This window comes from Humulus lupulus, chromosome 2, assembly GCF_963169125.1.
Source record: "Humulus lupulus chromosome 2, drHumLupu1.1, whole genome shotgun sequence".
NCBI classification, from domain to species: domain Eukaryota; kingdom Viridiplantae; phylum Streptophyta; class Magnoliopsida; order Rosales; family Cannabaceae; genus Humulus; species Humulus lupulus.
Window position 1 is genome coordinate 229230137 of NC_084794.1, and position 72089 is coordinate 229302225.

At 37.3% G+C, this 72089-nt stretch overlaps 1 protein-coding gene across 3 annotated transcripts; it reads left to right on the forward strand.

Moving 5' to 3' along the window:
• Nucleotides 1-5813: 5813 nt before the first annotated feature.
• On the forward strand, nt 5814-11232 carry LOC133819030 (TNF receptor-associated factor homolog 1a). Of its 3 annotated transcripts, none has more exons than XM_062252170.1 (10): nt 5814-5913; nt 6249-6381; nt 7040-7195; nt 8562-8673; nt 9165-9253; nt 9350-9418; nt 9500-9629; nt 9832-9990; nt 10251-10682; nt 10844-11232. In XM_062252170.1, exons 1-10 carry the CDS (start codon nt 5893-5895, stop codon nt 10968-10970), a joined length of 1428 nt encoding a protein of 475 aa, XP_062108154.1. In that variant the 5' UTR covers nt 5814-5892; the 3' UTR covers nt 10971-11232. The 3 variants fall into 3 exon arrangements, with proteins under 3 accessions (XP_062108154.1, XP_062108155.1, XP_062108156.1); XM_062252171.1 differs by lacking the exon at nt 5814-5913 and adding an exon at nt 5963-5981; XM_062252172.1 differs by lacking the exons at nt 5814-5913; nt 6249-6381; nt 7040-7195 and adding an exon at nt 7256-7512.
• Nucleotides 11233-72089: the final 60857 nt, after the last annotated feature.

Here is a 72089-nt window from a genome sequence, read left to right on the forward strand (position 1 = left end):
TTTAAAAAATTCAAAAACAAAATTTTTACCAAACGACCCCTATGTTATTCATTGTTAGTATTGATGATTAAATGTATCTAAATTCATCTTATCATCATTTAATCATTTAGTTCATTATATTCAAGATTAACATTCATATCATGAACATATTTATTTGATTATCAAGGATTGCCTTCATACTTAGAATTTGAATCTTGATTAACATCTAGGGTTTGGAATATTGCATTATTATCATAATTCATTATTGATTTGCAAAGAGTAAAGCCATATATTCCCAACACACCCTGTCAACCCAAGGGCTCCAAGTGGACCCCCAGGCTGAGATCGCACATGTGTAACTAGCTGGCATGCCACATGCACAACCAGCTGACGACCACAAGAGCAGCCAGCTGGCGTGCCGCCTGTGCACCCAACAGGTGTACCTCCAACACAGCCAGCCCCTCCTGTGGGAGAAAGAATTAGAACTCAGCCCAAGAGGAATAGGTCACGACGGGCTTCCGACCCACATGACCTCCCAAGGAGGGTACTAAACCCTGAAGAAGTTTGCGTAGTTCGAGAAGACCCTAGACCTGCGATGCTCGAGGAGTCCAGGGCTTACCGCCCAGGCCCAGGGGAGGAGAACCCTTTGTGCCCCAGCAGCCTCGGGGAAACCCAATTAAAGAATAGAAAGTATTTAGAGAAATATATTAAAAGAGAATAAAAAAGAAGAAAGGAATATGTTTTTTTTTTCATTTGTAACAATTTAGTTTTTTTTTATAAATATTTTCAAACTTAAATGTATTTAAAAGGAATTTTAAATAATTTTAGTCTTTTATTGAATTTTTTTAATAATTTTTATGTAATTTAAGAACGAATAGAAAAATAGATTCTTAAATTTTTATAATTAAATGGGGCACAATTTGGTAGTTGTCAAAGTTCGGGGGCAAAAATACTAATTATTTTATACAAATCGTAACAGGGAACACGATATGATAGTATCAATAGTTCAGGGAAAATTTTAATTAACCGTATATTTTAGAGGGCACAATCTAGTAGTGTTAAAAGTTCAGGGGGCAAAAATGCTATTTATTCTTTTTTTAAAGGTTCTGTTTGGCTAAGATTATGCTTTTGCTTAAAGCTTAAAGCATAAAATAAGTAAAAGTAGTGACTTATTTTTTCTGTTTGGATAACTATTACATAGATATATTTTTTTAATGTTTCTTTCAAAGTGTTTGGATATCAATTAAAAAATAGAAATACCATTTTGGTCCCTGTATTTTTTTCAAATACGTGATCGGTCCCTGTATTTTGTTAAATGACAATTCAGACCTTGTGTTTTAAAAAATGGATCAAAACTCTAGACCTGACTTTTTTCAAAATATTTTTAAATATAAGTTTCATTCTTAGCTACATGACCACCTTCTTCGCTTCTTTGAACCCATTGTATCACCAACGATCTAATAATCTGTAACGACCCAAATTCGCTAATAAGGCTTAGGGGCCTTGATTAGTGTGCCTGAAGGGCATAAAGGGAATTATGTGTGATTTTAATTATTAAGATGCATGATTATGGGTTAAAGCATGTTATGTGATTATTTGAGTATTTGAGATGCATGACTATGTGTATTAGTATGCATGTAGGCCCTGATTAGGTTAGAAGGGCATAATCGTAATTTTGGCCATTATGGGCATAACTGCTTTGATATATATGATAATTGTCGAGACCACATTATTATGTGGATATATCTGTGATCTGTGACTCGAGACGATCCTAGTGAGCAAAGTAGCAGAAAAGTCATGGCGGGGATTTATACCCGGCTTGGGGTGAGCTTAGGGGTATAAATGGGAATTTAGCGAATATACTGGAATCTATTTTGACATTGAGGAATATTATTGGTGGTTAATTAGGTATCGGGAATTAAGCGAGAAATATTAGAGACACTCGAGGAGTTAGCGGGAATTGGGTAAAATGACTAAAATGCCCTTAAGTGGATTAAAGGGTTTAGATTTAATAGGGAGGGCATAATGGTCATTTGGCTTACAGGAGTTAAGTATTACCAAGGCTTTATGTTAGTGGGAAGTGTAGAGAAATGTAGAAGTCTGAAAAAGAAGGAAAAGGAAGGGAAAAGAAAGGAAGGAAAACAGAGAGAGTTCTCTAGGTCGGTTTATATTTCCTTCACCTGTTTCTTGAGGATTTCTGGAGTAGAACTCAGAGGAGAGCTGGGATAAACTAAGCATCAAGGATTCTAAGCTAAGTGTGGGGAATTGGCAGAGGTTTAGCAAGGGTTCATCAACACTTGAGGTAAGACTTTAGAGTTCTTCAGTTTCTGTTTCTGGTTTTTGAGCTATGGTGCTTAAGTTGAATTGGATGGAACTTTAGGGAATTCAGGTCTAAGGTTGAGGAGGAGCAAGCCAAGGAAGTCTTGAGGCAACTTGTGGTCGAAATTCCACCAAAGGTATAAACCCTTAACTCCAACTTTGTTGTTCAGCTGGTTTTTACTGAGTTTTAGAGCTTAGGAGTGGCTATGGTGAATTTTGAGTTTGGGGATGCATGTGCTTGAGTTCTAGGTATTTGAGGTGCTTGGGATGAGTGGAGTATGGTCATAAGGTTGTTTTTGAGGTTGGGGAATATTTGGAAGAGTTTTGGTTGAGGTTGGTTCGAGGAAATCGCAAGAAGGGAAAACTGAAGCTGGTCTGTCTGTGACTAGCGCTACAGCGCTAGTCTTTGGGCGCTGTAGCGCTAGGCCATGATGCTGAGGGGATTTTGGCTTCTGTTTGTAGTGCTGTAGCGCCCTCCCATGAGCGTTGTAGCGCTACCCTATCTTCAGAAAGGGATTTTAGGGTTATTTGCAAGGGTTTTTGACCAAGGGTTTGGGGTTTGATTCCACCACCTTGTTTGGTGGAACTAGGACTTCCCGGGGGCTCGGGATTGGCCCCGGGGGGCTGGGTTTTGGACTTGAGGGTTGATGATAACTTTGGCCCATGATTGTGTTTAGGTGAGCGCTAGGGCTCGAGGGGGATCGTGCTCAAGGAGTCGAGGGATCAAAGCTAGTGAATTGAAAGGTAAGAAAACTGCACCCGATTATATGTTTGTGATGGGACTAAGTGCTCCCGAGAATTGTATCGTGTCAATGATGGTATTACGCCATGGGACATGTAAAGCGGCCTAAGGGTGTCGTACATAGTATTTGCGCACAGGGCGCGGCTTGGCCACTGGTAGCCGAGAATATTCACTGAGCTCGGCTTAAGCGGGCCGGAGTCAGTGGGATAACAGAGGGAGCAGCCTGAGAACGCTAGCCCTAGTTATCATTTGTGCAGTGATATGTGATATGAACTGATATGCTTAGTATGTTGAATACTTGGTCATGCTGAATGATTATATGTTTGAGAACTTGTGATACAATGTGAGATATGGGTTTGTCTGTCTATTGCTTATGCTCTGTTGTTGTGTTTTCTTGTTGGGCCTTGGCTCACAGGTGCTACGTAGTGCAGGTAAAGGCAAAGGCAAGCTGGACCAAGCCTGAGACGGAGAGCTCCGAGGTGGAATGTACATAGCCAGCCGTTCGATCGCCATGGTCGAGGAGTGGATCAGGACAGGGATTACCTAATTGTCTGTTTTGCCTTAGTATGGCCTGATATTGTGTATAAACCTTGTGTCCTTTGTAAACGATCTTAAAACTTGTATCTTTTTGGGATCCCAAGTAAAGGATAATGTTTCTTAATGAAAACGTGGCTTTTGAGACCAGACCATTTTAAACCCTAGTTCCTTTACAGTTTCAGTATCACGATTTTAATTAAATGACTTGATTAGCAAGTTTGGCACTTTATAAACACATAGTGTAACGGTCTTGGCTATCCAGGGCGTTACATAATCGATCTTATAATTGAAAATATTCTGACCAAAATCAAGTCTAAGGTACCATTTTGATCCATTTTGTAAAACAAATGGCCTGAATTGTCATTTAACAAAACAGAGTCCGATCACATATTTGGAAAAAACAAAGGGGCCAAAATAGTAGTTTCCCTATTAAAAATCAGATCTTTTATGAATAAATTAAGAGTTATGACAATAGCTTCTCAAAATTCATTTTCGGAGAAGTTATGTTCCCAAAAGAACTTTTGAATTAAAAAAGACTTTTAATTTTTTTACCCAAATACCCCATAAAGATTTTATTTTATTTAAAAAAAAAACAGTTTAAAAAAACTTGCCGAAACAAATATATAAATAAATTATCCCTAAAAAGCTGCTTAAAAGTATCCCTAAAAAATTATAGGAATTTTCTTAGGTAGGGGCATTACTTTTGCCTCTACCGTAGGAGCATTTTTTATTTTCTGTACTTGCAGAAATTATAACCTAATTTTTGTTTTCATGATGACGTACATTATAGTTATAACAGACATCATTCCAATTTTTGGAAAATTTCGAATAATTTATAGTGCTGAAATCTGAGTTCAAAAAGTTAGTTTCACACGTGGTTGATTTTTTTTATACAGGTGGAAAACAAACTATTTGAACGTACATTATAGTTATAACAGACATCCTTCCAATTTTTGGAAAATTCTGAATAGTTTATGGCACTGAAATAAGAGTTTAAACAGTTAGTTGCACGCGTGCTTCATTTTTTTTATACGGGTGGAAAATAGACTATTTGAACTCTGATTTCGGCACTGTAAATTTATAAAAAATTCTTAAAAATTGGCAAGATACCTATTATAATTATAATGTACGCTATCATGCAAAAAAAAATGAGTTATAATTTTTCTAAGTCCCGAAAATAAAAAAACGCTCCTATGATAGGGGCAAAAATGATGCCCCTACTCCCAAAATTTATTTATATACTAGATTAATACAATCGTGCAATATGCACGTTTGTTTAGTTTTATTTATAGAATTTATTAATTATTTTTATTAAATTTATATTAATGTCATATAAATATCCTATTTTAATTAAATAATTTATTTATTTTTGTTTAAGTTTATGTTTGTTTTAGTTTTTGAATTTGAGTGACAACAAGATATTATATATTATATATTATATGTTTAATTTAATATTAAATATTATACGTGAATTTTAAATTTAAGTTTCTTACTAGTTTTTAAAAAAAATACAATTTGTTGCTAATTGATAGTAAATTATATTATATGTTTAATATGATATTATTATAATAAATGAGTTTAAGTTTAATTAAATTTTATTTAAGTTATAAAACGTATGATTTTATTATTTTTTAATAATTATCATTGTAAAATGTCTTAAAAATATCATATTTTAAAATTTTTAATTATTTATTTTATTTTATTTAAGTTTAAGTCTTTACAAACTACCGTTAAATATAAGAATATTATATTAAAGTTAACATTAAAAAAATAAAAAACCATTAAAACTAATAATTTCCGTTATCTACACACTTATTATATAGAAGAGATATGTAAAGAACTAAAAACAAATATATATTTTTAGGAGTTTTCTTAAGCAGGGGCATTACTTTTGCCCCCTATAGAAGTGTTTTCTATTTTTGGCAATTTGATAAATTATAACCTATTTTTTTTTACATGATAATATATATTATAGTTATAACATGCTTCCTATTAATTTTTGAGAAATTTTATATAATTTACGATGTTGAAATCATAATTCAAATAATCAGTTGTACCTGTATCTGTTTTTTTTATAAGAGTAGAAAATAGACTATTTCAACTCAGATTTCGGGCACTATAAATTATTCGATTTTTTTTTTTAAATTAACAAGATACTTGCTATAATATAACAGTCATTAAAAAAAAATTGGAATACAAGTACCAAAAATAAAAAATACTACTACACAGGGACAAAGGTGATGGCCCACTATAAAAATCGGTTACAAAAACGATTGTTAGAGGTGAAAATGTCACAGAATGACCTTCCACAGTAAATGTATTTTGTCCCGTTTGAGGTATATAACAACTCAAAAATTTGTGAGGGACTTCCCCATTAAAAACTATAAAATAGTAGAATAAGAAGGTTGTTTCCGTTTTTGTTATTTCCTTTTTATTGTGATTTGAATTGAATCCTAATCTGTTTCCTTATTTATGGTGATTTGAATGGAATCCTATTCTGTTTCCTTTTATTGCTGCTCCTCCTTGAATTATGGGTTTGATTTGGCATTGATTATTAGTTTATATATCCTTTGGAATTTCTGTATTGGGGGCATGAAAAAAATTACCTATAAAAAAGTTGAATCGGTGTTTTCTTCCTCCTGGTTGTTTCATTTGTTGCTTGGCACCATAGAAAATGGCAGATGGGACTAGAGCACAGGATCAGCGGCGATTGGAAGAATCTGTCCAGCAATTGGAGGAGGCTTTTGAACAAGCCGTGGAGTTGAAGGAGATTCCCACAAAGCCAGGAACTGATTTTAGTTCAGGTACGTACTTCTCCCAAACAAAATTCTCCAAATTGAATTTTCCTACTTTCTTTTGTATTTTTGGATTGGCCTGCCTGTGTTCCATAGGATTTCGTTTTTAATGGCGGTTTCTGGTGGTTTTCTTAGCTCGGATTTACTTTTATGGCGTCAATTATTATGGGTTTTAGCTAGACTTCAGTTTTTGATACGGTTTTATTGTGATTCTTTCTTTTCTTGTTTTGTTTTTAATTTATATTGGTTATTTCAATCTTGGTTTTTATTTTCTTGTTATCACAGTTTTATTTTTTATTTTTTTTCGTCCAATTAATGATTTGGGCTCATTTTTTATTGGTATTTTAAAGGTGGGTTTCTGTTTTTTTGTGTAAAAGAATTATAAATGTTGGGTTTTTATCGGTATTTGTTTATTAGTTTTTTGATGGTTTGATTTTTGATTGATTAAAAATTAACTTAGAGATTGTAGTAGTAGTATAATCAGTTTAGTGTTTTAGTTTATGAGAAAATGAATATTCATATGTCTATATTGTTTTTCTTTAGCTACTTTACTGCACACCCAAACAGAAAAATGTTCAAATCTTGTTTTGTTAGATTGCAAAGCTTTCTTTTTGTAATGTGTGTAAAGTGAAGCTTGATAACTTCGTCTTAATGTTTCATTTTCTAGGTAAAGTTCCTCTTGTTGACGGACTGAGTGGAAGAAGCTCCTGGGATTTAAATTTCGAGTGGGAAATGGCTTGGGCTTCTGAGAAGTCTCTAGTGGGAAGTTCTGTTGAGGGGAATTCACCTCCTTATTGGGATACAGATGATGATGATGATGGTGGTATGATTTTGTCTGCTGTACCTGTATATTAGCATTATTTGGTTTCTTTATGTGGGACTCAGTAGGTGTGTGGTTCTTTATTCCATCAAGTGCCTGTTTCGGGGTTATCATATTATCTCAGACCTTCAACAGCAATTAGGATGGTACCAAGAAATGTAGTGCGGAGTAGCTAAATATTTGACAGTATGCCAATATAATAATTTTTAGTTGTTCTCTGGACTGTTTGGGTGTATTTATTATTGTTTCTGCATCAACCTTGTGGTCACAGTGTTGAGAAAATAAAAGATGATTTGTTCGATATCAGATGTGCTCGGAAGGTGATTGTTTTGGTGGCTTGTTGTCAGCATGCTGTTTAAGTGCAAATTTTGAAGTTAGTTTGGGATGTTGAACAATAACCTGGCTGTTGGTGGTTTGTGCTTTACAATAAAGCTGATAAATTATTTCAAGATATTTTTGGCTGTCTTGAAAGATCATTCTTGCCATGTCTCTGTTTGTTACGTTAAGGCTATTGAATTTCATATGTGAAGTTATATTTATTGCTAAAGGAAGAAGAGAGAAAAAGGACAATTGAGGTAGTTAATGTCTAAGAAATCATGTGTGCAATCCAAGTCCTTAGGCTATGTTTCTTGGCAAGAATGAAATAAAGGTGTATAACCTAGGGAAAGAAAGTGGAGAAGAAGGGAAGAACTCTTCTTTTGTTGTGTTTGGTATGAAAGGAAGGAGATAATCTGTCCAATCATGGAAGGATTGTAAATAGGTTGAAAATAATGATAGTAAGAAATTCATTTATTTTCTCCTATATTCTTTCGTCCCCAAACAACCACAGTACTCTAGTCCCACTGATCTCTTTAATTAGTGTACATTGACCTTTCGCCCTGCTGAGGAGTCTTAGTCTTTAAATTCTATATGTGCTGAAATCAAAATTTCAGATGGCTTTCAAGGGATAGATCTACTTTAGTTACTAGCTTTTTGTTCTTCTTGGCAGTCAGGAAGTACTGTTTTTCTAAAAATAAATTCCTGTTCTTTTCTATAGAAGCACCTTTACTCCCATTCTGCTTTATGCTCTTGTTAAAGTAGAATATCCAGATCTTCAACGTAGTAAGTTTAAAATATTTTGACAATGTAATAGTTAGTAGTTTTTTCCCAAATATATTTTTAACTGCATGCTCCTATGTTTCGTCATATAATGCCTTTGAACCAACAAGAGTTCATTTGTCATTATAGTGTGTAGTCTTTTTTTATATATCCCGATTGCATTTGTTGCTTCTGTGTTTAGTATGGGTGCTTTCTTCTTTTACTTTATTTTTTATATTTATTACTGTATTTAGGTGGCCAATTGTTTACACATTAGTTGTCTTCTTTATAGGGCCTAAACCGTCTGAGTTGTTTGGAAAATATACGTGGAAGATAGAGAAATTTTCTCAGATTAACAAAAGGGAACTTCGTAGTAATGCATTTGAAGTTGGCGGCTACAAATGGTATGGGGCTATGAATCTGTAATCTTGTCATGCGTTAATTGTGTTTTATGGGGTATTTTTTTTTTATTTTTATAAATATGAAATTTTGTTTTAGCAAATATATGCCTCTTTCATAATAAAGTTTCTTTAAAAGTAGGAGGCACTTGTGGCTGTTGTATGAATTATTTTACATGTAGCTGATGTTTTATTGAAGTTTATTTGATGCCTCACTTTTTCCTCCAAGTTTTAGTATATTTTCATAGAGGAATATACGTTGATGTTTTGATTCACGATGATTTAGATCGTATCACATTTTGTTTTCATGCATCAAGAAAGTAATTACTGGATGTTGTAATGCAAAAAATTCTAATCTGCTTTTGGGCTATAAAAAATTGGTGATTATGTTTTTTTTGCCTGTTTATAATTGTTTTCATAATGAACAAACACAATTGTATTTCAGCCAGAAACATTGTTATGCTTGTGTGACCTAAGCATTTTATATTGGACTGCAGGTACATCTTGATCTATCCCCAAGGCTGTGATGTTGGCAATCATCTCTCTCTGTTTCTTTGTGTGGCTAATCATGACAAACTTCTTCCAGGTTTGATTTTAATAAAAGAGCTTTAGTTGGTAAATTTTCAATGATGATTTTTGTCAATGCAGTTATGTGATTGCTAAAAGTTTTGTTGTAAAACAGGGTGGAGTCATTTTGCACAATTTACTATAGCTGTGGTGAACAAAGATCCCAAAAAATCAAAATATTCTGGTTGGTTGATTCTTCATTAAGTTGCTTGCATTGTTTTCAACATATTATACTAAGAAGATTGACAGGATGGAAATTATGCAGATACATTACATCGATTCTGGAAGAAAGAACATGATTGGGGATGGAAAAAATTTATGGAGCTATCAAAAGTATTGGATGGGTTTATTGATGCTGATACTCTAATAATTAAAGCTCAAGTTCAAGTCATCAGGTGTTCTATTGTTATTATTTCATGAATTCTTATTTGTAGTATATTGCATAAATAAATTTGTATTAAAGTTTCTGAATTTATCTAAAGATTATTATAACATTTTGAAAAACTATTTTTGATATTTGATTCTAATATTATTGAAGCAGATTTTTGTTAGATTACATTGATAATATTAGTATTTGTATTTATTTTGGTTTTGTAGAGAGAAAGCCGACCGGCCATTCCGTTGCCTTGATTGCCAATATAGGAGAGAACTTGTTAGAGTATATCTCACAAATGTAGAGCAAATTTGCCGCCGTTTTGTGGAGGAGAGAAGAAGCAAACTAGGAAAATTGATTGAAGATAAAGCAAGGTGGTCAAGGTATGTGTTTTTATTCCGTACCTACTTTTATTTGTTTCTGTATTTAGAACACTGTCGGTTGATTTTAATCACTTATTGTGTGTCGATTCTGGTTTATTAGTTGCTTCAAAGGCTTTCTTTTATGTTTCTGTTGCTCATTTTAACATTTTGGATTTGTATTTTTGTTGATAGAAATACATTTGTGTAATACTTGTCGTATACTTGGTTGGCATTGGTAGGTTTATTATTTAATTCACAGTGTATTTGCAATGATGTTGCAGCTTCTCTGTTTTCTGGTCTGGAATTGATCAAATTGCTAGGCGTCGAATGTCTAGGGAGAAGACGGATTCAATTCTAAAAGTTGTTGTTAAGCACTTTTTCATTGAGAAAGAGGTCACATCAACATTAGTTATGGATTCATTGTATAGTGGACTAAAGGCTCTTGAAGGCCAGACTAAGAGTAAAAAAGGTAGGGTGAAATTGTTGGAAGCTGAAGAAATGCCAGCACCTATTGTCCGTGTTGAGAAAGATACATTTGTGTTGGTGGATGATGTTTTATCGTTACTTGAGAGGGCTGCCATGGAACCATTGCCTCCTAAAGATGAAAAGGGTCCTATATACTCCGACAAAGATTCTATTGAGCAAGTTGAAAGGCGTCTTACTGAACTTGGTCGTAGGACTGTGGAGATATTTGTTGTTGCTCATATCTTTAGGTAACATGTTTGACAACTGAGATTTTGATAAACATGAAAACTATCACTTTGCATACTTCATTATCTTTGAGTGATGTACCATTAACATCTCTGCAGTAGTTGCATAATGTTATGGTTTTTGGTTAGAGACGCTATAATAATTATTTTCATCATTCATGCAGCAACAAAATTGAAGTTGCCTACCAGGAAGCTGTTGCACTCAAGAGACAAGAGGAGCTCATCCGTGAAGAAGAGGCTGAAAGTGAGCAGAAGGCAAAACGCAGTGAAAAGTTGCAGCAAATACGATGAGCTAATCTTTTATCTTTTTATTCTGCAATTATTAGGATTATGCATTCAATTTACATTTGGTATCAGTAGCAAGATTGATATTTCTGCAGGAGCATTTGTTTTATGATTCGTACATGTTTTCTTGATTTTATTTTGTTTTTGGCTGAATATAGTATTTTGTTGAAGGTTTCATTAGAAATGCTTCAGCTTAATGTTTCTAATATTTTGGGCAATAACATGTTGTATGATGCCTTAGTCTTGCAAAACTAAGGTTTGATTTTAATTGTTTTTATAACAAACTAATATTAGAAAACATTCAGTTTAAAGTTTCTAATAGTTCTGAGCTATAAAATCTTGTAAAAATGCACGATCCTAAGGTTTTTTCAAAATATGAAAAACGCTGCTTATGGCTGAAACTTTTGAAAGCTTGAAGTCTGAATTTTAGTTGTTCTCAATCCATTAATGTTTTCTAAAATAATTTTTTAGCTATTTTTTATTTGAAAAGCAAATCTTAAATGAAAAATTAATAAATATATTTATGAAGTGAATAATTTTAAAAGTTTGTTATAAATAATGTTAAAGATAAAGTGATGAAAAATAAGGAGCAAGGAGAGATAAAAAGTAAAAATAATGTGAGATGAAGTGATGTAAAAGAAAATAATGTCAAAAAATGATTTTAAAAAAGTAGTGTGAGCTTTTAAAAGAAAGTGATGTGAGAAAAAGTAAATCAAGATTCTCAATTTTTATTTTGATTTTTTGTAATTTTGGTTTTAAAAATTGATTTATGAAAACAATACCAAACACCTTTGTGTTCAAAAAAATAGTTTTTTTTTTTTTCACTTTTTTTTTAGTGAAAGAGTAATTTCATTAAGGCAATTTATGCAAATAAAACATACACAAGGTCCAATGCCAATTAAGGGCATAAACAAACAAGTAATCCTGGTCACCAAACTTTGGATGTCTTCATGGTTAGTGCCAATTGAGCTAGGGAGTGTGCCATATTATTGTTTACACGATTACAATGATGCATAGTAAAAGAAACTAACTTACTCCCCAAACTATTAATATCCTGAATGCTCATCCCAAACACAGAGTTACCAATATTAGCACAGCGGATTGTTTGGCAAACTCTAAGACAATCAGACCGTGATTCTGACATTCAGAAAGCCAAGGCGAATACAAAAGAGCATCCCCTGAACCATTGTTGTAGCTTCGACAAAGTGGGGTTCCATTGTTGAAACAAGGGGTGTGGCCATAGATGCTGTAATGTCGTTTGTGTTGTCGAGTACTACTGCCCCTATACCAATCTTCATCTGTGTTGCATCCACATCTGCATCAACAAACAACACCACTTCATCCTCCTTCAGTTGGTCGTTTGATGGCTCAATATGTCCTGTGCCATCCTCCTGAGCTTCTTCATAAGTTATTTTGGCCCGGGCTTCTTGATACTGAATCAAGTAGTTTAAAGACCACCCCAAGACTTGCTCATTTGGTAGCCATACATGGTCATGAATAACTTTGTTGTGCTGGTACCATATTCTCCAACATAGTATAATCAATTTCTCCATTTCTGCTTTGGTTATCCTCTCCATACATTCAAGCATCATCACATAGAAATCAATGACAACACCTGAGCTTTCCCATGTTGTTGATAGGCCATCTTGGATGTTGTTCAAAGATGAGCATCCCCATATGGCATGTAAAGTATTTTCGGGTTCCTCATTGCATAAAGAGAAAATGTGTTCTGTGGGTACCCCATGTTTGGCTAAATTGACATTGGTAGGGAGGAAGTTATGTGAAGCTTTCCAGGAAAAGCTTTTCACTTTTGGTGGGGATGCAAAGAGACCACAAAAAATTCCATCACTTAGATTGTCCCATAGATGATGATGCCTTTACAAGCCCCATATCACGCACTGAACACCAATAACCACTCTTGACAGAATATATTCCAGACTCATTGCAATGCAATGTAAGGCGACCCGGGCCCAATGTTAAAGGTATAGGGATAGAGAGCACTATTCGTGCTTTTTTAGGTTCGAAGGATTGCATGATGAGCACTACATTCCACTCCACTGATGATTTTTTTAATGAACTCACATGTACCAAGTTGTCTGCCCCTCTAAAAGAAAGAGATCTCGCAACATTCGTTTTGGGAATCCAGCAATCATTTGCAATATGGACTGATTCACCATTATTGATAATCCATTTGGAGCCTTTATGGAAAAGCTCTCTCCCCCACATCACACTACACCACAAGTACAACGCTCGTTGTTTGATCTTGGCCTGAAGGAATGATGAGTTAGTGAAGTAAAATCCTTTCATGACCTTGTCTGCAAGAGAATTGGGTGAATTATAAATACGAGCTTCTTGTTTAGCAAGAAGAGCTTGATTAAAGAATAAGAGATTCCGAAATCCAAAGCCCTCGTTTGATTTGTGCTAACATAAACGTTCCCAGCTACACCAATGTACTTTTTTGTATCATCACCCCCACCAAAATCTTGCACACAATCTATGAAGTTCATGTAGTAAGGATGCAAGCAATCTGAATAAATTCATGATTTCATTAGGACCTCTCTGCCTCCTACTACAAAAAGTTTTGATTTCCAACCAAATAGTTTATTCCATACTCTATTTCTTATAGAATGAAAGAGATCACTTTTACTCTTACCAGCGAAACAAGGAAGTCCCATGTACTTTTCATGGCATGGCACTAGTGGGACGCCAAGTTTGTTTGCTAGAGAATCACATATTTGAGGGCTCATCTAGGGCGAAAAACATACAATAGATTTAATTAAGCTTACCAGTTGTCCTAAGACATTCTCATAGAGAGCAAGAATCTCCTCGAACCAACTACAACTTTCCATACTAGCCTTTAGAAAAAAGAATTTGTCATCAGCAAAAAATAAATGAGATACCATGGGTCCTCCTCGGCCACACTTCAACCCCTTAATTCGATCAGTATTGAGAGCCTGTTTCAACAAGGATGATAAACTTTCTGCACATAAGAGGAATAGGAATGGTGACAATGGGTCGCCTTGTCTAAGACCTCGTGTAGGTGTGAGATTGCCGATGATAGCACAATTGACATTAATGGAGTACTTGACAGAAGATATGCACTTCCTAATCAACGCAATCCAAGCAGAATTAAAGCCTAATTTTTCCATAATGCCCCAAAGGAAATTCCAGTCCACTCTGTCATATGCTTTTTCCATGTCTGCCTTGAAAGCACAGTATCCAGTTTTACCTTTTTTTATGTCGTTTATTGGCATTGAGACATTGAAACCCAACCATTGCATTATCTATAATCAATCTTCCAGGGATGAAGACACTCAGTTCTTTAGAAATGATGTTGCCCAGAACTTTCCTCAACTTATTAGTAAGCATCTTTGCAATAATCTTATACAAAACATCACATAAGCTAATAGGCCTATAATTAATGCTATGAGTTGGATTCTTAACCTTAGGAATCAATGCGATAGTGGTTTCATTAATACATTCAACAATACTTGAACCATTAATGAAGGTGAGGCATGCTTTACAAACATCTCCACCCACAATATCCCAAAACTTTTGGTGGAAACCCGCTCCCATCCCATATTTTCCTGGGATTTTTTGAGGGTGAATCATCTAAAATAAAGCTTCCTTAATGTCTTCAACTGTAAATCCACGCACAAGCTGTCTGTTCATATCACCAGTGTCACGACCTGTGTAATGTCCCGAATTCGCTATTAAGGCTGAGTGCCTTGATTACTGTGCCAAGAGGGCATAATCAGATTTGTATGTGGACTTAATGGAATATATGTGTGATTATGCGATATAAATGATTTATATGGTAATGTGGATATTGTGCATGTGTTATGTGTATTAAATATGCATGTAGGCCCATTTTAGTAAATTGAGGCATATTTGTAATTTTTGACCCGTTGAGGGTATAACTGTATTATCTATGTTTTATGAGTGAGACCACGATGTTATGGGGATATATTTGAGATGTGTGGCCTGAGGCGATCCTAGTGGGCAAGTTAGCGAAAAAGTCACAACGAGGTCAAATACCCAGCTCGGGGTGAACCTAAGGGTATTTACTAATTTAGTTCATTACTAGGGTTTACCGGGGATTGGAAATTTATTTGGTGATTATTTGAGTATGTCGAGATTAATAGGGAATTTATAGGGCTACATGAGGATTAGCGGGAAATGTGGCTAATGACCGTTTTGCCCTTTGAGGGCATTATAAGAAAAACACTTGGGTTAGGGGAATTATGGTCCTTTCCTAGCCTTTGGTTAGACTTAGTTGAGGCTAGAAGCCTTTTGAAATAGGTAGAATACATTAAGATATTCAGTCCCTCTTCTCTCTCTCGTTTACTCTCTCTCACCCTCTTAGTTAGGGTTTTGGAAAATTTGGGGGAAAAGATGAAAATTCCCTGAGTTTTTGAGGCTGTGATTGAAGGATGGAGGCTAGGATTGGTGTAGGTTCAGCTCAAAGGTCGTGATTCTCATTGAGGTAAGCTTCAATTCTGTTTTGATTAGGTTTGGTTTGTTTTTTTAGGGTGCTCTAGAGTTTTAAGTTCATGGTTGGGATTTAAAGTTTTTCTGAGGTTTTAGCTTAGTTCTTAATGGTTATATGAAGGTTATATTGTGTTGTTATAAGATTAAGATTTAATTATGAGTTTGGTTGAAGATCAAGGACTGGTTTTAGAGGTTTTGGTTTAGGGAAAACATAAGAAAAGTTATGGGAATTTTGAGTTCGTGGGGTCGCGTCGCGACGCTGTTCTTGGAGCACCGTGGCTCACATGAACTCAGAGGCCTAAGGGGGTTTGCTGAACCGCCTTAGTGCAGCGACACTGGGTGGTTGTACGACGGTTCGTGTCTAGGGAAATGAGTGCTTAGGCTCTCTGAATTGTAGAGGGTCGCGGCGCTTACTAGGGGCACCGCGGCTCAAATGGAAAATATTGGCCAATTAGGGTTTTTAAGCTTGGGAACTCAAACCCAAAGGCTCGGGAAGGATTAGACTACCCCGTTTAGTAGAATTCGAGATCTTGAAGGCTAGAAATTTACCTTGAAGCTCTTGATAGTCTAAGTGATTGATGATTATCCATTATTGCATTGTGACTAGGTTATATCGCTAGGGCTCAGGAGTAAGGATCGTGCTCGGGATCGCCATACCTTAATTGCTCAGGACTTGAGGTGAGAAAACTGCACTCGGGTTGTGATAGGGGCTTGAACCCTTGTAATTGGATATGACTGTGGTTGTAAATTTAATTATTCAGTTAGGCAAGCTTGTATATTCTGCATCTGATTGCATGCTGTGCAATATATATGTGATTATATCTATTATAAAAGCCCAGCCTAAGGGCGCCAGGGTCGACACCAAGCGTGCGGAACGTAACTCGGCCTAAGAGAGCCGGGGTCGACTATAAGATCTAAGAGCTCGGCCTAAGGGCACCGGGCTTGAACGTTACTTAGATAAACAGAAGTGTCGATTACACTTAACTAACTGTATTGATTGTTGGGATTGGATTATGTGTTTGATTGAGTAGATTATTACTGCAAAGCTTATTGCTTATGTCATGTTACTTATTGAATTTGTCAATTTAAGTTTACTGTTTATATACTGTTGCTCACTTGTATCTATTGATTTAATTTTTCTTGCTGAGCCTTGGCTCACGGGTGCTCTGTGGTGCAGGTAAGGGTAAGGGTAAATTGGACTAGCAATGAGTTGGAGAGCTTCAGGGGCGGTGTGTACATATGCATCCTACTCAACCGCCATGACTGGGATAACTTGGGAGGAACTAGGGTTGAACCTTGTTTTTGCTGCTTAGGACAACTAATTTTTATTCTATTTGTCTTTTATTAGTCGGTAACTACTTTTTGGGATCCCATATATAAACTTAATATTTTTAATGAAAAATAATTAATTCGTCGACCAAAATTTTTAATACCTAACCTTGATTTAGTCCATAATTACACATTTAGGTCCAAATGACTTGCTTAGCGAGTTAAGCACTATTTTAAACACACAGTGTAACAATATTGGCTAACTAGGGTGTTACAACTTGGTATCAGAGCGGTCTAGGGTTAAGGATTCCTAAAGACTGGCTGGGCATGTACACTCACCGCTAAAGATAAGCTTGACTCATGGTTTGGTATCTAATAGCGTGATTATGTGCTTAACTGTTTAAATTGAACATATGTGCCTTATATGCTAGAATAGATAGCATGCCATATATAAATGTATATTGTGGGAGTAAGGCTTGATAATTGATTCATAAATGTTATAAACCAATGTCTTGGTATGCATACTGTATGTGGTTATTGTGTTGTTTGGCCCTGCTTGTGGAATAGTTCTGGATATGAATATTATGCCTGATAGGTTAAGTCATTGAATGCAGATAGATTCGAAAGTTATGTATCCAAGGCAGTCAATTGGACCAGGCATGGTTAATATCGGGGTTGTGGATGATAGTCGGGGCCAGAACCCTCCATCTGCCCCTTGGAATCGGCAGCAGATGTTTGCTGGTATGAAAGCAAGATTGCGAAAGTAGGAGGAAGAGATTAGGCAGTTGAGACAACATGATTCCAAATTGCATGTTTTATCAAGGCCCCACTGAACCTTTTTTTTTTCTTTCTAAAATGGTATTTTTCTAATAAATATGAGTTGAGCGACGTTTTTACAAAGTAAATAGATTAGGGCATTCTTACAAATGGCATCAGAGCCAGGTCGTTCATGTTTCCAAGGACCCTCTGCATACATGCTAAAGACTGGAAAATCTCAACTCACCGTGTCGTAAGTATTTGCTTTAATTGTTATTTGCTTTCCGTATTTTTTTTTTTAAAAATAACTAGTTTTGTAACCACAGTATAGAAAAGATGCCTCCTATTATTAGAACCACCAACAAATAAATACTTAAGGAAATCAGAGAAATAACTTAGGTAGAAGCTAACATCAGTGATGGAGAATGGTGAATTACAATAGTGAAGAAGATGTAGATGGTCTGTGAACGCATCCAAGGGTTCATCAAGAGGGGCACTCCTGTAGCCCATAGAACAACATTGGGTGTTGAGAGAAGTACTGGAAGAGCATCCTGAGGCCCTCCTTTGGTGGGTCTCGGCGTGGCATGGTACCTTTGAGGAGGATTTGGCATATGCCACCTTCAAAGACGCTGTCTATGAGTTCATGGAGTACTTCGACTTCCAACGAATGGAGATGGTCCTGGTTCAAAATGGCATAGGGGAATTGGAGGAAAGGTTGGAGACCATACATGACGAAGAAAGTGAGACGGTGCCTTGCGAGCTATTATTTGCCATCCCAGAGGTGGATGATAGGAGAAAGATTTTAACAACCTCTCCTAAGTACTTCCACATTTCAGAGGATATCTTTGACTACAATTTAGGGGACGAGTCCACAATAGAAGACTAAAGTCCTTTTCGAAAATTTCACCAAATATTTCTATTTAAATAAATGGGACTTCCTCAAAGACCCTTGAAAACTTTTGGATTATTATGATTATTTTGGATGATTTGATTATCAGATACTTTTGAGTAACTATGGATATTTATAAGTTCTATCTATATTTTTCTCTTTCTTTGCAAACTCTAGATGACATATGGATATAAGTAATCATGGCAACCTTTACGATTAGCCCTTAAGTAATCAAAACACTATGCGATTATCCTCTCTTATGATTTTCTTTTGGTGCCTTAGAATTTCATCATGTCGACAAGAGGAAGAGGCGTAAGAGGTGGAAGGGGAAGAGGCCGAGGAAGAGGTGTCTCAGCAAACCCTACTACCACTGTAAAACTTAACATGAGAATTCCACCAGCCCAGTTAGCAACCCCAGCTGCACCAGCTGTGGATTTAGCTGTAGAGATAGAAAGGTTGAGAGAACAGTTAAGGTAGAGGGACGATGTGACACCCTGGATAACCAAGGTCGTTATACTGTGTGATTATAGATGTGCAAAAATTGCTAATAAAGTCATATAGTTGAAAACGTGACCCTAAGTTGTAATTACGTTAGGGTTAAAATATTTTGGTCATAAACAAGAAATTTCTCATTAAAATAAACGTTTAATACATGGGATCCCAAAATAGGTTTTAAAGGACAGTTTACAAAATTTCCAAGTTTATGTACAACCACAAGCCACTCTAATGGAAAAATTGTTATATTATTTTAAATAATATAATGTTAGATTAAATAATGTGACATAATGTGATTTGTCACACCTTGTAACATATTATTGAGAGTCACAAAATTGGACACATGTATGTGCCCAAATGTGACATATTTTGAAGTTACAAACTTGTAACTCCCAAATATTACCCAATAATGTGTAGATTTGATATTACACATTTTGATTTGAATTTCTTAAAGATATATGTGAAATATGGCTGTTAGAGATGTGATTTTAACTCCCATAATGTGTATGGAAGTTACAAAATCAAGTGGGAATGAATTTGGAACGTTTTGGCAAATTTGGAAAATTGGTTGCTGAAAAAACGACTTAGGCCGCTGCCTATGTTTTTCAGGCCGCGGCCCAAGAGGCAAAAATAGGCAAAAAAACACATCGTAGGCCGCGGCCTGAGCGGCTGACAGCATTTTCCAACTTCGGTTTTTATCCAATTTTGAACGTTTCCAACAGCCAAGTAACTCCCAAATCTCTATTTTAATTCCATAAAACATCCAATTAATCATTGGTAACAGCCATAGGGGTTGGTGGAATTTGAAATTCAAAGGGTGTCTCAAAACTCTATAAATAGGAGCCTAATGCTCACTTGTAAGACACACCAATTTTCATCCACAAAGCACTTGGCTGAAAAATACACCAAAAGGCTTGATAATTCCAGAGAGCTATTTCCTAGAGAGACCCCTTAGTGCTTAGAGAATAGAGGGAAATAAGCTTTTGGACAAAGGTCTTGAACCTTGTTCAAGTTGGTGATCCCCACTACTCTACACTTTGGTTATGTGAGAGTTTGTTTGTGTTTTCATTCTTTTGTTCTTCTTATTTACTTGTATTGTTATAGTATTGAGTTTGTAATCTTCCTCTTCTACATCTTTTTATTTACTTGTATTTTGAGCAATTGAGTTGTAATACTTATTTAATCAATATTATCTTGTCCATTGTATTTTTGCATAGAGTTGTATTTTTGGTTTTTCCACTTTTCCATTGAGCAATAAAATAATATTCTCTAACAAAAATAGGCACTTTAGGTTCTCTTGTCCCTGTACCATCCCTCGGCCGTGGCGGCCGAGCAGTTGACTATGTACATTCTGCCCCAGAGCTCTCCAACTCAGGACTGGTCCACTTTGCCCTTGCCTTTACCTGCACGATGTAGCACCCGTGAACCAAGGCTCAGCAACAAAACCATAATGCAGAACATAAACGATACAGACAAACAAAAAATCCACAAGACTGCTAACCAGATAATCAGCATGCCATAACAGTCATTTACTCAGAGAGGTCAAACAATTATCCATAAACCATTCATCCCAACATTAAACAAGTTATAATCATCAGAAAATAATAATATTATATCAATATTCATCATACAATACTCAGGGTCGACGCCCTTAGGCCGCACCTTCTATGTAACCCACTGTCTCCGGCTCGCTTAGGCCGAGCTCAGTGATTATTTAATTAACCTCAGCTACCAATGGTCGAGCCGCGTCCGGTGCGCAGATATCAATTTTGGCACTCTTAGGACATTTAATTCATGCTCACATGGCATAGCTTAATCATACAACAATCACATTCAAACATAGGTAGCCCTTAATCCCAACAATCACACACGGGTGCAGTTTTCTTACCTTTGATTTCGAGCGCTTTTAGTTAATATAGATGACCCTCGAACACGATCCCGTTCCGAGCCCTAGCATACACCTAGTCACATTCCATAAATAATACTTCGATGAGTTTGAATTCCAAAGGACAATCCTGGGACCAAACTCGCACTCTTGGGACCCCAAGTTCCACCAAACGAGGTGGTGAACCTGGCCCCGAGCCCCCAAGCAAAAACCCTAAGAAAACACCCTAAAATCAATTTTAGGAGGCTGAGGAGTGCTACAGCGCTACTAGGTGGGAACTACAGCGCTAGAGTCAGAGACTAGAGTTGTAAATGTGGGCTGGCCCGGCCCGGCCCGACCCACATTTTCGTGCCTCCGATAAATTCGGGCCGGGCCGGCTCATTTTTGAAAGAGTAGGCCCAGCACGGCCCATGGGCCCGGCCCATGTCGTGCCGTCCTCGTGCTATGTCGGGCCCAAGTCGGGCCGGCCCACTTTCCTTATTCGGGCCGACCCACTTTCTATATTCGGGTCCAAATTTGGGCCCACTTTTAGGCCCACTTTATTTTTGTCAAAAAATATGAGGATGGAGAATTGAACCCTCCACCTCCTCTTTAACCGTCAATGGACTTTCCACCAAACCAAATACATTTTTTTGTTTAAATTATAATTTTAGATATTTTTATATAACTTTTTAACAATATTTTACACAAAATTATATCAAAGATAATTATTAGAATTTTAATACTTACTAATAAATGCTAAAAAATTTAACTCACAAATCTTAAAATAAATTAATATAATTATAAAAATATAAACATTATGAAAAATAAGACTTCTATTATCATTTTAATTTATTAATAATTGACAAATAAAAATTTATTATGATTATTAATGTCAAAATATCGAGTTTTTTATCGTGTCGTGCTTTCGGGCTAGTTTGTTCGTGCTTTCGTGTCGTGCCTTCAGGCTTGTCGTGCCGTGCCGTGCTCAGGCCCATGTCGTGCCATGCCGTGCCAATTTTCAATTCGTGTCGTGCTTGGCCCAGGCCCATATTTTTTCGTGCTGTGTCGTGCTCGTGCCTCCCGGGCTCGTGCCAGTTTCGTGCCGTGCTCAAAAGCCCGGCTCGTATTTACAGCTCTATCAGAGACTCAAGCCCCCCCAGAAAATGTGGCCTAGCGCTGTAGCACTCCCAACCTAGTGCTACAACGCTACAATCAGCACATGCATAATTATGGGATTTTCCCAACGAACTTTCCCGAGCCAAAGCTCCATAAACCCACTTTAAACTTTAACTAAACTCAAAAATTGACCTTATAACTCACTATACCTCAGCTAAAACAACCTAACAACATCAAAAACTTGGCTACAAGCATCATCAAACACAGAAACTAAACTTGAGCTCAGAAGCTCAAGAACACCATCTAAACCAGAAAACCCAGATAAACAAAGTCAGAGATTATTACCTCTAATGAAAGAATTCAACCCTAGGTTTCCTTCAATGTTTCTCCCAGCTTTGATTCCACCAATTCCCAAGTTCAAATCCATAAATTCCCATCCAAAACCAACTTAGAAACTACTCTCAACAAGGTTCAACAAACTCAAAAATAAACCATAAACCTTACCTTAATTTGGAGGCTAATTCCAGTTGAACTCCTTAGCCACTCCAAGGATAAAAGTCCCAAGACCTAGCCTAGACTTCCTCTGAGTTCACAGCTTCAAAATCCTCAAGGAAGAGTGAAAGGAGAATAAATCGCGAGGAAGAGGGAGAGCTCTGTTTTTCTTTCCTTTCTTTTCCTTCAGTTTCTACCACTTTCCCTTATGCTCTAAAAAGAAACATCAGATATATGAAGTATATCTCCTAATAACCCAAAAAGACCATTTTGCCCTCCCAATAAATCCAAATCTTTTAATCCATCTAAGGGTATTTTGGTCATTTGCTCCCAATTCCCGCTAATTCCTCGAGTGTCCCTAATATTTACCACTTAAATCCCGTCATCTAACTAATCATCAATTATTTTCCACCATGTCTAGAAATCTCCATTATATTCCAAAATTCCCAGAAATACACTCAAGCTTCCCCCGAGTCAGGTATAAACCCCCGCCGTGACTATTTCGCCAAAGCGCTCACCAGGATTGTCTCGAGCCATAAGCTGCAAATATATCCACATAATAATGTGGTCTCAATAATTACCACAAATAATCACATTTATGCCCTCAGCGGGCCAAACAAATATGCCCTTATAAGCTAAACAGGGCCCACATGCTCATTAATACTCATAAACATGCATTTCATACATCCATATAATCACATAAGCATGCTTATCACATAATCATGCATTAAAACCATATAAATCACATATAAACCTATTATGCCCTCCCGACATACTAATCAAGGCCTCTTAAGCCTTATTAGTGATTTTGGGTCGTTACAGACGAAGAGTTGGAACAAGCCTAACAAGTACCCCAAGTACCGTTTACACAACCTGAGCCTCCAGTACCACCACCTGCACCATTACCAATGGCCTATGGTTTTGATCCAATTTATGAATGCTTTAGGAAGCAAGCTCCACCTATCTTTGAAGGGAAAGTCGACCCTATGGTGATAGAAGATTGGTTGAAGTCAGTGGAGGCTATCTTTGACCATAAGGAGCTGAATGACCATCAAAGGGTTTTGTGTGCAACTCACACACTGATGCAAGGAAAGGATTTATTAAAAAGTATTACAGTGCAGTTTATTGGCTACCAGGGTTGATGAATTTGTCACCTTTGTTCGGGGAAACCTTTATGTTACCGATTATGCTCAGAAGTTTGATAGGTTGGAGGGGTTTTCACCTAAGATAGTACCAACTGAGGCCATGCGAGTCCAAAGGTTTATGAGAGGACTTATGTAACATCCCAAAAATGCTAATAAAGCTTAGTGCCTTGATTAGTGTGTCGGGAGGGCATAATTGGGTATATGTATGAAATTGATTGATCAAATGTGTGACTACGTGGCATACATGATTTATATGATAATATGAATATATATATATGCATGTTTATGTTTATTAAATGTGCATGTGGACCTGTTCTTGTTGATAAAGGCATATGTCTAATTTTGGCCCGTTAAGGGCATAAGTGTGATTAAATATGTTAAATGATGGAGACCACATTATTAGGTGGATATATTTGCAGTATTTGGCTCGAGACTATCCTAGTGAGCGGATTAGCTTAATAGTCACAACGAGGTCTAATACTTGGCTCGGGGTGAGCCTAGGGGTATTTTGGGGACTTAGTGCGTATTTGGGATTTATTGGTTAACAAACATTTATTTGGTGATTAGTTGGGCACGTCGGGATTAATTGGGAACTTAGAGGACCAGTTGAGAATTAGTAGGAAGCGCGGTAAAATGACAGGTTTGCCCTTAAGGGCAATAAAGAGCTGACGTAACACTATAGGTATTTCAGTCTTTGTATTAGGGGATATACTTAAGAAAAACCTCAAGAGTTAGCCAGAAACAACCAGACAATCTCTCAACTCTCTCACTCTCACGTTCATCTCTCTCTTTCTCTAAGGCTTTGGGGGACTTTGGGAGTTTTGAAGAGAAAGCTTATAAATTGAAGCTGGGAATTGGGGAATCAATCTAGGAGCAGGAAAGGGGACAACTAAGGATCAAAATTATTACTGAGGTAAGATTATAGACCTTGGTCTGTTGAATTTCTAGTTTGGTTTTGGATGTCGTTAGGGATGCATTGTTAGCTTCTGATTTTTGGATTTAAGGTAGTTTGAGCTAGTATTATAGGTCATATGTGCTGTTTATGATGTGTTATTGAGAGTTATAGACTCAATTATGACTTTAGTACAAGTTTAAGTAGAATTCTAGTGACTTTGGTTTGGGGGAAAACGCAGGAAGGAGCTGGGAATTTTGGATTCGCGGGGTCGCATCGCGACCCTGTTCTTGGGCGAAGCGGTACGCGTGAACCCAGAAGCCCTGGGGAGCTCTCTGTTTCATAGGCGCGCCGTGAACCTAAGGGTCAAGTCATGGCACATGTCCCTGGGAATTCAGGGGCTTGGAGCCTTTGGCTTGGAGGCGCGCTGCGACCCTCAGGGCTAGTGTAATGCCCCAAAATTCCTAATGAGGTTTAATGGTTGGATTTGGAGGCCGGGAGGGCCATAATTTATTTATTATGCCATTACATGATTATGCGCATGTTTATGTGAATTATATTATAATATGATGTTAAATGCATGCATGTGGGTCCACATTTCATTATAGGGGCATTATGGTAATTTGGCCCGTTGAGGGCGTAATTGTGTGTTTTCATGCATGTTGGTGAACTATTGTTGAGGCCACATTATAATGTGAATTTGTTCGAGCCATTCGGCATGAGATGATCTTTGAGTGCAAGTTGGCGATTTGGTCATAACGGGGTTGATTTCGGGGCTCGAGGTAATTTGGTGATTAGAACGTTACCGAGAATAAAAGGGTAATGGGATATGATTTATTGGTATTTGAGAATATTGGGAATAACGAGAATTGGAGAGTGTTAATTAAGATTAACGAGATAGGTGGGAAAGGACGATTTTGCCCTTGGAGGCTGTTTAGGATTTTATTTAAGCTTAGGGGCAATATGGTATTTTTACCCTAAGGATAAATATAGCCATTGAAGGTTGTAGAAACCTTCCAAAATAGAGCATAGTTCTTTCTCTCCCGTACACCATTTCTTCTCATTTTCTCTTTGGATTTTTGAGCTTCTTTTAAGGATCTAAGCTAGGGAAATGAGTCTTGAGGGCTTGGGGTTGTGTTCCACCATTGAAGAGGGTTCTATTTTCAGCTTGAGGTAAGGTTCTAGCCATTAGTATTCTGGTTATTACTTTGTTTTTCTGTTGGATTTCAGTTTGGATTTTTAAGGTTGATTATGAGAATTGATGGGAGTTTTTGGCAAGGGTTACTTGGGTTATGATGCCTGGGACTTGTGTATATGGTTTTGAGGTTCATTTAGGAGTTTAAATGAGATTTCAAAGCTTGTTTTGAAGGTTGGAAATGGAAGAGTCGAAGGAAGGAAAAACCAGGGTTGAAAACCCTGGTTGTAGCGCTACAGCGCCCAGCTATTGGCGCTACAGCGCTAGCTAGGGGCATTCTACCCTGCTAGTAGCGCTGGGGCGCTAGGGGGGTAGCGCTGTAGCGCTACCCTGCTTTTCTAGATTCATGTTTTGGGCACTTTTGAGGGATTTTGGCTCGGGGTTTCAATTCCTAAGGCTCGGGATTGAATCTACTCATTATTTGGGTACAATTCGGGGTTCTGCGAGTGAGGTTTAGGTCAAGAACCTTTTATGGTTGATTTTCATTAATGGAGGTTATATTTGGTTATGAACTGCTAAGGAATCAAAGGGTCGATCGTTCTGGGTCGTTCATTTACTATTTCTCGCTCGAACCAGAGGTAAGAAAACTGCACCCCATATGTGACATGCATGGTTATTATTGAGGCATGTTGAGTCTTTAAATGTGGACATTGATTGCATATGAAGTGCTTAGAAAATCTTGCTTACTTGTGAATGGCACTAACTTATTAGTTAGAATTGATAATGGTGTCATTATTAACTTTGAAGCTGTGACTTATTAGTCAAGTTCAGCAGTAGTACTGAACACTGGTCGTATGTTATTGGCTTAAGAGTCAAGAACGGTCTTAGCATGTTTAATGAAAGCCAAAAAGATTAGATCTAATCGACATAAGCATTGAATGACTCATCATGAGTAGTAATGCTTGACCGACCTCAAGTTTGATGAAAACTAAAAGCGCTTGTCTAGTCCAATGGCTAGTTACTCAGAGCCAGGGCCAGAAGGCCCAGGTGAGTGCATCGTCACATGGCTAAGAGTGTGGAACCCACATTAATGACTCCATGGTCACTCATTTGGTTTACATTAGTGACTCACTCATTATTCACTCATCTGGTTTAAGCTAGTGAATCCATTGTCACTCATTTACTAAGGGTGCGGAACCCACATTAGTGACTTACACATCAGTCACTCATCTATTTAGAGCTATAAGTTCTGGATGATTATCATAATCATCATCTGAAATTATATACATGCAGTAATGAGTTTTCTTGCTGAGCTTTGGCTCACAGGTGCTATGTGGTGCAGGTAAAGGGAAAGAAAAGCTCACCCAGCCTTGAATGGAGAGCTTAGGTGGCGATGTATACATATGCGGTCGCTTGACCACCACGACCAAGGAGTTTCTCGGAGAAACTAGGGGTTAACTCTATTTTTGCCGCTTAGATCAGCGGGTTGTAATTTTACATTGTAATGACCATTTTGGATTGTAAATAACTTGTAAACCCTTTTATGGGCCCATGAATAGTTTTATGTTTTAAATAAAATATATCCTTTCCTTTTGATTGGTTTTTCACCTTAGCCTGTTAGTAACACTTAGATGCACGTTTATAACCAAATGACTAGATTAGCAAGTTAAGCACGGTTCAAAGCTCACAGTAATAGTCTTGGAGTAACCAGGGCGTTACAACTTGGTATCAGAGCGTGCCAAGGTTTAGGGTTCCTATAGACTGGCTGGGCATGTGCACTCGTCACTGAAGACAAGCTCGACTCATGGTTTGGTAACTATTTATGTGGTTATATATTTAACTGCTTAAATATAGTATAAAGGCTTTACCTGTCTACATGAGATACCTTGATAAGGTTGTGCCTTAACTACTGCATCATCAGCAAGAACATGCTTATTAGTACTGATATTGCTAGAACATACTCATTAGTATTGTTCATTGTGGATTATCAATTGATACGTGTTAAATGCTAAATGCTATGATCATATCCATCTGTATATTTGTATAACTGTAGAATATGGGTGATTATCTGCTTGTTCTTGGACCATGAGGCGGCAAGAGGTTTAGTTATCACTGCCTAACTGGCCGTATTGACTATTGCAGCAAGGTTTAAGTTGATAAGAATGGTTCCAAGACAGACAGATTCATTAGCTGGCCAGGAACATCAAGGCCAGAGTAACAGGCAGGGTTAAGAGAATGACCAGAGTCAGATTCCACAGCCAGTTCCTGATAACTGGCAGCAGTTGTTTAATGACCTGCAGGCCACAATATTGAGGCAGGAAGAAGAACTCCGCCTCCTGAGACAACATCATGTTCCTGCAGGGACCAGTGTACCTGAGGCACCACCTGTATTGGTGCCAAAAGTTGAGCAGTTGCCCGAGGTTGGTAGCAAATGGGAGCCTCTTTATGAAATGTTCAGGAAACAACAACCTCCAGTATTTAAGGCAGTGCAGATCTTGCTAAAGCTGAGCAGTGATGAGCATGATTACCACCATCCTTGACTTCATGAGGGTGACTGGTAATGAGAGGGTGGCCTGTGCCATGTACATGTTTTGGGAGGATGCCTGAATTTGGTGGGAAGTTATATCCCAGACCAGAAACATCAATGCCTTGAGTTGGGAAGAGTTTCAGACTTTGTTTAATGAGAAGTATTACAATGATGCCATCAGGGTTGCTAAAGCTGAAGAGTTTATCATATTACTTCAGGGGAGTTTATCAGTGACTGAGTATGCCCTAAAGTTTGACAGATTGGCAAAGTTTGCCATGGAGCTGGTGCCCACTGATGGGACCAGGAGGGAGAGGTTTCTCCAGCGACTACAACCTATATTAGCCTTGGGTGTTCATATTACCACTGTGGCTGGGTTACTACCTATGCACAGGTGGTTGAGAAGGCACTCACAGTTGAGAGCACAGAGAACAAGATCTGGCGAGACAATGCAGTCAGAAAATATTTTAGGAGGACAGGTTCTCCATTTGTGGGTTCTGGTAGGGGTGGAGGCCCTAGTGCTCAGAAGAGGAAGGTTCCTGATACCTTCCTAGCTCCAGGTCCTGACAGGTGACCACATGGTATTACAATGGGTTGTCAGTGAGTCTTGGAAGACTTATCCTGAGTGCCCTAGGTGCAAGAGGCGTCATTTGGGAGAGTGTAGGGCAAAGGCATGCTTCTTGTGTGGAGCAGTGGGTCATTTCAAGAAAGATTGCCCAAAAGCAAGAAAGGAAGAACCCAGAAAAGCGGACAACTCAGCCCTAGCTCAAGTGTTCGCATTGACACAAGCAGAAGCTAAGGCTTCACCCTCAGTAGTTACAGGTCATCTTCTTAGTGCTGGAACCCCTTATACTGTTTTGATTGATTATGGTGCTACACATTCTTTTGTTGCTAGTAGTATTATTGATAGACTGTGTAGACCATGTGATTATTATGCTGTGGGGTTTGGAACCTTATTACCCAATGGGGAGTTAGTAGTATCCACGAGATGGCTCAGATCTTTGCCAGTGACAGTGGAGGGCAGAGAGTTGTCAGTGGATTTGATAGAGTTAGTTATGACTGACTTTGACATGATTCTGGGTATGGATTGGATAGTGAAGTATTGGGCAACCATTGATTGCAGAAGGAAGAGTGTCACCTTTGAGCCTGAAGGTGAGGATCCTTTTGTGTTTGTTGGTACTGTGCATGGACCCCGCATACGTATGATTTCTGTTTTGAGGGCTAGAGATCTATTGCAAAGAGGTTGCATTGGATTCTTAGCCAATGTGGTTAATACCACTCAGGTCGTGCCAGTGAGACCAGAAGAGACCAGACTAGTCTGTGAATTCCAGGACGTGTTTCCAAAAGATTTACCAGGGTTGCCACCGCACAGAGAAATTGAGTTCGTGATAGAATTGGCACCAGGGATGGAGCCAGTGTCTAAAGCACCTTATAGAATGGCCCCAGCTGAGTTGAAAGAATTGAAAGTACAGTTGCAAGAGCTGTTGGATTTAGGTTTTATCAGACCTAGTTTCTCACCTTGGGGTGCGACAGTTCTGTTTGTGAAGAAGAAGGATGGTTCTTTGAGAATGTGCATTGATTATAGAGAACTGAATAAGTTAACAATTAAGAACAAGTATCCTCTGCCAAGGATAGATGATCTGTTTGATCAATTGCAAGGAAAAAGGGTATTCTCAAAGATAGACATTCGTTCTGGTTATCATCAGTTAAGGGTCAAGGAGGGAGACATACCAATGACTGCTTTTCACACTAGATATGGGCATTATGAGTTCTTATTCATGTCTTTTGGATTAACTAATGCCCCAGCTGCTTTCATGGATTTGATGAACAGAGTGTTCAAGGATTATTTGGACCAGTTTGTGATCATCTTCATTGATGATATCCTGATTTATTCTTAGTCAGAGTCAGAGCATGAGCAACATTTGAGATTGGTTCTACAGAGACTGAGGGAACACAAAATGTTTGCAAAGTTTAAGAAATGTGAGTTCTGGTTATCTCAGGTATCTTTTCTTAGGCACACTGTCAGTAAGGAGGGGATTAAGGTAGATCCAGCCAAGATTGAGGCAGTCATAGATTGGCCAAGGCCAAAGAATGCTTCTGAGGTTAGAAGTTTCCTTGGATTGGCAGGTTATTATAGGCATTTCGTGGAAGGGTTCTCTAAGATTGCTACTTCATCGACTGAGCTGACACACAAGAACCAGAAGTTTGTGTGGTCAGACAGGTGTGAGAACAACTTCTAGGAACTGAAGCAGAGATTGATTATAGCTCTAGTTCTGAGTCTTCTAGCAGATCAGGAGAAGTTTGTGATTTACTGTGATGCCTCACATCAAGGTTTGGGCTGTGTTTTGATGCAGTCAGGCAAGGTGATTGCTTATGCTTCACGTTAGCTGAAGGAGAATGAACAGAGATATCCCACTCATGATTTAGAGTTGGCGGCTGTGGTCTTTGCTTTAAAGGTATGGAGGCATTGCCTTTATGGGGAGAAGTGTGAGATTTACACTAACCCCAAGAGCCTGAAGTACTTCTTCACACAAAAAGACTTGAATATGCGAAAAAGATGTTGGCTGGAATTAGTAAAAGATTATGATTGTGAGATTTTGTATCATCCAGGAAAGGCCAACGTGGTAGCTGATGCTTTAAGCCGGAAGGGTCTAGGATAAATTAATAGTGCGAGGCTAATAGCTAGAGAGGTAGCAGAAGATATGACCAGAGCTGGTATAGAGTTACTGGTGGGCCAGTTGGCCAATATTACGCTACAGTCTACACTGTTGGAAAAAATCAAGGAGGATTAGTTGGGTGATCCACAGCTGATCAAGATCAGAGAAGATGTTTTGGCTGGAGTATCCAGAGATTATACAGTGTCTAATTTGGGCTTGTTGAGGTACAAGGGTTGGATATGTGTTCCATTAGACACTGCATTGAGGCGAGAGATTCTGGATGAATCTCATACTTTTCCTTACTCTTTGCATCCACGCACCATGAAGATGTATCAGGATGTGAGATCATTGTATTGGTGGCTTGAGATGAAGAGGGATGTGGTGGAATATGTGGCTAAGTGCTTGACATGTCAGTAGGTCAAGGCTGAGCATCAGAGGCCGGCAGAGCTATTGCAGCCTCTGGATTTCCCAGAGTGGAAATGGGAGGACATCACGATGGATTTCGTGGTGGGTTTACCCAAGACTGTTGGTCAACATGATTATATTTGGGTTATTGTGGATCGCTACACCAAGTCAGCTCACTTCTTACCAGTGAGGACTACATATACAGTTGACCAGTATGTAGATCTCTATGTGAGAGAGATCGTGCGGCTCCATGGAGCATCGAGGTCGATCGTGTCAGATCGGGACCGCACTTTTACTTCCAAGTTCTGGGGGAGTTTACAGAAGGCCATGAGAACACAGTTGAATTTCAGTACTGCTTATCATCCTCAGACAGATGGACAATCTGAGAGGATGATCTAGATATTAGAGGACATGCTGCGAGCATGTGTGATGGACTTTGGTGGATCCTGGAGTAAGTATCTACCTTTGATAGTGTTTTCCTACAACAACAGTTATCAGTCTACCATTGGGATGGCACCTTATGAGATGCTGTATGGGGAAATGCATATATCCCATTCATTGGGATGAGACAGGATAAAGGAGATACTTGGGTCCTGAAGCAGTTCAGAGGACTAGTGAGGCCATTGAGAAGATTAGAGCTCGGATGCTTGCTTCTCAAAGCAGACAGAAAAGTTATGCAGATCCCAAGCGCAGAAACGTGGAGTTCCAGGTGGTAGACTATGCTTTCCTTAGAGTCTCGCCATGGAAAGGGGTGAGAAGATTTGGAAAGAAGGGAAAGTTGAGCCCTAGATTTGTAGGTCCATTTGAGATCCTGGAAAGGATTGGTCAGGTGGCTTACAGGTTGACCTTACCACCGGCATTGTCAGCCATGCATAACGTGTTTCATGTTTCAGCTCTTCGGAGGTATGTATCTGATGCGACTCATGTTTTGAGCTATGAAGATTTGGAGCTTGAGGCAGATCTCTCCTATGAGGAACATTCCTTAACATACATAGGATGTACAGACCACTCGTCATTTCACTGAACTCTCATCATGTTCAGGATGTTCTTCCTGCGGCTGACCCACTCCTCTGCCTCTACTGGATCAATGCTTCCATCAAGTACACGTGGAAGTTGTTTCCAGAACCTTTCAAATAGTTGCTCCATTCTATCCTCTACATTAGGTGCTACCACTAAAACTGGTGGTGGTAAACTGTTGTTTCCCCTTCTACCTCAACCATGACTTGCTCTAATAGACTTTCTAGGAGGCATTTTCTTACTCTTGACCATGCCTACAAATTAAGCACAAAGAAAGAAACTAAGCATTCCAACAATAAACTTGATAAACTGAAGGAAAAAATTTAATCGCAAATTTTCCAAATATTCAAATCAGCTTCGAATTTTTCTTATCCAATTTCTAGCTATAGGCTCACACTTAGCTATCTATCATGCTTCTCAACCTAGTACTACTATGCACATAAACTTGCCTTTACCTGCACATAGAGTACCTGTGAGCTAATGCCCAGTAAGAAGAGCTATGTAGGACATAGCCCCTCCAACTAGATAGCATAAGCATAAATAACAATTTCACAATCAACCACATGCGATATAAACACAATACAACAGTAAACATCCAATGTGTGTTGTACTCACACACATACATCAGTCTCATATCGCACATTGTACTCACATACGATAAGCAACTCACTTCCATGAAATTTAATTTGCCTTGACTTGTGCTATACTCACACTTGGCATTCCCATGGGGCATCTCATTACCATGAATTGTACTTACCCATGATAATACCTGCAAGTGTTGTGCTCACACAAACAGTAGTTACATAGAACACACCTATATTCTATCATTCAAGCATGTCAACTATCTAGTCACTCTAGCACTATTCTCATGCTAACAACACTATAATAAAATAACGATTCACATAACATAAGTACATGAAATAACAAACCATAAACAAGGTTTCATGCTTAAACATACACCCTGTGTGCAGATGACAACTATTCTTACCTCAGTTGTTGTGATTCCCCTTGTTCTCTCTAGAACCCTTCGTTGAGTTTCCTTGTTGAGGACAAAACCCTAAACACTCAACAATACAACGAAACATTCAAAATGAATTCAAGCACACAAATCAAAATTTCACACAGAAACCTATTTTGAAAACTCTACGCCAAAATATACAATGCAAAGAAAATTCCACTTTGCATGACACACTAACCCTAGTTATTTTTCATTAAAAATGCATACCATTAATTTGCATACCCACATATAAACATATTTCATGTAACACATGCACTCATACAAACACTTTTCATGTGAAAAATTACAAAAATGTTTTTATAGTCAAAACAAGCATTTTACAACAAATTAAATTCACACAAGCAACTTAGTTCAAATTAAATAGCCCTTGAGTTTAATTATCACTAATAACTCAGATTTGAGTCATAACTTCCAATAAAATTAATTATTTACTATTACTTGCTTATTTACCAATTTTTCATAATAATTCAACAAATAATCAAAATTCATCATAAATACCAAAGTCAGCTCCCAACATGCTTCCTAACCATTTATAATCACATTAGACACCTTGGAAAATTACAGTGAACATACATAATAATTACCATAATTATTATACAAAATTTCCCTTTAAAATTATGTGAAAATACCAAGAAATTATCAAATAAATACCCAACATCCTAACATGTTTCTAAATCACTTCCAGACACTATAATGACATATTAACATCATAAGAACAATGCCCAAGTAGTGAATAATAATTTATACCATTTATTTTAACTTAAACTCATTTATGTTATGATTATCAACAATTAAATTCTAAAAATTATTACAATAGTAACTATGCGTAAAACTCAATTTCAAATCACTTCATAATAAGTATTTAGTATCACAAAAATATAAATAGTTACTCAAGCATGTCCTAGGTAATTTTCATAATTAATCTTAGAATTAAATAAAATAATTACAAATAAATACACAGATAATCAAAAACTCAAATTAATTGCTCAGAACTGTTTCCTAACACATAATAACCGATAAAAAATTATTTCAAGCATTTTACACTAGTATAACTATTTTTCATAATTATTCATTGAAAAATACTAAATAATTCACAATAATTCAAGAGAATTTCAAAAAATTCTGAAATTTCACGAATCATCCCTAAAAATCATGAAGAATCTATAACAAATTTTTTTGAGAAAAAGACCTTCACAACTACCCAAATCAGGCTTTGGCGGAGCTTCTCCAGAGTTGGCTTCTTCTCTGGCTCCAACGACTATTGTGATTCTACTCTTGCCTTCCATATTAAGGGGATAGAGTTGGACTTTTCTATCTCTATTTCCTTCCACATAAGGAGAAAGTGAAAGGTTGGGATTTCAAAAGAAAAAAAAATCATCAAGAAAACAACAAGTGCATAGAAGTGTATATTGGTAAGTATGCATATACGTTGATCCATTTTCCCTCCTCTTCCACTCTATAGATTCTAAAGAGTGTGTTTTGGAAATGCTTAGGATGAGCGGTGGTGGTAATCGAGTGAAGCTTCTCTCTAGTCTATCTTAGGAAAATCATCGAGCATCAAAGAGGTTGGTATTCATTTATTTGATGTTATTCTCTATGTATTAATGTGATTTTCTTTCTTCTTTTCTTTTAGGGTACTAGAAACAAGATGAGGTTTCGTGTATAGTCGTGTATGGTGAGATTATATTTATATATATGCGGATATATATATATACTATGTATACAAGTATGTGATTTGATATATGTGGTTTCTATCTATATACATATATATATTTGATGATGTATATATATTTGTATATATATATATCTACATATGTTCTCCTTACATATATACAATATAATATATATATATGTATATGTGTATGAATGTGTATAAAATTAAATATTATAATATGTAATTAATATAGTGGGTATATATTGCATGTATATATAAGGGTGTATATATACATGTAGATGGTTATAATTGCATAAGCTTTATATTATGTATATATATGTGTGTATATACATATATATTTATACATTACTGTGTAAATATGTATATATAGGGGAATTCTCCTATAGGGGCTTCACTTTAAGCCCTACTGGTGGGGCTCTCAGTGTTCTCGACCCGTGAACAGTTTTCGGCGTGAATTTTTTTATGACCATATATATTGTAGCTATTTAGAGCATCCTGCAAATTTTCAGAAAATTCTGAATAGTTTTTAGTACCAAAAACTAAGTTCAAACATGTTGCACGCGTGACTAATTTTTTTTATGCGCGTAGAAATCAACATGTTTGAACCTAGTTTTCGGTACTGTAAACTATTCAGAATTTTCTAAAAATTTGCAAGATACTCTAAATAGCTACAATATACACAGTCATAAAAAAAATCACGCCGAAAACAGTTCACAGGTCGAGAAACACTGAGAGCCTCACCGGTAGGGCTTAAAGTGAAGCTCCTATAGAAGAATTGTCATATATATATATATCATATTTGGAAATTTGATGATGTGCATTACGCCATGAAGCCGAGAGCATGCATCTAAATTGTGTATGTATATATATATACTTATACCTTGGTTTGTATATATACTAGTGCATACGTGTAGGTGCCATAGTTACAATTTGTGTGTGTGTGTGTGTTTTTTTATAATTATATATGTGTGGATATATGTGAATGACTGCATATATATATAGAATCATTTAATGTTTTTAGTTTTAAGGAATCAACATGAAAGAGTCTAGAGTACATTTTTTTTTCCATTCTTGATTTTGGTATACTTGTTTTGAGATGAGAATGTTATTTGGAGCATGTATATAGGTTCGGTCTTGGTGACTTTGTGTGCATGCATGGTACGTGAAAACATGCTCTTATGTGAAATGTTGTTATGAATTAAGTGTGATATTAAGACAACGTTATTTGAATATTATTCTAGACTTTGTGTGAAGCGTACCCAATCTGTTGCTTTACTTTACTTGGACTTGAGGTAAGGAAGTTAGCAAGAATTTTCTACGAATATGTTATGAAAGGTATGAACAATTATGTTGCAAAATTTATAATGTTATGGAAAGTATAAGTTATGATAAGCTAAAGTGTTATGAAAATGAGTTACTATGTTATGTTATGGATTGTTGTATGTCTGCTTATATGCTGTATGAAAAAGCAGTAGGTTGTTAGCATGTTGAACGTGACACAACAAAGGAGTTAGTAAGGATATGACGTAACTCATAGGGCGGACGTGCCAAGGTTATTCGAGGACCAGAGTTCCCGTTTACATCATAGAGGAGGTCTTACCGGTTTATGCTTTTGCTGGTTACCTTACGATGTGACATGGACGATAACGGTGCCATGGTCACATGAAGTATGATTATGATTATGAATATGATATGATATGATATGATTATGAATATAATATGATATGATTATGAAATGAATATGATATGGTTATGTTATGAGTTTTACGTTGTGTATGTAGTTTTCCTCGTGTTTCTTAAAATGTTGTATTTGTTTATACTTCCTTACCGGGCTTTTAGCTCATTCCCTTACTTTCTCCCTTTCAAGAAGGCAATATGGTTTCTTTTTGGCACACATAGTAATGTGGGAAAATCCTAGGCATGTATGACGCGGGGTGTCCTATGAGCGACTAATGATCAAGATGAGCCCCAAGAAATATTATGAACTTATATGTTATGGTTTATGTTTTATATACGCTAGTGGGACTTATTATTTTTATTTTATTTTCAAAGACTGCATAAAGATACTACATTTTTATTTTAAACTATTAGGCCCAAATTGCATGTTTTATCAAGGCCCCACTGAGCATTTTTTCTAAAATGGTATTTTTATAATAAATATGGGTTGAGCAACATTTTTACAAAGTAAATAGATTAGGGCGTTCTTACAAATGATATCAGAGCCGGGTCGTTCATGTTTCCAAGGACCCTCCGCATAAATGCTAAAGACTGGAACATCTCACCTGTGCATAAGTATTTTCTTTCTATTTTTTTTAAATAGCTAGTTTTGTAATTGCAGTATAGAAAAGATGCCTCCTATTATTAGAACCACCAAGAAATAGCTACTTAAGGAATTCCAAGAAATAGCTAAGGTAGAAGCTGACATCAGTGATGGAGACTGGCGAATTACAGTACTGACATAAATATAAAGTGAGAGACTAGAGTTAGGGTTAAACTCACAATTTGAATTTGGTGGCTACTCTACATATGATCAAAGGAGAACTATCTCTCTCTCTCTAGACTAGGGTTCAAGATCTAAGGAAGAAGGAGAAGATGGATTTCTTGATATGTGTATGAATCACTAGGCACTCATGTGGGGGGTCATTTAAGATGCTTGGGAGAAGATTTTCATGGCTTAGGTTGATGTTCATGATCTTGGTAAGATATTTTCACACTTTTAAAGTTTCTTTGATTGTTCTTGAAGCTTTGGGTTATGTTAATGGTGGTTTTGATTAGAATACATGATAGGTTGGGATGATTGGTTTTATATGCATTTTAGAGACTAAGGTATCAAACTATAATGGTTAGAAACATGATAGGGTTGAATTTATTAATTTATGATTGCTGGTTTTGAAGATTGGAAAGATAGCTCGAGAAAGAAGAAGTTTTATTGTATGAGATTTGTTGGGGTTTAAAGTTAGGTACTTCTCATGTATTTTTGGTATTTTATTTATGTCTAAGAATTGTATGATGATATATATGGATTCAAGATGAGAAAAATCCAAAAAGAATCGTCAGAAATGGATTTAAATTGAGAAAGTTATGGGTGCTCGAAGTTGAGTCGGCGAGAAAGTTTCGAATTAGCTCCCCAAGACCATTTAAGAGTGTTGCGGCACCCAATGCTTATGAATTATATGCTTAAATAGCGCCCCAGCACCTGAATATTACCACTGCAACACTTGGCAGCGATAGGGACATATATATATGTATTTGGGGGGGGGGGGGTTAAGGCCGTTTTGAAACCGTTTCACATGGGGTTCATTGAGGACTTCCTCCCTGAGTTCTTGGGGACATTTTTAGGTCTTTTAAGACTTTTCTAATGACAATTTATGGTTGATTGGGTCTTAGGAAGTGTAATATTTTGTTCATGACCTATGGTTAAGTTATGAGTCTCTAAAAATTAAATGTTGTATGTTTTGGATTTATGACTTGGCAAAGCACTTGAAGGGAGGTGATTGCACCCTTGCTAGACTTGAGGTAAGAAGAGTGGTCACTGTAACACAGGGTGTGCATTTGAGTGCACAAATATTTTGTATGTGTGATCTTATGGTTATGAATTTTCATGTTATGTGTATGACTATGCTTTGTCATATATGTTATGAGGTTACAATTATTGCATGCTTTTATGTATTGATGCATGTTCACATTGAATTTATGAGGTTTGGTTATATCATGCTTTAAGTATGTTATGATGAATATAACATATGCGGAAAGAGCAAGGGAATATGTATTCTTTTAACTTGGTATGTGGTAAAATCCAAGGGGCTGTCACAAGGGTAGTGGATTGTTGCAAGGGTAGTAGGCTGTTGCAAGAGTGGTATGATATGTTGATGTTATATCGTAAACATGTTGATTAATTGTGTATGTGAAGCACGATTATCTTATTATTATCATGTTATGTGTGTTGCTATGTTCTATGATTGGGCTCTAGGGTTGTGACCTACATAGCTCTTCTTTCTGGGCGTTAGCTCATGAGTACTCTGTGTTATAGGTAAGGACATAATCATAGTTGATGAGGTGATGAGTTGGAGCAAGCTCGGTCAGATGTGTGCATGTCGTGATTTGTTGAACTGAGGGTCAAAGGGTTTCTTACTTATGCATTATTTTTTATACAAGTCGTTAAACCTTGCTTTTCATGTTGAGTCTTAAAACAAGTGTTTTTACTTATGTTATGCATGTAAACACGATTTATTTTAAATATCGAGATCTTGAGTTTCATGTTTTGTAAAAAGTGTTTTAATTCAGACAAAATATAAGTACCTCTTATAGACGTCAAGTTGGAGAAACCCAGGAAAGCAAAGAAAACGTCTACAACTCCGTACTTGGCCTGAGCTAAATACGATCCTGCTAGGTCAACCGTTAGATGCATCCTTATTAGTCTCAACTGCTTTAAAGACTGGTGAGCTCCAATTTGAGATGATGGAAGGATCAACGAGCACAGAAGCCCCTCAGCAATCACAAGAATCCACAATCCCACCTTTTGGTCCTAAATTTAACACCGACATCTGTTAGGGTTGGTGCCCTAAAAGCATTAGAAAAGACATTTTTATGTATTTAAATAAAAGTACAATGTTATTATATTTTATTATCAAAATTATTGTTTGAATAATTTATACATAATTTAAAAGAAATTACATATTCATTTATGAGAATATGATCTTGTATGCATACGAGAGAATTAAGATCATATATAATGAATAAAATATTCAAAAACTTATTAAAGTATGAAATCTTTAATCATTGGTTGCTAGTACGGTTTACTAAGCATATAGATGGATGCAAGTAATCTAGATTTGGATTTCTGATGTGGATAAACATCTTAGTAAAGGTACTTCATACAATTAAGATTATATATGACAGAACCAATGCGAATTAATTTCTTTATAAACTTACCGTTTGCCATAAATATTTAATTCAAAATTTAAAAGATGATCATTTGTAGATTAGTCTAAATCCTGGGTAGTCATGAACCCATGCTCATGTTTATTGGATCTTTTGATTCATTTGTTAAGGTCTTAATATAATGAGGCTAGTGACTTTTATTTTAGATATTCAATAACTTGAATGGCTGGGAACATGATTTTACAATAATGGAATCCATGCTTTCCTATTGGATCGAATATTGGTTCCCTTAAGGGTTAATTTTGTGACTCAATAGTTAATAGCTCAAATCTATATTATGATTATAGATTAATTATTCACTAGTGAATTAATGGTACTTGAGAAATAGGAGGTAATTAGAAGGGTATCACAATAAACCTTTACTTTCTCTGATTAACGAACTAATAAATGGAGGACATAACTACATATATGGATTATATCAATGGAATGCAAGAGATTACTCTGTAAATATAATTCTATAATTACTAAAAGTGCAATTCTATATTTATAGTGGAGTAATAATGGAATTAATAAATAAGATTATTTAGTAAAAGAGTTTAATTAATAGTATGGTTTATTGAAGTTTAGTATTATAGGTCCTTGGTCCCCGAGTTGCCTCTGTACTACACTATCAAGTGTAATGATATCGTAAGCAAGATTAATGGAGAAAATGACTAAATTGCAATGGAATTAATTTTCTAGGGCTAAGTGATAATCATGTGAAATTAATTAATTTTGAATTAATTAATTATTTAACTAATTAGTTTTTATTTGACAAGCTTTATATTAGTTGAAATTAATATTAATTACTGTTTAGATTAATATTATAGAGAGTTTACTATTATCTTAGTATAATATAATTATTCAAATATGTTAATTTAAGAAAAAGTTAATTTTGAATTAATTGATATTTATTTTTAAAATAATATTTATATTATTTTAACTTTAATTAAACAAAAAAATGAGATAAATTAGGGAGTAAGTGGCACCACACTGCACTTCCACATGTCCCTATGATTTGAATTTGAATGGTTTAAATTCAAATGCTATTTGTTTATTTAATTAATTGTTTAATTATTTTTTAATTTGATTAAAATAAATAATTAAGTTAAATATATTTAACTGATCATCTTTTGAATAAAATAAATAAAATTGTTTTATTAATTTTATATGTTTGAAAAGAAGCAATCTTTATCAAACGCATAAGTCGATAGAAATTTTCTAAGCCTGAAAATTTTCTAGAACTCTCTAAGCCTTCTTTTCTCCAAACTCTCTAGATCTCATGTGTTGAGAACATCTGGAGAGCCTAAATAATCAAACCATTGAATCTTACGTGCAAATACATGTCATTGTGTGTTAGAGGAGCGACTTGGAAGACTTTCGTGCAAGTCTTCACGAGGATAGGAAGAACGTTTTGACAATACGAAAAGACTCAAGGATTCTTGATAGGCTACAAGAGGTATTCTTCTGTTCTTATTTCATGCATTGATTTAATGAATAAATATATGTATTGATCCTAACTCGGTATTAATGATTATTAAAACCATCACCACTTCTGCTACGTCCTTGATTTTCCAAATTAATACCAACCATTGGTACCAGATCGGTCTACATATATGTATACATTAAAAGTTGTGTGAGTTTCTTGCATTTTTTTTTATATGTATGATGATATTTTGAATGGATGATTTTATTTTATGAATGCTCGGTTGAATGATGAATCGTCAATTATATGGTACTATTGGGTTGGGAATGAAAATTTATTTTTTCTTAGATCTTGTGTAAGCCATTTTGGGGCATAGGAATTTTCGTAATTTCATTTGTGAAATATTGTTGTAAAAATTCTGGTCACAAGGAAAAAAAAGAAAACAAAGGGACCCGAGCCATGCACAATACAGGCACATGGCCCAAGCATGCGCCTGCTCTCTGGCCTGCGCCCATGCGCTTGTGCACCAGCCTCGCGCTCGTACGCCTAGCCCCTGTCCTGAGCTCCCTTAGTGCCCCAGGAACTAACTTCAGCACCAAGTTAGGTGGTCATTCAATGCCTATATTTTTGCAAATTATCTTTTATTTAATTAATTTTTTAAATTGTTTTAATTTTAAAAGTTAATTATCTTTTTTATTTTATTATAATAATAAAGTAAATTTATGTGGTTAAGATTTTAATGATATTAAGTTTAAATAATTATTTGAATGTGATTCTTTTAATTATATAAATTCAACTAAATTAAAAAGATAATAAATGGTTATTTAATTAAAATTTATTTTTAATTAAAAAAATTAATTAGAAAATTAGTTACTATTGAATTAAAGGGCTTTATAAATTCCTCAAGATTATGAAGATGAGCCTAAGAGAAGAAGAATCACGATTAGAGTTTTGTAATCAACAAGAAGCCCACTGCGTAATTTTTAATTTTTTTTTCAAAGTATGTAAATTTAGAAATATCAAATAGCTACTCGTTTAATAATTTATTATTTATTTATTTAGATAAATATTAATTAATGATTGATTGATAACATGATCATGCATTAGTCCATTACATGACATACATGATACCCCACACAATTTTAATTAATCATGCATCTCATTTATAGAACACATGAATATCTAGGATTATCCTATATGTTTATGTGAAATGTTTTAGTGAAGCCACCAATTGTATGTAAACTACTAAGTCTTAAACTAGTTAAAACATGGTAAATCACACCATAATTAAGGCAATATGTAATGCCCTGACTAATTCTAGACCTCGGACCATTAAAAACTACTAATTTGAATACATATATAAGAAATAACATATCTTTATTTAAAACCCAAAATATTGTGCCAAATACAAAGTAAAGTATGGGTACCCATTATTGTTTACATAAAACATAACTTTAATAAATTGTTAAAAACTAAGTGCGGAAATACATAAAAACATAAATAAAAAGACTTAAAAACAACGTCATTGTAACGACCCAAAATTACTAATAAGGCTTAAGGGCCTTGATTAGTGTGTCGGGAGGGCACAATTGGAAGTTATGTGAATTAATGGTGAAAATGCATGATTATGTGAAAAGCATGCTTATATGATTATTTGGATAAATGCGATGCATGACTATGTGTATTAGTATGCATGTAGGCCCTGATTAGGTTATAAGGGTATATTTGTAATTATGGCCCGTTGAGGGCATAAATGTAAATATTTGTGATAAAATGTTGAGACCACATTATAATGTGGATATATTTGTACCTTGTGACTCGAGGCGATCCTAGTGAGCGGTTTAGCGGAAAAGTCACGGCGGGGATTTATAACCGGCTCGTGGGAGTCCGGGGGTATTTATGGGAATTTGAGAAGTATATTGGAGATTATTTGATACTGAGGAAAATAATTGGTGATTAGTTAGGTGTCGAGATGTAAGCGGTAATTATTAGGGACACTCGAGGAATTAGCGGGAATTGGGAGCAAATGACTAAAGTGCCCTTGGTATGCTTTAAGGCTTAGGATTTAATGGGAGGGAAAAATGGTCATTTGACTGAAAAGAGATAAGTGTTATATTGCTTTTTAGTTTTACTGGAGGCTGTAGAAAGTTTCAAAAGTTGAAGGAAAGAAAAGAGAAGGAAAGAAAGAAGAAAAATAGGGACACTTTCTTCTCCATTCGGTTTGCCCTACTCCTCACCATTCTTTGGGAGTTTTGGAGCTGGAATCTTAGAGTAAGCTCAGGCTGGAACTTAGGGCTAAAGACCTTGGTGAAGCTAAAAGAGTTAGCAGGGATTAGCTACTCAATTGAGGTAAGTTTCAAGATTTCTGATGGGTTTTTTCTGAGTTTTATTGAGGTGATTTCTAAACTTGAGTTTTGGATGGAATTAAGGGAAATAAGCTTGAGGAGTTGAAGGGCTTGAGGCTAAAAGGATACTAGAGATAACCTAAGGTTGAAATTCTCCATAGAAGGTAACAAATTTGGCTTTGAAGTTCTAAGTTTCTGAGTTTCTAGTTGAATTCTTGGGTTCTTGAGTTCAATGTTTGTTTTCTTAGTTTGATGATGCATGTCGTTAAGTTTTGTGTTATTGGATTGTGTGAGGTGAGATATAGGTGATGGTAGACTCAATTTGGTGTTTATTTGAGATTTGGAAGGGTTCCAAGGGGTTTTGGTTCGAGGAAAATCGAAGGAAGAAAAACAGGGTGTTGCTGGTCTGTGACTAGCGCTGTAGCGCTAGCCTTTGGGCGCTACAGCACTAGGATTGGGTTTCCTGGCGCTTTTAGCTCTGCTTGCAGCGCTATAACGTCCACTTTGTGGCGCTGTAGCACTACCCTATATCCAGAAGTGGGTTTTTGAGTTATTTCCTAAGGTTTTTGCTTGGGGGCTCGAGGTTTGATTCCACCACCCCGTTTGGTGGAATTAGGGCTTCCAGAGGGTTCGGAATTGGTCTCGAGGTTAGGTTTTGCTATTGAAGTTTAGTGATGGATTCTAATTCATGGCTATGACTAGGTGAGCGCTAGGGCTCGGACGGGATCGTGCTTGAAGGTCAATTTCGCTAGTCTAAGCTATCAGAATCTAAGGTAAGAAAACTGCACCTGGTTATGTGAATGTGTTGGGACTAAGAGCTCCCTATATCTGTATGATGTCATAGATGGTATTATGCCATGGGACATGTGATAAACGACCTAAGAGTGCCGAAATCAATATTTGTGCACAGGGGCGCGGCTCGGCCATTGGTAGCTGAGGACAGCTTGATATTCACTGAGCTCGGTTTAAGCAGGCTGGAGTCAGTGGGATAGATAGGGGGTGCGACCTAAGAGCGTCGACCCTGGTTATTACATGTGAATTGGTTATTATATGTGAATTGGTTATTAATGTGAGCTGATGAGCTTAGTATGCTGAATGCATAGTTATATGAATGATTTGGATTGTTGAGTATATGGTTATACTGTACAAGTTATCTGATTGTTTGATTGTTGATTATGCTCTGTTATTGCATTTTCTTGCTGGGCCTTGGCTCACGGGTGCTACGTGGTGCAGGTAAAGGCAAGGGCAAAGTGGACCAGCCTTGACTTGGAGAGCTTTAGGCTGAATGTACATAGTCAGCTGATCGGCCGCCACGGCCGAGGAGTGGTACAGGACGAGAGAAGCCTAAATGTTTGTTTTTCCCTTAGAGTGGCTAGTAGCTGTACTTTAAACCGAAATTTTGTAAACTATCTTTTAAACGTTATTACTTTGGGATCCCATGCAAAAAAAATGTTTGAATATATGAAATGTAACTTTTGTGACCGAAATCTTTTAACCCTAGTTCAACTATAGTCTTAGTAACACATTTCTAACTAAATGACTTGATTATCAAGTCTTGGACCTTTATAAACACACAGTGTAACGGTCTTGGCTATCTAGGGCGTTACAACTTGGTATCAGAGCGTCCTAGGTTTAAGGGTTTCTGAAGACTGGCTGGACATGTACATTTACCGCGAAAGACAAGCTCGACTTAGGGTTTGGTAATTTTGTATACATGATTATATGCTTAAATGATTCGAAAGGAATATGAATGCTGATATCTGTATGATTAATAGGAAGCATGAGATACTAATAGGGCCTGGCCCTTGACTATTGTGTGATGAGATTGAAGCGTGCTGATTAGCATTGCTATTGCATGTGAATGAATATTTGGATAATGGTTTGCATACTGAGTGTATGTGGTTAACTGCCTGAATTGAATTCATATGTCGTATCTGTTTATTGGCTAGTAGGAAGCATGATAAAGTGTGAGTATACTTGGTTGTAATAAAAATTTGGTAGCTAAATGTATAGTATTGTGGATTTGTGTTTAATATGCTTTATGTGTGCATAATAACTGTGGTTATTTGGACCTGGCTGTGGAATGGTTCGGAGTGTAAACCTCAGGGCTGAGGAGTTTAGTCAGCAGTGGCGGATGAACTCAAATTGTTTATGCCTAGAATGGTTAAGTGGTCTTGGCATTGTTCTATAGGGGGATTGCAGATGATAGTTGGAGTTGGAAACCTCCATCTGTCCTTGAAAGCCGTAGCAGATGTTTGCTTGTATGTGAGTAAGTTGTGAGGTTTAATAGTTGAGACTAGATGGAGAAACAACGGACTTCTCTGGGGAAATAACTACTTTGTATGCTTTGACAGTGAGGTTACTAGTGTTGGTTTAATGTGAGGGTATAGACAGATAAGGGTATTATATGGAAGGCCTAAAAGGTGTTATCCTCTGGTTTTGAGGAAAGTTTGGGTTGCTTAAGAATTGGGCAGAGGGTGGGCAAAGTTAATTCCATCCTTAGTTATATGAAGATGAGAGGTCATGACTAAGGGGTTGTGCTAAGTATTTGTGGCAGAAGGATGCCTAGAAATGGTACTCGGGCCGAGACATTGGAAAGAACTCATATGGTGAATTGATAAAAGAGGTTATAAAGACTTGGTTTGAGCCCCAAAGACTGGTAGGCTTATAAGCTTGATTTGGAATAATAAGGTAATAACAGTGTATGTCAATGAGTTTTGTGAGTTGGGTAATTCATTTTGGGAAATTGATACAAGCGGATGTAGTTGGAAATGATGACTCATTTAGGGATTAAACTCTGGAATAGTCCAGAGAATTTGGGCCGCTCCGATGTAAGAAATCATCATCTGAATTTAGGTAGCAGAGAGGGCCATGTTATTTAAGATCTGTGAAATGAGGTATAGACGGAGATGCAAATGATAGTATCTCCATTGGTGGAGTTTATTAAGGACAGATTCTCGGTAATCAAAGCAGAAGAACCCCAGACAATTCTATGGCTCCTGGTTTTGTCAAGAAAGGGAAATCTGATTTACAAGATAACCGTCAGGATAGTGATGGAAACTAGTGAGGTTATTTATTATGCACCAGAGGCAGGAGATGCCACCTGGGGGAAATGTCAGGTGAGGACACGACTTCTACATGGAATGATTCGATATGTTAGGATGAATTTCCCATGGTTAGAGGATGGAAGACTTAGATGCCTTGTTACATTTGAAGCCAAGGCTAGTTCCCTGGAGCTGATCAGTTAACCAGATAGTTCACGTTTGGGGGTTATATAATGAGCTGGAAGAGTTCTGTGTTAAGAATGTCTCAAGAAAGATTTAGACATAGAGAATATGCCTCAAGGTACTTTGCGAGGGGCTGGAAATATTAAGAGGAATTAGAAACTTTTGGGAGAGGAATTGGGACACAAGTAATAGAGAGGTTTGTGGTGAGAGCAATAGAGCTCGTCATATGGAAGCCTTGACATGAATCAGAGTGAGAGTTAATTTGTTAAGAAACAACCATAGATTGTAGGGAATATCATTTAGAGTACCTTAGTTGGACTGAATGGAGACTAAGCTGACCAGTATGGATTCAGATAGGTATACAAGGAAGGATTGGGTACGCTTCAGAACTTGGCTATAGATAGGTTCGGTATCAGGGACATTATGGAAGATGATAATAATTTGACAGAAAGAATTACTGAAGCTGTCGAAGAAGTTTGACCTCGGGGTGGATCAGATAGAGTGTCGGTTTGTGGGAATTGTTAGCATCTCATGTTAAGAATAGAGAGTTTAAATGCCCAGTTACAAGATAGGACAATGTCTTCAGGAATTGATCTACGATATGGTTATTACCAGCTGAGGATCAAGGAAAGAGACATTTTAGGAATCGCAACTTATACAGAGTAGGGTGTGATGAATTGGTAACAAAGGTTCTTAATTGGTTCAAGCGTTAGCAACTTAGGTAAGCTCTACAAGCAGAAGATATAGGAACAGTATGAACAAGTCTCCTTCAGGGTTTATTGGCGGTATATTGGGCTACTCTCCAGTTAGAAGTGGAATGTGAACAACTACTATGCTGATGATGTTAGTACCAAGGAAGGAGGGTTACAGGTAAAGCTCCATGAAGTGTCAGTTTGGTCTCGCCAGGGGTATTCAGAATAATGCTACAAGAAGAAGAGGGGACAGGTATGAAGAGGTTTGATCTGAAGCCACAGAGGAGCTACTGAAGAACGTCTAATAGATAGGGAGCACAACAAGGCCGGTAAACGCGTCATCTACTACATAAGTATCTTTGCAGGTAGCTACACTAGAGATTAAAAGGACAGTAAAATTTGAAGTTAGATCGAATGAATAGTGTCAGATCAGAAGTTCAGAAGACAAAGTAAGAATTGATTAGTGCTTGGTGAGATATGAATATGCGTGTATGGGTGAATACAGAAGGGTGGCATAAAGGACCTAACTTTTGATAAAGATATGAAACTGTGAGGGTTGCATCACAGGTTGAGGCACACCTAGGCTCAGATTGACGAGAGAATAGTTTAAGTCTTGCGGGAAGTGAAAGAATGAGAACATGATCGATATACATCGTACGTTGAGTTGGAAGTGTATGCATAGTGTAAGATATTTGAGCGTTTGATCATTTGTAAGAAAGGTAACCATGAGACCAAGATTTAGTGAAACGTAATGAATGGGTGGATGGTTGGTGTTAGAAATCCTCGACTGTGCGAGGAAAAGATCTAAATGGAGGCAGATCTCTTACTTGAGAGGCGTGTGTCAATTAAAAGAATGCCATAGATTACAATGAAGTGGACAAGGTAACGACTGGGATTGGTATAGCATTAGTGTGTGGTGATGAACAGGTACGTATTCTTTGGACAATGGAATCCAAAGTGTTGGTATTGGTGGAGACAGGGAAGAACCCTGTTAAGGTAACATAAGTTAGGGCACAAGGATCGGATAAGAGGTCCGATGGAAACTTGGCGTGAAGGTGGGAAATTTTAAATGGATATCGTCCTACCCCCTAGGGTATGTTGTACTGGGAAGTTTGAGCGGGTGACAGAATCTAGTATACTTGGATATTGAAAGGTAAAGTGATATGGTGGTGGATCATAGGAATGGACCACATTAGATTATAAGTAAGGTGATTGGACAGGGAAAGTTATAACTCAACTGAATGGGTTAATGAAATTGGTTCAGGTGAACTGGTAATGGGCAGAACATTGATGGTGCTGAGTTGAGACCCTATAGTTTTCCGAGTATTGGGAAGGAACTAGAGAACAAAGAGAATAGAGTGGAAACCTGGAATTATCGGTTGGTTGTAGATAGAATAGCAATCTGAAAGCTTAACAGTTATCTTAAGGAATTAAGCGTTGAGTATGCAAATACTTGAGATATGAAGGAAAGTGTAATCCTTGATGAGTTAGTTACAGTGACGAATACTGGAGTACAACTAAGGTGACATGGAATAGGACATGGTAAGATAAAAAGTAAGGAGTACTATGTGAAGTAAAGAGGTGAAGGATAGTGGATACTACAATTTAGTATTGGTTTAGGGGGAAAACCAAAGAGGTTGTTGGAATTCTTAAGGCAGGAGTGTCTGCTTATCTAAAAGGACATAAGAACTTGCAAATTGTTAATTATGGAATACAAAGTTTCGGGATGAGAGATTTGTATCTCTCTAGGTAAGTGTAGGCAAGGAAAAGTATGATTTTTCAGAGAAAGAAAGGGGGAAGTTCTGACTCCCGACTCGACAGAAATTCTGAAATTGTACCAAGGGTTAGGCCGGGGGCCTATAAACTGATCCCACCATGGTTAGGGTGATGACTCATAGGTATTTCTGGTATCAAGGATAAGACAATGAAGGGATCGTTGTGAACTAAGCAGACCCTGAAGTTTTAGCAGGTTTGTGGTGCAAGCGGGGGTTAACGAAAGTATGGCTATTAGACAAGATCTTGTGGAACAAGATTGTTACTCTCGTAAGAGTATTATCAAGGAGTAAAAGTAAAGGCGTTGGACCTTGGGATTTATGGTCAGAGGTACGAGGTTTACTATCTGATGTGTTTGAATAAATTTCGAGGACGAAATTATTATAAGGAGGGGATAGTTGTAACGACCAAAAATTACTAATAAGGCTTAAGGGCCTTGATTAGTGTGTCGGGAGGGAACAATTGGAAGTTATGTGACTTAATGGTGAAAATGCATGATTATGTGAAAAGCATGCTTATATGATTATTTGGATAAATGTGATGCATGACTATGTGTATTAGTATGCATGTAGGCCCTGATTAGGTTATAAGGGTATATTTGTAATTTTGTCCTGTTGAGGGCATAAATGTAAATATTTGTGATAAAATGTTGAGACCACATTATAATGTGGATATATTTGTAGCTTGTGACTCGAGGCAATCCTAGTGAGCAGTTTAGCGGAAAAGTCACGGCGGGGATTTATAACCGGCTCGTGGGAGTCTGGGAATATTTATGGGAATTTGAGAAGTATATTGGAGATTATTTGACACTGAGGAAAATAATTGGTGATTAGTTAGGTGTCGAGATGTAAGCGGTAATTATTAGGGACACTCGAAGAATTAGCGGGAATTGGGAGCAAATGACTAAAGTGCCCTTGGTATGCTTTAAGGCTTAGGATTTAATGGGAGGGAAAAATGGTCATTTGATTGAGAAGAGATAAGTGTTATATTGCTTTTTAGTTTTAGTAAAGGCTGTAGAAAGTTTCAAAAGTTAAAGGAAAGAAAAAAGAAGGAAAGAAAGAAGAAAGAAGGGCTTGAGGCTGGAAGGATACTAGAGATAACCTAAGGTCGAAATTCTCCATAGAAGGTAACAAATTCTGGCTTTGAAGTTCTAAGTTTTTGAGTTTCTGGTTGAATTCTTGGGTTCTTGAGTTCAATGTTTGTTTTCTTAGTTTGATGATGCATGTGGTTAAGTTTTGTTTTCTTGGGTTGTGTGGGGTGAGATATAGGTGATGTTAGACTCAATTTGTGTGTAGTTGAGGTTTGGAAGGGTTCTAAGGGGTTTTGGTTCGAGGGAAATCGAAGGAGGAAAAACAGGGTGGTGCTGGTCTTTGACTAGCGCTGTAGCACCCAAAGGCTAGCACTACAGCGCTAGGCTTAGGTTTCCTAGCACTTTTAGCTCTGCTTGTAGCACTATAGCGCCCACTTTGTGGCGTTGTAGCGCTACCCTATTTCCAGAAGTGGGTTTTTGAGTTATTTCATAGGGTTTTTGCTCGGGGGCTCGGGGTTTGATTCCACCACTCGTTTGGTGGAATCAGGGCTTCCTGAGGTTAGGTTTTGGTATTGAAGTTTAGTGATGGATTCTAATTCATGGCTATGACTAGGTGAGCGCTAGGGCTCAGATGAGATCGTGCTTGAAGGTCAATTTCGCTAGTCAAAGCTATCAGAATCTAAGGTAAGAAAACTGCACCCAGTTATGTGAATGTGTTGGGACTAAGAGCTCCCTATATCTGTATGATGTTATAGATTGTACTATGCCATGGGACATGTGATAAACGGCCTAAGAGTGCCGAAATCAATATTTGCGCACAGAGCGCGACTCGGCCACTGGTAGTTGAGGACAACTTGATATTCACTGAGCTCGGTTTAAGCGGGCTGGAGTCAGTGGGATAAATAGGGGGTGCGACCTAAGGGCGTCGACCGTGGTTATTATATGGGAATTGGTTATTAATGTGAGCTGATGAGCTTAGTATGCTAAATGCATAGTTATATGAATGGTTTGGATTGTTGAGTATATGGTTATACTGTACGAGTTATCTGATTGTTTGATTGTTGATTATGCTATGTTATTGCGTTTTCTTGCTGGGCCTTGGCTCATGGGTGCTATGTGGTGCAGGTAAAGGCAAGGGCAAAGTGGACCAGCCTTGACTTGGAGAGCTTTAGGCTGAATGTACATAGTCAGCTGATCGGCCGCCACGGCCGAGGAGTGGTACAGGACGGGAGAAGCCTAAATGTCTGTTTTACCTTTAGAGTGACTAGTAGCTGTGCTTTAAACCTGAAATTTTGTAAACTGTCTTATAAACATTATTACTTTTGGGATCCCATGTAAAAAAAATGTTTGAATATATGAAATGTAACTTTTGTGACCGAAATCTTTTAACCCTAGTTCAACTATAGTCTCAGTAACACATTTCTAACTAAATGACTTGATTAGCAAGTCTTGGACCTTTATAAACACACAGTGTAACGATATTGGCTATCCAGGGCGTTACAGTCATCCTCGATCTTCCACTAGTCCATTCAATCCATTCATCCTCAACACACATGCCAAGCTGCCATGAATCCTTCCCGCCTTCCTTGCTCATTTTCTTGTATCTTCTAAAAAGAAAGGAATGAGCCTAATGCCCAACAAGGAAAATTTACTAAAAACATATATGTCATAAATCATAAAACATAAGACTGTATCATAAAGCATATACTATAAAAAGTATGACTATAAAAATGTATATCATATAGGACTACAATATTAATGGACATTAACCCATTAACGTGGTATGTGATAAAACCATCTAGGTCCTCAGTCTACTAATCGAGGTAGGTTAGATCACAACTATAGTATATGATAACCCATCTAGGTCCTCTATCTACTAATCGAGGTAGGGTAAATCATAACTCTAAACCACGAAAATGATAAAAATTCTTGGGGCTTGCTATCTAAGCAAGTCATATGCCCAAGCGACTACAAAACATATTTCATATCACATATCATATCATAGCATAAAATATATCATAACATAAACATATAAACACATATAATCTAACCTATTTTTCTTACCAAAAACCAGGATATGGAGACAAGAACGTGATTGGAACACTCCTAAAACCAACAGTAAAAACCATGAGTTTTCTAAAGAAATGGAGATGAAAAAGAGAACTAAACCATCAAAGATAGAAACTTACTGAAAAACCTTAAGTTTCAAAGAACTTAAACACCTAACCAAGAATCATAACAAAGAGTTAGGATCTGAATGAAAACAAAAGAAAACTAAAGAACCATGAAGAACTGAACTTAAGGATAAGAATACCTTGGATGAACTATGAATTTGATCTACACCTCGATACTGAAATAACACTCTATCTTACTTCCTAAGTGTTTAGAAAAGCTTAGTTTGGAAAAGCTTTTACCCCAAAACCCAAGTGTTTCTCTCTATAGTAATCTTAGCAGCTTGGAGGCTTTGAACAATGCTTGAATGATGAGTGAAATGGCTGAGTACTAGTTCCTATTTATAGAGTTCAAGGAGTGAAACTAACCCCTTTTAAGATGAATAAATAAATAAATATAAAATGAAAAAGATTTGAATTTTCGTTTCAACAGATGCCCAGAACTCGGTCAAAAACGTTCAAGGGAAAGTCCAAGTGGTTAAGGCTGTTTTTAAATTTAAATCCTCAAGTTTCAAAAATTGACTCCCAGAGGCGCTATATCGCCTACCATGGGCGATATATCGCTGGACCTTAACCCCGAGCCTTCGTGCTTTCGTTTGTGCGAAGTTGACATGTTTTCCGTATATCTTGTAGGCGATATATCGGCCCCTATAGCTGCGATATATCGACATACGTTGATATATCAAACATGTATTTGAACTCTTTCAACATATTTTGAATTGATTAAAAAGCTTTGATTGAGTAAAAATGTGATCCTAATAGCTGCTGGAAAGTTCTAGAGCTTCTAGATCTTTCTTTTAATTAAACTATTCATCAAAAATACTTAAATCCTTAATCAACATGCTTGTGACAAGTGTCACGTTCTTATTAATTCTATCTAAACCTTAGGTTAAAATGAACAATATTTCTAGAACCAACAATATTAATTAAACCTTATGTTATAATTAATATTTCTAAACTATAGGTTAAACTTATAAAATCCATATCTGTTGCTATGAGTTTCCAACTAAGTCCCGGCTTGAACCAAAATCCACGGAAACTAACATACTACAAGCTACTACTAGCTACTATCTAGCTAAGTAAAATTCTGAGACACTACACAATAGTTAAATAGGCCTTTTAGGATAACCAACTTTATTTAAAATATGTTTTAGTAAAGTTTTATGAATGTAAAGTGTAATTATTCTAGATCACTTTAATTATAGATATTGACTCCTTTTTAATTGATTACATTCATAGCGTTATAAAGAACTAGTAATTAATATAGAATTAATTAGTTAGTTTAATAAACACATACATTCTAAAATAGTCAGTGGGAGAAGGTTGACATCTCAATGTGAACTATGGTCTCCATTATTAGTACAACACTATGAAATAAGATTAAGGCTTCAAGGTGACATTGTTTCTGTCTCTCGAAGGAAGGTTTCTAGTCATATTAATATCAAGGTTGACTTCTTACGAAGATAGGAAAGAGTGATGTATTTTATGTTTGATCGACCTTAAGGTGGCATTTTCTAAGTTAAGTCATAAATTCCAAAATAAAGGGTTACACTCACAAAGATACAATTAAGATTTTGTAATGGATAATTGTATCTTGACCAAACAAGTGCTACTTTATTTTTAAAAGACAAAATATGAGTTATTTCGAGTTTCAAATAATACAGATAAGACTGTCTTATAGACAATATGAAATTAACTTGACCGACCCTAAGGTGACACTTTAATTGTCGGGTAGTTTTAATTGTTGCATTCATGCATCATGTTTACTTTCAAAATATTTATTGATATATATTTTTTTTCAAATTATAATATTTTGTAATTTTTATTTCTTATGGTAATGTCGAATATAGACAATTTGATTACTGCTTTACTTTCAATTGAAATACTTAATGGTGATAATTTTATAAGATGGAGATCAAATCTAAATTTGATGTTGATTTATGAGAACCGTAAATGTTTCCTCATTGACGAATATCCTGAAGAGCCTGCTGCCACTGCCTCAAAAACTGTTCAGGACAAATATGATGCTTGGATTCAATCCAACGACAAGGCCAAGTGTTACATGCTTGTGAGCATGAATGATATTCTGAGAACAAAGCATGAACCCATGGAGACTAAGATGAAGAAGGTTGTTTTTGTGCATGAACAAGTCTTGAGCATGATGAATGTGATGCATGAAGCAAAAATACATGGGGCTGTCATTGATGAGCGTACTCAAGTAAACATCATACTTGAATCTCTCACTCCTACTTTCTGTGCATTCACAACCAACTATATTATGAATAATTTGGAATTCAGCATGACCTAGCTGTTGAATGAACTGCATACATTTGAGTCTCTTAACAAAACAATAGATAAAGAAGCAAAGGCAAATGTCATTGAAGATAAACCTTCATCATATGAAGATAAAATCGAGAAGAGGAAGAAGAACAATGACAAGGACAAGAGTAAGGGCAAGAAGTACAAGAAAGGCAAGAAGGCACCAAAGACCAAGGAGAACAAGAATGACAATAACTCCAAAAATAAGGAACGAAAAGGAAAGTGTTTCCAATACAGAGTTGTAGGTTACTCGAAGAAAAATTGTAACAAGTATCTTGTTGAGCCAAAAAAGAAAGGTAAATCAGATTTACTTGTACTTGAAGCTTGTATAGTGGAAGACGATATGTCATCCTTGGATCATTGATTCTGGAGCCACTAACCACGTTTATTCTTCTATGTAGATACTTGACTCATCAAGGGAACTTTTTGATGGCGAGGTGACTATGCAGGTTGGAAGTTGAGCGCTCGTGTCAGCAAGAGCATTAGAAACAGTCTGTTTATTTTTTGGGACAATTTTTTTTATTTTGAATAATGTTTATTTTATTCCTAAATTTTCTAGAAACTTAGTTTCTTTATCTATGTTGCATAAACAAAATTTTGATATTTCTTTTAATAATAATGTAATTGTTATTTCAAAGAATGGTCTCAAAATTTGTGAAGCTAAACAAAAAATAGACTGTATATGCTCAAGCCAAATGAATGACCACATAATAAATTTGAATTATTTAAATTAACTAAACTGAAAGGTAACAAAAAACAAAAAATGTCTAAAAAGGATGACACATATCTATCGCATCTAATACTAGGTCACATTAGTCTAGACAGAATAAACTGATTAACAAAAGATGGACCATTCAAGGAACTAATTTGTTGACCAGTGTTTTTGTCAACGACACTGAGTAAAATTAAACAAAAATGAAGTATTTAAAGAGTTGAATTCAAGTAAATGACACCAAAGAATTTATAGTTGTTCGACTCCAAGAGTTGGTAATGACCTACGTCCACTTGCACTTTTATTAATCAAGAAAGATCTTATACTAAAGATCAGAAGAACAAGATTCAACATAGTTTCCTAAGCCTGAGAGAAAATACCATTTGATAGAGATTTTGTATGTAAAATGCGCATGAGAGAATAATGACTTGGAGAGACTTCTATTTATAGAGTCCCTTAGTAGACCATGGGCCCTACAAGCATGAAATTGGCCCTACATGTATAGTGTGTGTTTGTTACAACATATTACATTATAAAAGAATATGAAAAATAAATTCAAATATCCGTTATATAAAAATCTCTTAAAATTCGGGTCATTCTTGTTATCTAACGCATCCTTCGAATAAGAACTCCCTTCGAGAAGCTTTGTGAAAGCAGTGTGCCATCTACAAATCCCCATCTGTTCGATAAGCAACCTTTGTGTAATAAGCTTCAAATCATCAAGGTGGATATCTTCCTTTTTGTTGATTAAGTACATTCGACCAGCTCATGCAGCTCAACCAGTGCACGCAAACTTAATACTTTTTTATGCCACGTGTTCTTTTCTTATGCAACATCATCGTATCCAATTTTGAGTCAAACATTTGCCCCCAAGTTTATCTTAGTGTGACCAGCACTAGTAGATAAACTTGCATGCTTCGACCATGCTGGATCCTTTTCAAATTCTGACACATTAAAAAAATGAAGTACCACTTTTTGCAAGTAATGATGATACTTTTTGATAAAGCAAGTGACTATTTTTGGATTTTCGAAGCAGATTAAAGGTCACATCCTATAGGGTAATGATGGCTTTCTTTTAATTAAAAGTAATGATGGTTCAAGTTCCTATGAAGCTGATGTCACATCATCTCAAAAAACCATGATGAATTTTTCCCTAATGACGTCAGCTACTCGCATGCGGGGAAGGCTATACATAGCCTTGTCGATCCAACTTCCTTCATCTTCTTCAAACTTTCCAAATTTTCTCTTTCCTTCAAAAATTCTCTCAAACCTGAAGTTCTTGTTCCCCAATCTCTGAATCTATAATCTTTTTCATAGTAATTCATCTTCACGATCATCATTCAAGTAAGTTTTCGAACACATTCTCATAGTTTTTTTCGTTGTAATTTTATGAAAATTCTATGTAATTTTGAATTTTTCACTTTCATGTTTTTGGTGTTCATAAGAAATCCGTAGGAAGCCTAGAGTTTTTCTTAAAAAGTCATCTACTTCCTTGGGAAAATTAGTATTTTGGTAATAGGAAAATAAAATATAGGCTTTAGGTATGTTTGATTTTGCACTTGATGCTAGGAAAATCCATAGAAACGAATAAAATTTTGATTTTCGAACCCTAGAAAAAATGGTGGGAAATTTCCCCCCAAAATTTAAGTGAAAAGGTTTGTGAAAATGTTTGTGAAAAAACTTTTCAACTGCCTTTCGGATCCATCTTGAACCTTGGTCAAAGATACCATTGTGTTTATTCGAGCAACACACTTCAAGGCACATATATGCTGGTCGAATTACTCACTTCCCCTTTCATTTTTATCAGATGTATGCACGTGATCACTGGGGAAGTGATTATTCAATAGACCCTGATTTACTCCAAACACTAGTTGATGATGTGGATCAGAATCAACCAGATATTAATCTCAACCGTGATACTCCTAAACCTTTATTTCAACCTGGGGAGCAATCCCATCGGTATCATTTTCAATTTACCCCTGACCAGGAGTATCTCCGTAAGGTTGACAAATTGTACCAAGGAATAAGGAAATTCCTTCCAAAGGACAACACTTATGTTGTAATGCCCTACTAATCCAATACCGTTACACTGTGTGTTTACAATAGTGCTTACCTCGTTAAGTGAGTCATTTGGACTCAAAAGTGTAATTAAGATTAGACATTGGCTTAGGTACTAAAATTTTTGGCCAAAATAAATAGATTTTTCATTAAAAAGTTTAAGCATATATACAAGGGATATTATCTTTTTTAAATAAAATACAATTATAGCCAAGGTTACAAAAATAGCCAACCTAAGCGGCACAATTGGATTTAAACCCTAAGTCCCTCAAAATATATCTTGACCGTGGTAGCCGAACAGGCCGAGTATGTACACACCACTGTAATGCCCTACTACCCTAGAGCCGTTACCATGTGATTTTAAAATGTGCAATTGACTAGCTAATCGAGGTTTTAGACCAAAAAGTGTGATTAAATTAAAATAAAGATTCATTTAATAAAATTTCCATAAAACAATTTAAATATTCATTAAAATTATAGAAAAGTTACATGGGATCCCAAAATGTTGTTTAAGACATATTTACAACTCAAAAGTCCTTATAGAGTCGACCTAGGAGACAAAATCGATCATTTACACAACGTTCCTCAAAATTACCCTAGCCGTGGTGGCTAGGTAGGCCAAAAATTTATGCACTGCTCTATGCCCTCCAACTCATGCTTGGTCGACCTTTCCCTTGCCCTTACATGCACCATAGAGCACCCGTGAGCCAAGACCCAACAAGAAAACTCCACAAACATAGCATATGACAATTTATTTTAGTAAATGCATAACTAAACAAACACAACATACAATTCACAACAATGTCCTAAGCTGATCAAGGTGCGTTACCAGGCACCATGGTCACGGCCCTAACCGAGCAGGTGAGTACATGTAATGCCCTAATTCCTTAGAGCCGTTACTAAGTGGGTTTAAAAATGTGCATTTAACTCGCTAATCGAGGTTTAAAGTAAAAAATGTAACTAAATCATAAACAAAGTTTCAAACTTTGAAAAATAATTCCGTTTACTGAAAGTCATAAAGTATTTGACACTTGGGATCCCAAAATATCGTTTAGAAATATTTACAACATATAATTACAAACCAAGTCGACTAGACGACAAAATCTAGGTTTTGTTACAATCATCTCCCAAAATCCACTGGCTGTGGCAGCTAGGCAGGCCAAACATGTACGCCCTGCTTCACGCTCTCCGTACTCATGGTTGGTCGATTTTCCCCTTGGCCTTACCTGCACCATAGAGCACCCGTGAGCCGAAGCCCAGCAAGAAAACCCTCACAAGCAGAAAACATATGCATAACAAACACATAGCATATTATCAGGCCATCAATAGGCTAAACACATACGGCCAAGCCGTCCTAGGCGCTTTACCAGGCCCTGGGTTTGCGGTCCACACCGTGAGGATATCCCATGTATCCTTTAGGGTCTAGCCCTGGCAACTCGCACTCCACGTGCTCAATGCTGCTCTCGGTCCCTTGCCACACTCGGACTTGCACTCAACGTGCTTAACGCCATTCCCGGCCCCTGCCGACCTCAGCCTGCGCCGTTCCCGGCTCTTGCCTAACATTTACACAATTGCATTCATAGCATAATAAAACATATACTGAACATTAAAAAACTCAATTCAAAGGGCTACGCCCTGCAGTTCAAACATATTGGGCTCAGCCCTGCATACAAGTTCTATGGGAACAAGGGTTTTCTTATCTTACCTGCGTCCCAAGCTCTCAAAGCACTGATATCCTGAGCACAGTCCTCTAACTTGAGCCTGGCCGAAACCCTAGTCACAACACATTAACAATATTCATCCGTCAAGTTCTAATCCATTAAATAACTTTGAGCCATATCTCTAATCTCCGGGACCTTGAATTCTATCAATCTGGATGATAAAATCCATCCCGAGCCTTAACCTTTGAGTTCCCAAGCCTAAACACACTTTAAAACACAAAATGGCACTAAGAGCCGCTACCCTATGGGGCCATGCCGCGGCCCGCCCCTAAACCCGAGAGCACACCCAAAACAGGGCATGCGCGCCGCGACCCACCCTTCTTCCAGGCCACCCAAGTGCTTCGGAGGGCCGCGGCTCAGCAAGAACAATGCCGCGACCCAACCCTTCGAACCCAGAAAAATCCTCCATTTTCTCTTCTAAAACCCATCCAATCATCCAAAGAAATCAACCTAACAATCCAAACATTAATCACAGAAATCTTAAAACAGTTTCAACAGTAAAACCTAACAAGAACCTAAGCCAAAATCCTCATCAAACCCAAAATCAATCCTTCACCCATCTACATGCATGTTCTAAGAGAACCAACAGAAACTTCAAGAGAAATTCTTGTAATTTAACACTTACCCTTGTTGAACTTAGTCTCTGAATTTGGTCCTTAAGCCTCAGACTTCTAGCTCCAAAAATTCCCAGCTTCACTAATTAGTCCTTAGCTTGATTTCACCAAGAATTCTCCCAAGCTCAAATGGAGAGAAAGAAAAGAAGACAACTTCAAGAGAGAGAGAAGGAAAGAGTTGGTTTCTGAATGTTCTAAACAATTCCAAGTTTTGTTTTATTTGACTTAAGTCTATAGGGTTACCTCAAGGCTCGGGGTACCAAAACGTCCTCGAGGGAAAAATGGTAAATTTCCCGAATATTCCCTCCTAGACATTCTAACCTCAAATATATCTCAGAATATTTATTTCCATAACCCGATAACCCCATAACACATCTAATACCCAAAATACCCCTCGACTCACCCTGAGTCGGATTCTCAACACCGCTGTGACTTTCTGGCTAACCGCTCCCCAGGACTGTCTCGGATCGTGCTGCACAGATAAATCACATATATATCGCATTTTTCACATTTATACCCTCAACGGGCTAAAATCACAAACATACCCCTAATATCCAAGCAGGGCCCACATGCATATTTAATTCAACTAAACATGCATCTCTATCACATATTCACATAAATTCACATATTAACATATTAAATCATTTATTGCCCTCTAGGCACACTAATCAAGGCCCTAAGCCTTATTAGCAAATTCGGGTCATTACAGTACAACACCCAAGATGGACATGCCATGGCAGCCTACATTCAACATGCTTATTGTCGTTTCCAGCCCTTGCCGCTCAGTCTCAACATATATATAACATAATAGCTGCAGATATATACACATAATACACAAACACAGACAATCGGGCCATGCCCTGCTCTACAGGCAGAGACCGTTTTCTTACCTGAGTCCCGAGCTGGCAGTACAAGGCGACCCCGAGCACGATCCCTAATCCCAAGCCTTAGTGGTAAAACCTAGTCACAATGTAATAATGAATAACCATCACAATATAAACTAATTAAAAGCTTCAGAATAATATACTAGCCTCCGGGACCGAATTCTACTAAATCGGGTAGTAGGATCCTTCCCGAGCAACTATGTTTGAGTTTCCGAGCCTAAAATCCCTAATTGGCCAAAATTTTTCATTTGAGCTGCGACCCTCCTCAGAGGCACTACGACCCTCTACAAGTCAGAGAGCAACCGAGGCATTTTCATTGACACATTCCGTGGCGCGCCCTGCCTAGTGCCGCGGTGCCAAGGCGGTTCAGCAAGCCCCCTTAGCCCTTCTGGGTTCATTCGGGTCGCGGCGCGGCCCCTCGAACCCAGGAACTCCAACATTTTCCCTGCGTTTTCCCTAGCCAAATTCACTAAAATTCAACCTAAACAGCAGCTGAACCCAGAATTTAGTCTAGATCTCCCAATCACACAACATAAGCATCATAGTTACCCCTAAAGCTAACCAAGAATTCTATCCCAAATTAACAACCAAGGCTAGAATAAAAGCTCAGTTAAAACCTATGCTAACAAGGAAAATTCACAGAGAAAACATGTTCTAAACCTTACCTCAATGAAGAGTTCGATCCTTAGCTGACTTCAAACTTGCTCCCAACTTGATTCCTCAATTTCCAGCACCAAATTTCAAAGTTTCCTTATCAAAATCCAAAAATCTTCCAAAGCCTTAGAGAGAGAGAGAGTGTGTTACACAAGAGAGAGAAAGTGAGGAATAACTGAGAGTGTTTCTTTTTTTCCCTAAGTGTTATGTTGAAGTCTAGAGCCTAACCAAGTCTACCCTTTGGCACCAAAATGACCAAAATTCCCCTAGATCAATTCCTAGCCCTTTAATGCCACCAAGGGAAAATCTGTTATCTGCCATATTCCCGCTAATTCCTCGAGTAGTCCTATAATCCCCAATTAATCCAGACATAATCAAATAATAACTAAATAACTACTTGTGTTACCCGGTAATCCCGAATACGTACTACATTCCCAAAATATCCCCAAGCTCACCCCGAGTCGGGTATTTGACCTCGTTGTGACTATTATGCTAATCCTTAAGCCCGATATCGCAAATGCACCCACATAACAATGTGGTCTCAGTCATAACACACACATAATTACATTTATGCCCTTAACGGGCCAAAATTACAAATATGACCTTATTAACAAGAATGGGCCCACATGCATATTTAGTACACCTAAACTTGCATAACTAGTCATATTTTAATATAAATCAAGCAATCACATAATGATGCACATATATCATAATTAATTCACCTAATAATGCAATTAAATCAATTATTGCCTTCCTGGCACGCTAATCATGGCACTAAGCGTTATTAGCAAATTTGGGATGCTACAACTATCCCCTCCTTACAGAAATTTCATCCTTGAAATTTACCTGAATAGTTTGGGATGTTGATCCCGCTTATCTGACTCAAGCCCCCAAGTTGCCTCCTCTACTTTGTTCTTTCTCCACAACACTTTCACTAAGGCAATGGTCTTGTTCCGTAAGACTTTGTCCTTTCTATCTAGGATCTGAACCAATTTCTCCTCATAAGACAAATCTTGGTCCAATTCCAGATTTTCATAACTTAACACATGTGTAGGATTTGATACGTACTTCTAGAGCATGACACATGGAATACGTTGTGAACCCCTAATAAAGCTGGAGGCATAACTAATCTGTAGGCCGCCTCTCCAACTCGTTCTAGAATCTCAAAGGGGCCAACAAATCTAGGACATAACTTGCCTTTCACTCCAAATCGTTTCACTCCTCTCAAAGGAAAAACTTTGGGAAACACATGATCACTGACTTGAAACTCTACACTTCTACGTTTCAAGTCTGAGTAACTCTTCTGTCTACTCTAGGAGGCAAGTATTCGAGCTCTAATCTTCACAATTGCCTCATTAGTCCTCTGAACTGCCTCATGACCTAAGTACTTCCTCTCACCCATCTCATCCCAATGAATGGGCGATTTGCATTTCCTCCCATACAAAATTTCATACGGAGCCACTCTGATAGTCTCCTGATAACTGTTATTATAAGAACACTCAATCAAAGGGAGATACTTACTCCAAGATCCCCCAAAATCCAGCACACATTCTCGCAACATATCCTCTAGTATTTGAATCGTTATCTCAGAATGTATATCCGTCTGAATCTCAACTGCGTGCCCATATCCTTTTGCAGTCTCTCCCAAAACTTAGAGGTGAAGGTGGGGTCCTTTTTGGACACTATCGATCTCGAAACCCCATGGAGACGCACAATCTCCTTTACATACAACTTAGCATACTGCTCCAGTGTAAAATTTGTTCTAGCATGCAAAATGTGTACTGATTTGATGTACACAATCACCCACACAGAATCATGTTGCCCTACTATTCTCGGCAACCAACCATGAAGTCCATGGTAATATCTTCCCACTTCCACTCTGGAATCCCTAAAGGCTGCACAACCTTGCTGGCCTTTGATGTTCAGCCTTAACCTGCGGACTGGTTAAACACTTGGCCACATTATCCACCACGTCCTTCTTCATTCCTGGCCTCCAATACAGAGTCTTTAGATCTTGGTACATCTTCATCGAACCCGGATGTAGAGAATAAGGAGTGGTATGAGACTCATCCAGAATCTCTCGCCTGATACCAGAATCCATCAGAACGTAAATCCAATTTTTATATCTCAACAGATCTACCTATGAAATAGAAAAGTCTCTAGCAAATCCAGCTAAGACATTCTCCCTGTGTTTCCTCAACTAAGGATCCTCCTTCTGCGCTTCTCTGACTCTCTCAAGAAGTGTGGATTGAAGAGTAGTGTGTAACGACCCAAATTTACTAATAAGGCTTAAGGGCCTTGATTAGTGTGTCGGGAGGGCATAATTGGAATATATGTGATTTAATGATTAAAAGTATGTTATATGACTATTTGAATATCTGAGATGCATGACTATGTGTATTAGTATGCATGTAGGCCCTGATTAGGTTAGAAGGACATAATCGTAATTTTGGCCTGCTGAGGGCATAACTGTATATATATGTGATAAATTTTCGAGACCACATTATTATGTGGATATATCTGTGATCTGTGATTCGAGACGATCCTAGTGAGTGGGTTAGCGAAAAAGTCACGGTGGGGATTTATACCCGGCTCGGGGTGAGCCTGGGGGTATAAATGAGAATTTAGAGAATATATTGGGGTCAATTTTGACATTGAGGAATATAATTGGTGATTAATTAGGTATTGGGAAGTAAGCGGAAAATAATAGAGACACTCGAGGAATTAGCGAGAATTGGGTGAAATGACCAAAATGTCCCTAGGTGGATTAAAAGATTTAGAATTAAAGGGGAGGGTATTATGGTCATTTGGCGTATAAGGGATAATTATTATCAGGCTTTATACTTAGTGGAATTTGTAGAAGGGGCTGGAGTGCTAAAGGAAAGAAAAGAAAGAAAAAGAAGGGAAAGAAAAGGGAAAGAAAAACAGGGCATTTCCAAGGTCGGTTTGGGATTTCTTCACCATTTCTTGGGTTCCTTTGGAGCAAAAACTCAGGAGGAGTTTGGGTAAGAGCTAGAGGCTAGGATCCATGTACTAGCTTGAGGAATTGGTAGAGCAATCCATCCAGTTGAGGTAAGACTTTGAGGTTTTCTTTGGTTTCTGGTTTTGATGTTGAACTAAGATTTCTAAGCTGAATTTGGTGGGGAATTCTAGGGAAATTGGAGCTGAGATTTGAGGAGGTGAAGGACAAGCTTGTGAGGAGGACAACCTAGGCTAAATATATCCAGCAAAGGTAAGGGATTCTAGTTTGAAATTTGTGGTTTCAGTGGCTGTTTTGCTGAGTTTTTGAATTCTAGGTTTAACTATCGTGAAATGTCGGATTAGGGGTGCATGTGTTTAATTTTTGTATGGTTGGGATGCTTGGGATGAGTTATACATGTTAGTAAGCTTGAATCTAAGTTTGGTGCAAGTTTGGAGAAGTTTTGGTAAGGTTTGGCTCGGGGAAAATCGAAGGAAGGAAAAACAACATTTGCTGTTCTGTGACTAGCGCTACAGCGCTAGCCTTTGGGCACTGTAGCGCTAGGCCATATACCCTGGGATGATTTTGGGCTCTGTTTGTAGCGCTATAGTGCCCTCCTTAGAGCGCTGTAGCGCTACCCTGTTTCCAGAAATGGGTTTTTGAGTTATTTTCAAGGGTTTTTGCCCGGGGGTTCGGGGTTCGATTCCACCACCCTGTTTGGTGGAATTGGGGCTTCCCGAGGGCTTGGGATTGGACCCGAGGTTAGGTTTTGGACTTAAGGTTGGTGATGATTCTGATCTATCGTTGTGGCTAGGTGTGCGCTAGGGCTCAAGGGGGATCGTGCTCAAGGATCAAAGTGAACGAAGCTAGCGAATTTAAAGGTAAGAAAACTGCACCCGGTTATGTGTTTGTGATGGGACTAAGTGCTCCCGATATCTGTATAATTTCAAAGATGGTATTATGCCATGGGACATGTGATAAACGATCTAAGGGTGCCGTATACAATATTTGCGCACAGGGCGCGGCCTGGCCACTGGAAGCCGAGGACAGCTTAATATTCACTGAGCTCGGTTTAAGTGGGCCAGAGTTAGTGGGATAAACAGAGGGTGCAACCTAAGGGCACTAACCTTAGTTATCATTTGTGAATTGATTATTGATATGAAGTGATGTGTTTGGTATGCTGAATGTTTAATTATCATGGATGCTTAGACTGATGAGATCATGTTTATGTGATATGAGATATTGAATTGTCTGTTGATTGTTTATGCTCTGTTATTGTGTTTTCTTGCTGGGCCTTGGCTCACGGGTGCTACGTGGTGCAGGTAAAGGCAAAGGCAAGTTGGACCAATCCTGAGATGGAGAGCTGCGGGGCTGAATGTACATAGTCAGCTGTTTGGCTGCCATGGCCAAGGTGTGGATCAGGACAAGGAATGCCTAACAGTCTGTTTTGCCTTAGAGTGGCTAATTATTGTATTTAAATCTTGAATCTTTGTAAATTGTTCTAATCTTGTTATTTTTGGGATCCTGTGTAAACAGAAAATGTTTATTTATAAGAAATGCAGCTTTTGAGACCAAAATCTTTTAACCCTAGTTCCACTATAGTTTTAGTAACACGTTTTAATTAAATGACTTGATTAGCAAATCTAACACCTTTATAAACACACAGTGTAATGGTCTTGGCTATCCAGGGCATTACAAGTGTTGGCTAGCTGACCAACTACCAGTTCAATTCCCGCTCTCGTCATCTCTTTAGCTAGCTTTTCTGATATCTATCTCGAACTGAACAACTACCCTGGGCCCCTCCGACTCAATGTGTCGGCCACCACGTTGGCCATTCCTGGATGGTACAAAATTTCACAATCATAGTCCTTTACCAACTCCAGCCACGTCTTTGGCGCATATTCAAATCCTTTTGAATAAAGAAATACTTCAAACTTTTATGGTCACTGTATATTTCACAGTTCTCTCCATATAGGTATGCCTTCATACCTTCAGTGCGAATACCATCACTGCCAACTCCATATCATGAGTGGGGTACCTCTGTTCATACTCCTTCAACTGTCTAGATGCGTAGGCTATCACCTTCCCATCTTGCATCAATACACAACCCAAACCATGCCTCGAAGCATCAGAGTAGACCACAAATTTTTCCTTGTCTGATGGAAGACTCAGTATTGTAGGTGTAATCAGTCGCCGCTTCAACACCTTGAAGTTGTTCTCACATCTATCTATCTAGGCATACTTGTCTTCTTAGACGCTAGCTCAGTCAACAATGTTGCTATTCTGAAGAATCCCTCAATGAATCGCCAATAGTATCCCGCTAATCCCAGAAAACTTCTAACCTCTGGTACACTGCTCGGTCTTGATCAATCTCTCACTGGTTCTATCTTGGTTGGGTCCACCAGAATGTCCTCCTTACTCACAATATGGCCTAGAAATGTTACTTGGGGTAACCAGAATTCACACTTACTAAGCTTAGCATATAGCTTTTGATCACTCAACCTTTATAGTACCAAACATAGATGTTGCTCGTGTTCTTATTCTGTTTGGGAGTACACCAGCATATCATCAATGAATACTATTACAAACTTATCCAAATAATCCATGAATACCCTATTCATCATATCCATGAAGGTTGCTAAGGAATTGGTTAACCCAAAAGACATGACCAATAATTCATAATGTCCATACCTTGTACAGAATGCGGTCTTTGGTATATTCTCTTCCTTAATCCTCAACTGATGGTAGCCAGACCGAAGGTCAATCTTAGAGAACATTGTCTTCCCTTGTAGCTGATCAAACAAATTGTCAATCATGGGCAGTGGATACTTTTTCATAATAGTCAACTTATTCAGCTCTTGGTAATCGATGCACATTCTTAAGGACCCATCATTCTTCTTAATAAACAACACTGGAGCACCCCATAGTGAAAAGTTAGGTCTAATGAATCCTAGATCTAGTAATTCCTGCAACTGAATCTTCAGTTCCTTTAACTCCGCTAGAGCCATTCTATAAGGTGTCCTAGATACTAGTTCTGCTCATGGTGCCAATTCTATGACAAATTCGATCTCTCAGAGTGGTGGCAATCCTGGCAGGTTTGCGGGAAATACATCAGGAAACTCACACACCAACCTAGTCTCACCTGATCCAACCGAAATAGCCTTAGAGGTATCTACTACGTTTGCAAGGAATCCTATGAAACCTTTTGCAACAGGTCTCTAGCTCTCAATGTAGAGATCATAGGTACTCGTGGTCCACTCTGTAGCGTCTCAAAAATTTACTTAGTTAGATAGTAGTAGCTTGTGCTGTAGTATTTTAGTTTTCGTGGTTATTGGTTCAAGCCGGGATTTATTTGGAAACTCATAGAGATAGTTATAAATTTTATAAGTTTAACCTATAGTTTAGAAATATTAATTTTATCATAAGGTTTGATTAATAGAGCTGGTCCTAGAAATATTATTTATTATAACCTAATGTTTAACGCCCAAAATGTGACAACCACTAAGCGGTGGTTGTAGTATAATCGGGCGGTCGATCCACAAGGAGGTAACCTAAAATCAAAAGATTAGTAGAAAATAACACATAAAGTTAATAACAAGAAATAAATAAAATTGTAAATGGAAAGAGGTTTGAGATTTTGGTATTGTATTTTTTTTGATGAAATGATAAAGTGAGATAGGTGAGATAAATGTAAGATGTAATCAAGAGTTTGAGAAATGGAAAGGTTTCCAGAATCATCCATATGCTTGCTTAGTTACTTGGTTACTTGATTTACAAAAATGCACAAGTAAATAGTTCACATCCCAACATTTACTTGGAAAATCTAACATTAAAGTTCATATTCTTTTCCAACAAAAGTCCATTTGAGTTATAAAGTTCTTTACTTTAAAAGCACAAAGTTAATCTTATGAAAAATCTAAAAATGACAAAATACCCATGGGCAATAATGCAATAGAAGATTAGACACAAAATTATGTATCAATATTACTTTTACTAATTAGAAGCACATAGAAAGAGCATGACTAATCCTATATACTATTAGCATAAGTAAATAAAGATAATAAAATAAAGATAGAGATGAAAGAACATAAATAACTCAAATATATTACATTAAGAACATAGTAAATCAATGTAGAAAAATAACATCACTTGCATATGGAATCATCCCTAACCTTCCTAGGAAGATTAGACCATTATGCTCATGATTCTCACAAAATTATAAGAAAAAAATATGAGAAGAAAGTGAGTGGAAATTTTGCTATAGTTTCTCTACTCTAAAAATTACATACCAAATGTGAAGAAAGTGTCCCTATTTATAGATGGAGAAAAGGAATAAAAAGAAATTAAACAACAAAATGGGGTTTACAAAATAAATCTGAAATATTAATAATAAAATATGATTTTGAAAAATCAAATCTTATAATTAATATTACCCTAGCTATTTTTGTGTATAGTCAAAATGCTCTTTTTCTAAAATACCACAAAAACATGATCTTTAAAAGCTCAAAATAGCAATTTACAAAGCCCAATACCCACAAAACATGGCTGGTGACACAAGAGGGTTTTGACCCATTTCCAGCCAATGAGGGAGTGCCACGCAGGCACTGGCTGGGAGAGGAGAGAGTTGGGTCTGGTGGGCTTGATGCTTTGGGTGTGCATTTGGCTTGGACTCAAATTGGGTCTCGGCTGAAGGAAGCAAAGAATGAAGGCTGTTGGAATGAAGGCTGGGCCTGAAGATGCATTTGCATTTGGGCCTGGAGTGCTTAAGATATATGCTGGGGTCTTTGGCAGGGATTAATTGGTGAGGCAAGATGCTGGGAACGGGCTGGTACGCTGCCTTGGAGGAGATGATGCGGACAAGTGGCGTGAGACGAGTGGCTGGTAGGCTGGGCAGCTGTTGGCATGGCGGTGACATGTGGCAGCTGGGCAAAGAGAAGAGAGAGCTTGCTGTTGGGCTTGGGCCGAAAAAATGGGCTCCTTCACTTCAAAAATGCCACATTCCCTTTTGTTTTTCAGATTTAACTCTTTCTTTATTCTTTCTTTTTCTTTATGCCAAAATATCAATTAATTCCTACAAAATAACAATAAATTAAATCATGATCAAATATTTTTCATCCATAAAATATATCATATTAATTAAATGAAAATAATAATCAAAACTTAATTTATTTTGGCATTTAAAATCAATAAAGGTACACTTTTCACCTCTAATCACCTAAGGTTTTGATAGAATAATTAAGAATGTGCCATTTGTCACATGTATATTTTTAAGGATTTAAGGGTTTTAGATGAATAAATTAATCAAGGATAAACTTAAGAAGTCTAGAACCTTCCCTCAATAGTTAGGATCTCGTATTACTCAGTCAAGGTGGTTTTAAACAACTTCAAGTGTGCTGAAAGTGTGCAAAAACGTACTTAATATATCAACGAAAGTCGATATATCACAACTATAAGGGCCGATATATCACCTATGTTGATACAAAAAACACGTCGACTTCGCACGAACGAAACCACGGAGCCTCGAGAATATAGGGCAGGTGATATATTGGCTCCACTTTCATATTTTGAAACTCCATGGAATCCAAGCTAGAAACAACCCTCAACAACTCTGACTTGCTCTTGAACGATTTTGCTCGAGTTTTGGGCATCTGTTGAGCAGAAAATTCAATTTTTATTCATTTTAATGGGAGTTAGTTTCACTTCTTGAACTCTATAAATAGAACCCTTCACTCAGTCATTTGCATCATCTTTCAAACACTTCTCAAAGTCTCCAAGCTACTAAATTCGTTCTAAACAGAAACATTAGGGTATTGGGGTTGAAACCTTTTAAATCTAAGCCTTTCTAAACACTTGGGAAGTAAGCTAGAGTGTGATTTTAGTATTGAGGTGTAGATCGAAGTTCTAACTGTCTAAGGTACTCTTTGTCCTCAGGTTTAGTTCATTGCTATTCCCCTTATTCTTTTCTTTTTCTTCAAATCCTAACTTGTTATAATGGCTTTTGGTTAGGTGTTTGATTTTCCTTGAAACTTAAGGTTTTCGATAAGTTCTTATCTTGATGGTTTAGATCTTCTTTTCATCTTCTTTTCTTTAGGATACTTATGGTTTTATTGTTTGGTTTTAAGAGTTTCCAATCCCACACTTGTCTCCAATACCCCAGTTTTGGTAAGGAAAATAAGTTAGATTTTATGTGTTATGATTATGTTTATATGCTATGTGTATGTATGTATGTATGTATGTATGTATGTATGTATGTATGTTGTTTTTATGTTTGTAGTCGCTTGTAAAATATGGTTGCTTAGATAGAAAATAAGAAAATCCTGAGATTTTATCATTATCGTAGACAATAGTTGTGTTTAAACCTACCTCTATATAGTAGCAAGAGGACTGTAGATGGTTTCTATCACACACTACGGTAATGAGTTAATGGCCATTAATATTGTAGTCCATTTTTATGTTTAATGTTTTTACGTCTTATGTTTTATGTCATGCTTTAGTATTTTTTCCTTACTAGGCATTAGGCTCATTTCTTTTTATTTAGATTGTGCAGGTCAATGAACATGGAAGGTGGGAGGGATCCTAGGTGGCTTTGGCATGTGTATTGGGAGAAGACTAAAGGAATGGACCGATAGAATCGATCGATGATGACGTTGACATTTGAGTTTTTTATTTATGTATTTATGATTTCCGCATTTAGTATTTGATCATTTAAAAATAAAGAATTAATTTTTCTTTATGATTTTATGTATAAACAATGGGATCTCATATTTTGGATTTTCTATAATAAAGTCTATTATTTTATGTATATATCCAAGAGATAGTAGTAAGTCTTAGTAGTTTTTAAAGGTCCGAGGTCTTTAAGTTAGTCGGATCTTTACACACTCATTGTCCCCACAAACACGAAGGGTTCCTCTCCTTCAGGCTTAAAAGTTACCATCCTTCGCTTGTAGTCTATCGCTGCCCCATACTTTGCCAACCAATCCATCCCCAGAAATCATCTCAAAATCATCAATCACCAGTTCAATAAGATCCACAGGCAACTCCCTACTGTCTATCTCTACTGGTAACGCTCTAACCCACTTCCTAAAGACTACCAGTTCCCCAGTTGGCAACAAAGTTCTAAATCCCCTAGCATACAGATCACAAGGTCTACACAAATGGTCTATCACTCTAGTAGATACAAATGAATGAGTAGCTCCTGAATCAATCAATGTAGTAAATGAAGAACCAGCACTAGAGATCTGACTTGTCATGACCGAGGGACAAGCCTCAGCCTCGGTCTTGATCAAGGTGTACACTCTGGCTTGAGTGAGGTTGTCGCTCCTCTTTGGTTCCTCTTTCCTGACTTGAGGACATTCTTTCCTCAAATGGATGACACTCCCACAGACAAAATAGGCTCCAACTATGCACTCTCCCAGATGGTGTCGCCTGCACCATACACATTCTGGGTAGCTTTCTCTAGTTTTCTCCCCCGTCTTGTTGGCCACCAAACACACCCTGTGCCCTCGTACTTGGATCAAGAGGACCAAAAGAATCTAGGACCTTTCTTTACTGCTCACTGGGGCCACTACCTCGGCCAAGAACTAGTGAGGGGAGGCTCCATCCTTCGAGCATCACGCCTTGCGGCACCTTCCTTCCATATTTGATCTTCTGCACCCTCAGCAGTAAGGGATTTTTCCCCTACTTAAGCATAGGTATAGTCCTTGGATCCAATGTTATCTTGAAATCCTGGGCTATAATTACATTCAACCCCCGTACAAAGTGGTCTCTCCTTGCCATA

Bases quoted from the DNA above. Each gene is read 5' to 3' on its own strand.
- LOC133819030 (XM_062252170.1), top strand. From the start codon at position 5,893: ATGTATTTTGTCCCGTTTGAG. The intron at 5,914-6,248 runs GTATATAACAAC...TTGGCACCATAG, and splicing joins TGTATTTTGTCCCGTTTGAG to AAAATGGCAGATGGGACTAG. The intron at 10,683-10,843 runs GTAACATGTTTG...TCATTCATGCAG, and splicing joins GTTGTTGCTCATATCTTTAG to CAACAAAATTGAAGTTGCCT.